Source organism: Lagenorhynchus albirostris, chromosome 10 (assembly GCF_949774975.1).
Source record: "Lagenorhynchus albirostris chromosome 10, mLagAlb1.1, whole genome shotgun sequence".
Taxonomy (NCBI): Eukaryota; Metazoa; Chordata; class Mammalia; order Artiodactyla; family Delphinidae; genus Lagenorhynchus; species Lagenorhynchus albirostris.
This window is the reverse complement of record NC_083104.1, coordinates 78,660,682-78,730,958: the sequence shown is the minus strand read 5'-3', so window position 1 is coordinate 78,730,958 and position 70,277 is coordinate 78,660,682. Positions and strand designations below refer to the sequence as shown.

The window sequence follows — 70,277 nt, the reverse complement described above, 5'->3', positions numbered from 1 at the left end:
TCTTGCTGGAGTGGTTTTTTGATAGGGTAAAAGACTGGTATGTTTTTATTTAGACAATGCCTTTTGCTTATTATAATCAGCAAGTTAGAAATGTGTAGACTGGAGGACATGGATTCATAGCAAATTGAAAACCGATATTTTTCTAATTAATAATGAATTTAAAATTTCCTCATTTCCAGGAAAAATATAATGTTTTTGGTTATCTACTTTAAAAAATTGAGACAATTGTAGATTTACATGCAGTTGTAAGAAATAAAACAGAGAGCTCCTCTGTACACTGTCCAATTTCCCCCAGTAGTTAAATTTTGCAAAGTTATAGTACTATTTTACAATCAGATTATTGACACCACTGATCTGATTCTGATTTCCCCAGTTTTACTTGTACTCATTTGTGTGTGTGTGTGTGTATTAAAATCTATACAATTTTATCACCCATGCAGTATTGCCTATCCACCACCACAATCAAGGTACTGAATAGCTCCATGTGAAAAATAATTTTTAATGGAGATGGAATTTTAAGTAAGCCTTGAAGGACAAAGGAGAGAAAAGAATATTTCAGAAGAAAGAAGAGTGAAAAAAAAATCAGAGACATGGATGAATTTTGGATGTGGGGGAGGGCACTAGGTCTTTTAAAGGGAGGAATGGCTAATGAGAGAAAAGATAACCAGGTTAGTTAGATAAGATGCATAGCTACATTATAAATGGCCTGAATATCAGGGATCATATTGCTTGTATTTAAAAACAGGGAATTCCCTGTTGTTCCAGTGGTTAGGACTTGGTGCTTTCAATGCCATGGTCTGGCTTCAATCCCTGGTCAGGGAACTAAGATCTTGCAAGCCACGTGGCGTGGCCCCAAAAAGTAAAAATAAAAAATAGTATACCTGCTAATCAGTGTTTTTGCACTTGCTGTTCCCTTTGCACAAAACACTCTTCTCCACAGATACTCAGGTCTGGCTCCATCTCATTATTCAGATCTCAGCTTAAAGGTCACCTCCACAGGGGAGGCTTCCCTGATCACCCATCCTAGAGTACCCAGCCTGCTCACTCTGCTCCACCTCCCTGCTTTATTTCTTTCATAGAACCTACTATTTTAAAAAAATCTTATGTATGTGTTTAATTACTTGTTTATTATTTCTTTCCCCCCATAGCATTTATGCTTTATAAGAGAAGAAATCTTGACTGTTTTGCTTACAGCTGTATCTGACTGCCAAGCACAGCATCACCACACAGTAGGTGCTTAATAGTTGTGGAATGAATAAACAGGCTCCCTGTAGAAGTTGTGGCATATACAGCTTTGAAGCTTCCTTGGCCTTGCGTCCCTCTTCCTATTTTTCCTTCCTATTCTCTCTGACTTCGTGGGTTCTGAATGCACAAATATAAAATGGAGGCGACCATCATTACTCCTCTGTAGGCTTCCCAAATTTCACTTCAAACCATACAAAAAGCGGGTGCTGAGTAGTAAGAGGATACAAGGGTATTATTTGTTAATATGTGATCATGCCCCATAAAAGGCCATTCATTGATTTACAGATTTTGTGCCCATACTAAGTACTAGGCAGCAGCCAGAGAGACCCTACCTTCAAAGAGCTCAGAGCCTAGCATGGGAGAGAGGTGTGGAAAGGGAATGTTGCCTGCCATTCCAGTAAACAATGAATGTTGCCCACAATCAAGCCATCAGCCACTGCAGCTGACCCTGAGGGTGTGTCCTTTAGGGAATTCAGCATGGAGAAAAACAGGATACTGGCCCTACAAAGTTAAGATGCATATCAAAGGAATAATTTCAATGAGCCCAGACTCTTGCATCTTCCCATATGTAGAAAAGCACTAAAATCATTAATTTGAGATTTCTGTTTTTTTGTATTTAGCAGTGATCTTTTAATGCTTTTTTTTTTTTTTTCCAACAAAAACTATATATCCAGGCTCCTCCCTCACCTCTTTGGAGCAGATCCTCAGAGTATCTGAGAGGCTGTCTCCCAAGCTATAGTCCTCAGTCAGGTCCCTGAATAAAACTTAACTTGAAACTCTTAGGTTGTGTTTTTCTTCAGTCAACACAGGTATGTAAATTTACAGTAATCACGAAAAGTGCAACAATGGAGGCATGAACTAGGTGCAGCGCTGCAGCCACTTAACATCTGAGTCAGAAAAGGATTCATAGAGGAGGAACCACTGAGATTAGGACTGGAAATAAGAGTAGGTATTTACCAGGTAATCAATCAGAATGAGGGCAGCTTTACATATTCCTAAAGATAACTCTATCCCTCTCACCACCATTTTTCTTTTCTTTCTTTCTCCTTTTCTCTCCCCCCCACCCCCATTTCTCCTTTCCTTACTTCCTATCATTTAATAGTTTCTGAGCATCTATATCTCTCTGGAGAGATACAAAAAGGCAGACTCAGTTCCCTGACCTCAGGATGTTCCAAGGCACAGACACTAGAGCTCCCAATCTGGAATCACACCCCAGGTTCAAATCCCAGCTCCACCAGTGCTCACTAGCTTTGTGACATATGAAAGGAACTTGACCTCTCTAGGCATCAGCTTCCTCATCCACAAAATGGGGATATTAACAGTACTAACCTCACTGTTCCTTGTGTATGGTAAATATTCAATAAATAGAGCTGTAATTATTATTATTATTTTCAATAAACTATTTAAAGTCATGGGACTAGAAGAGGGAAAGAATGAAGCACAGGATACCAATGTTAATCACAACCATATCTTCTCATATGTCTTCTGATAGTCTTTTATCAACTCATTTTCGTCTATGTTGATGAAGTAAAATTTGTTTAACTGTCTATGACCATATTCACTTCCTTTTCTCATCACTCAGTTTCCATACATTCTATATCAACTGATGGCTTCAACCTGGCTTCCCAAAATATTTTCTCATGATTTGGGAGAGGCAGGTCAAGGTACCAAAGAGTCCCTGGGAGGTATGAGAGTAGGCTAAGTGCAGAAGATGAAGGTCAGCCTTCTGGGGAGGAGTGTTCCCAGGGAGCAGAGGAGTAGGGCAGAGGCCCACACTCAAATGCTCGCAGAGACCTGGCAGGAAGCAATGTGTGCATCTGGCTGCAGATGCAGTAAGGACTGCATCTAACGTATCTAATAACTGTCTTTTGCTAATACGTGGGGAATAAAGGTCCAGTGTTGATGGAAAGAATGAATCTTTCTTTCCCCCCAAAGTTGAACATCTAGATTTTTATAAGAAATCTAATATTTTAAGGTTAGCAACTAATTTTTAAAAATTAAAAGATGGGCTTCCCTGGTGGCGCAGTGGTTGAGAGTCTGCCTGGCGATGCAGGGGACACGGGTTCGTGCCCCGGTCTGGGAAGATCCCACATACCGCGGAGCGGCTGGGCCCGTGAGCCATGGCCACTGAGCCTGCGCGTCCAGAGCCTGTGCTCTGCAACGGGAGAGGCCACAACAGTGAGAGGCCCGCGTACCGCCAAAAAAAAAAAAGAAAACAAGTCTACAGGCATGTTGGAGACAGGAGGTAAGAGGGCAGGGCACAACCTTTAAAAGAATGACATAGCTATTGAGGATATGACATAAAGTGGTTCGAACCCATTAGGCCCAAGATGGTGGCAAGATTCAACTTCCAGTAGACCTTGAGCCTCATTATACACTCGTAATATATTAACATGCTAAATGACACACCCACAGGCACCACGATGGTTCTGAGGCCAACCATAAAAGGCCAAAAAGTGGGTGGTGATCCAGTTCCTAGAAATCTCTACCCCTCCCTCCCAAATAGTTAGAATAATCCTCCTACTCATTAGCCTATGGACTAACTATCCCATATTTCTTTGGGGTCGCTCTCGCCTTCTGAGAAGGACCACATTCTGTCTATAGAATGTGTATCTCTGATTTCACTTTACCGTGGCTCTGCTCTTGAATTCTTTCCTGCCTGAAGCCAAGGACCTCACTTGACGGCCTGTTCCAGGGACTCATCTGAGACATGGGGCATGACCATCCTCTTGCACCCTATTTTCCTGCAACCTCTTTACAAAGGTTATTAATAAATTTATTTCTTACCTATCACTTTGCCTCTCACTGAATTCCTTCTGTGCCGAGACATGAAGAACCTGAGCTTCATTAATTCCTGAGACAAGTTGTGTGGTTTCAGTTGGAAGACTGTGGGTTCGAGTCCCAACCGAGGGGTGCGGTTTCAGGCTGAGCCCACTGGCCCATGAGCCTGGACTCTGAGACTGTTCAACGTCCCAGGTGCAGACAGCCTCCCAGTCGTCTACACTGGACTCTGGAAGCCACACAGCTGGTTGTAGAAGCAACAGAACTAGAACAGCGCTGACAAAGCCTGAGTAATTTTGTCGTTACAGGCTGAATTTAAGCCTATGTTTCTCCGACAGTCTACGTCCCCTGGTGGCCGACTTCTTGCACCAAGGACTATCACTTACGTGAATTTTGTTTAGTAGTCGCTCAGGGAAACCTTTACTGCAAAGATAGGAAGTGGGAAGCCAGAACGTGTAGGTTTTGTTTTGTTTAGGTCTTGGTTTGTTCTTTCCTTGGAGAACTTATTTCTTTCTCTTTTCTCTCCCTGTTCTCTACTTTTTTCATTCTAGCTTTCCCTTGGTGAGCGCCAAGTTCCCAAACTGCAGAATCCAATTCAGGTGGTCCCTGACGGGCGACACCCTCGCCCTGGACCTATCTCTGAGGAATAACTCTTCTTTGCACGAGGATCTGCTTTCAGCTACGAGTCTGACTGGAGAAAAGCTGATAAACTCACTTCAAGTGTGAATAGCGGCAAAGTCAGCGGCCCAGGGTTTCGAGGTCTAAGAAGGTACTCGAAGTCATCTGTTCCCTCCTGAGAAGGGTTTTGCTGTTCTTTAACTTCTTTAACGTCAAAGTCAACTTCCCATCCCTGGAATTGCAGGGCCCTCAGTGGGTGGCCGGGACAGACCTCCAGGTGGCCTGGTCAGGGAGAGAGGGCCCCTACTACTGAGGGTAAAGGCCAGCAAATGGGGCAAAAGGAGACAATTGGCGAATTTAGGTAAACGGCAGGAGGGGGTTCCTCTGACTCCTTTTGAAACCTTCCCGTTAACTGGAAATTAAAAAAAGAAAAAAAGGTACTTTAAAAAAGTGACTCAGGTAGGCCTGGAGAAAGCGAGGAGGAGGGAAACGAAGAATGAGAGGGAGAGAAGAGAACCTGAGGCGGGTCGGAGATAGCGAGGCGGGGGGTGGGGGGGCGTGGAGGGGGAGGGAGGAGGAGCGGGGGATGGGGGCGGGGGGAGGAGGACGAGCGGGCGGTGGGGGGTGGGGGGAGGGGGGCGGGGGGAGAAGAAGGAGCGGGGTGTGGGGGGGCAGGGGAGGAGGAGGAGAGGGGGCTGGGGGAGGAGGAGGAGTGGGGGGTGGGGGGCGGGGTGGGAGGTGGAGGAGCAGGGGTGGGGGTGCGGGGGGAGGAGGAGGAGCGGGGGGCGGGGGAGGAGGAGCAGGGGGTGGGGGGCAGGGGAGGAAGAGGGGGGTGGGGGGTGGGGGAGGAGGAGGGGGTGGGGGGTGGGGGAGGAGGAGGAGCAGAGGGCGGGGAGTGGGGGGAGGAGGAGGAGCGGGGGGTGGGGGCCGGGGGGAGGAGGAGGAGCAGGGGGTGGGGGGGCTGGGGGAGGAGGAGGAGCAGGGGGTGGGGGGCTGGGGGAGGTGGAGGAGGAGGGGGTTGGGGGGTGGGGGGCGGGGGGAGGAGGAGCGGGGGTGCGGGGGCTGGAGGATGAGGAGCGGGGGGCAGGGGGAGGAGGAGGAGCGCAGGTAGGTGGCGGGGGGAGGGGGCGGGGGGAGGAGAAGCGGGGGGTGGGGGGCGGGATTAGGAGGAGGAGCGAGGGGTGGGGGGCGGGGGAGGAGGAGGAGCGGGGGTGGGGTGAGGAGGAGGATCGGGGGTCGGAGGAGGAGCGTGGGTAGGGGGCGGGGGGAGGAGGAGCGGGGGTGTGGGTGGAGGAGGAGGGGGTTGGGGGGTGGGGGGAGGAGGAGGAGTGGGGGCGGGGGGCGGGTGGTGAGGGCTGGGGGAGGAGGAGTGGGGGGTGGAGGGCAGGGTGGGAGGTGGAGGAGCGGAAGGTGGGGGGCGGGGGGGAGGAGCAGGGGTGTGGGTGGAGGAGGAGGGGTGGGGGGTGGGGGGTGGAGGAGGAGCAGGGGAGAAGCAGGGGGTGGGGGGCGGGATTACGAGGAGGAGCGAGGGGTGGGGGGGCTGGGGGAGGAGGAGGAGCGGGGTGGGGGCGGGGGGGAGGAGGAGGAGCGGGGGTAGGGGGCGGGGGAGGAGGAGTGGGGGTGGGGCCAGGGGGAGGAGGAGGAGTGGGGGTGGGGCCAGGGGGGAGGAGAAGGAGCGGGGGGGGCGGGGGGCGGGGGAGGTGGAGGAACGGGAGTGGGGGGCGGGGGGAGGAGAAGGAGTGGGGGGGCAGGGGTCGGGGGAGGAGCAGAGGGCGGGGGGTGGGGGGAGGAGCAGGTGCAGGGGGCTGGGGGGGCTGGGGGAGGAGAAGGAGCGGAGGGGGTGGGGGGGTGGGGGGAGGAGTTGGAACGGCGGGGGGGGGGTGTGGGGGGAGTAGGAGGAGCACGGAGCGGGGGGCGGGGGCCGGGGTAGTGGGGGTGTGGGGGGCTGGGGTAGTTGGAGGGGGAGGGGAGGAGGCAAGGGGAGGAGCAAGGGGAGGAGGAGGAGCGGGGGGGTGGGGGTGGAGGAGGAGAGGGAGGAGGAGGGGTGGGGGGTGGGGGGCGCGGGGAGGAGGAGGGGTGGGGGGTGGGGGGCGCGGGGAGGAGGAGGAGCAGAGGGCGGGGGGAGGAGGAGGAGCAGGGCAGTGGGGGGCGGGGGGAGGAGGAGGAGCGGAGTGTGGGGGGAGCAGGAGGAGCGGAGGGTGGAGGGAGCAGGAGGAGCAGAGGGTGGGGGGAGGAGAAGGAGCAGGGCAGTGGAGGGCGGGGGGGAGGAGGAAGAGCAGGGGGCGGGGGGAGAAGGAGTGGGGGCGGGGGCGGGGGTGCGGGTTAGCAGGGGGTGGGGGCTACGGGAGAAGGAGGAGGAGTGGGGGGTGGGTGGCAGGGTGGGAGGTGGAGGAGTGGAGAGTGGGGGTCGGGGGAGGAGGAGGAGCAGGGGTGCGGCAGGAGGAGGAGGAGCAGGGGGTGGGGGGCGGGATTAGGAGGAGTGGGGGTGGGGGCGGGAGGTGGAGGAGCAGGGGGGTGTGGGGGGCTGGAGCAGGAGGAGGAGCGGAAGTCGGGGGGCGGGGGGAGGAGGTGGATTGGGGCGTTGAGGGGGTGGGGGGTGGAGAAGGAGCGGGGGTTGGGGGGCGGGGGGAGGAGGAGGGGTTTGGGGGGTGGGAGGAGGAAGAGGAGCGGGATGTGGGGGGCTGGGGGAGGAGGAGGAGTGGGGGGCAGGGGAGGAGGAGGAGGGGGCGGAGGGAGGAGGAGGGGTGCGGGTATGGGGTGGGGGGAGGAGGAGCGTGGGGCTGGGGGCGCGGGGGGAGGACGTGGATCGGGGCGTGGGGGGTGGGGGGCGGTGGAAGGAGGAGGGGGTTGGGGGGTGGGAGGAGGAGGGGGTTGGGGGGTGGGGGCCGGGGGGAGGAGGAGGGGATTGGGGGTTGGGGGCAGGGGGAGGAGGATTGGTGGAGAGCGGGGGGGGGGGGGGGCGGGATTAGGAGGAGGAGCGGGGGGGGCGGGGGGAGGAGGAGGAGTGGGGGGGCAGGGGAGGAGGAGGAGGGGGCAGGGGGAGGAAGAGGGGGGCGGGGGGAGGAGGAGGGGCGCGGGTATGGGGCGGGGGGAGGAGGAGGAGCGGGGGGCGGGGGGAGGGGGCGGGATTAGGAGGAGGAGCGAGGGGTGGGGGGCTGGGGGAGGAGGAGGAGCGAGGGGTGGGGGGAGGAGCGGGGGTAGGAGCAGGGGTGGGGGGCGGGGGTAGGAGGAGGAGCGGGTTGGTGGGCAGTTTGGGCTGCAGGGTGGGTGCGGGCTGCGGGTGGACCCCTCTAGGACCACTGGCTTCCAGTGCTTTGGGGATGGGGGCGCTGTGGGCGGGGCGAGGACCGCGGGTTCTTACCTGCCTCCGCTTGGAGGCTGAAGCTCAAGTTCGGTGAACATTAAGTCCCGCTCGAGGTGAACCAGGGAGGAGGGAAAGCGAGGCATTTTAGGTCAGTCTTTTCTGTTCATCGGTGGCACCTGCATTGCAAAGACGTAGTGCAGGTTTTCAAGTTTAATAAAACACTTTTTCCTTTAGAAACTGTGGGCGGCGGGGTATGGGGAGGGAAAGGAAACCTTTGGCAGAACGGAGGGATTTGAGAAAGGGGATCTGGGGACCAGCTTCTGTGAGAGAAGTTTCGAACCTAAATGGGAAAATAAAGTTCTTAAACCGTCTTCATCCTTTTTTTTTTTTTTTAAGGTGTGGGGCGGGGCCAGGTAGGAACCTTCATTTTCCTTTCTCTTTTCACCAACCAATTAGTAGAAAGCGGCTTATTAGCAGCTGCAGCAGAAGCACTTGCTTCGTATGTAGGCAATGGGATAGGGAGAAAATTAGCTGGAAACTCCCCTTCACCTCCATCTCTCCTCATAGGGTCTAGTGAGATCAGTCTGGGACTGCTCAGAGGAAGTTTAAATGATTTGTGAAAAGCCCTGACATCTAGGATAATAAGGTATTAGTAGTAAGTAAGGAGGAAGCCCGGAGTTGTGAACACGTTAGGAGCAGGTATTGCGGAAGATGGATCATGAGGACGTCTCACACCAAAGGAAATCATAAGGCAAAGAAAGCGGAAGAGAAACTCACGTTTCCTCTTGATCAGTGGGGGTTAGCTACATTGTCATTTCCAAGTGGAAGATGCCAAAAGTTTAGTGAGAGTAATTTTCCTGACAGTTGGACAGGGAATATGCTATTACAATGAGACTACAGTCAGCTCCAAGGTTGTGACAGTGACCAATAAACTCTTCCCCAGATAGAGTTTTAGGAAATATGTTTAATTACTCCATAAAAGGAATCATCTAAATCATTAAAGACTTAAGTGCCAGAATATTCAGTCCTGCCCAAGTCAAAAATTAACAGCAAGCGACTTTTCAGTTACAAACAGCTACATAGAAGAGGATGACTAAATACTGCATATTCCTTCTCCAAGCTGCTGATCCAATAACCAACATGAAATTTAGTATCTATGATGGCTATTTCACTTTATCCTCTGTGCCTATTGTAATTTCTTAAACATAATAAGGCTCAATAAATATTTGTGGAATGCACTGTTCAGTTAATCATGTTTACCATATTATATTTATTAAGCTACCTGGAGACAAGCTCTGAGATGTAGAATTTCAGCCACCTTCTCAGCTGACATCATGTGGGATCTGGACTTTGAAATGAACCTGAGGATGTTAGCGCAGCAAGGAACTTTAGGGTTAGGTGAGTTAACCTATTTGTTTTCTCTTGAAAAACAGAGAGGGATGGTAACTTTCCTAAGATCACACAGCCTGTAGAGCTAGGATACAAATGCATCATCTTCTGACTCCTAGTCCTGTCTAGGATGGACACTAGCTCTTAGAGAAAGAGCAGCCTAAAGGACACATAATATTATGGAAGTCGATTTTCATTAGGAGGAAAAGTATCAGGAGAGGCACTGCAGTGGTGTGAGCAGAAGTCCTTTGCAGCCTCTTAGCTCCAGCTCTAGGAGCTCATAAGGGCATTCCATGTGAGTTGGCAATGCCAGAACTCTCAGATCTAGAAATAGCCAGTGCTAATATTAAAGTCTGTTCTTCCTTGTGGTTGTTCATCCTGAAGGCTCTAAGGAATAATTCATCTGTCCTTTTTCTGCATTCCTGTGAAGCAGGCCCTTCTTCATAATAATGAAGTCAAAATCCAGAGTTAAAATTTTAACTAAAAGCCAGGAACCTGAGATTGAAAATGATCTTGTCTTTTTGTCCAAAAAAGTACTACTTTTCATGTGTTTCCTTGTGGGAGCACTGCATGATCAGGGCAAGTAAAACCTGTGAAATAGTCTGGTTTTTCAGGGCACTGTTTGATTTTAGTGTGTGGGAGGGGGTTTTCCATAGAATTTCACCAATGTGTTTGCTTGGAGAAGAGAGTCAGAAGGCCTGGTGAAATTTAAAGTCCTTTAGAAGAAGTCATTAAGGAGAGGAAGTCTGTGAAGAAAAGAAGACAGTCTGAAATCCCCACTAAGAACCTAGTTTTATTTGCTCTGAGCCATTTTATCCTGGCTCTTGTATTGCTGAGTCTGTAAGAAAATGGGCAGAGGATGCGGATGTGTGGTTTACACAGATGTAGTTACATTCACACCCTTAGCAGGTTCATAATGGCAGGCCTGATATTCATCAGCTAACTCAGCCTTGAGCTCCCTGGTGCCCACACCCACCTGGGGGAGAAGAATGTCACTGACCATCATGAGGAAAAGCATACACACCCACACACCGCTGCTCAGCTCAGCTCAGCGATGGCCATAACTCCCAAGCACACTTGGTGATCCAGCTGGGGAGTGGCCGCATGGCTGCCACACTGTGGCTGACAGTGGGGAGGCTGACAGGTGGCTGCTCTGACCCAACTGAATCAAGCCATCCTCCATCCGTGGTCATCCACACCCTGCTTATAGAGCCACTGTATCCTACCTCCTTGGAAGAAGAGCCCCCAGGACCAGGGCTCTCTCCACACTGCCTCATCTTTGGCAGGACCTCTGAGTGTGTAGACTAAGCCCCACAGATGGAAGCAAGCCTTCCGGATGTCTCAGGAGACATTTTACCGCATCTGCAAAAAGCTGGCCCCCCAGCTTCAAATGGAGCCCCCCCACATGAAATTGTCGCTCTCTGTGCTGCAGAAAGCAGCTATTGGACCGTATTGGCTGGCTTCCCCGGTGCCTCTGACCGTGTGGGTAGATCTAGGGCTTGGTGTGCCTTCCACGAAATCAGGGTTGCCATCTGTGCTACCTTTTGGCACCTCCAGAAAAGGTGGCTTGACCAAGGAGGTCATGGAGAGCTCCCGATGTGTGCTGGGGCTACTGGAAGCACATGTAAAAGAACTATCTGAACAGCTGTCAGTGCCTTTCAGTAATTCTTTATGTCGTGCTGGTCCTGACCTTCATTTCAGCCAAGTGTTTGTCAGCTGCCCGTGATCCAGCCATAATTCACATGTGTTGGAAGCAAGTCAGCTTTGCCATAGGGGAGATGCAGGCACTCTCTTATCCACTGTCCAAAAAAAGAAACGGGGGCACCGCAAGGCTTGTCCCAGTGGGTGGTGGAGCATGCCCTCTCCATCAGGGGCTGACAGCCTGGTTCCAGCAACCCATCACCCCCGAGGACCTGTGTTCCAACAGGCGCTCTTGGCTGGCTGGGGCACTGTGGAGCAGTGTGGCCAGGGTAAGGCATGGGGAAGCAGCATGTTTCTGTGAGGTGGTCACTGGCTGCTCCTGGCTCCACAATCTGTGTATTGTCTGAGGAGAGGTCCAATGCCCAGAGCTGGACCAGAGCCTCCACCCTCACTATGGCATGGAGCAGAACCAGCCTGCAGAGTGGCAAAGGATGAGGCACAAAGGCGGCTCAGGTTCCAGGTGCATCAAGCCATCAGCTGGCACCTGGCATTCCAGGCCAGGCCAACTCGGGGTGATGACTATCCATCCTGCTTTTTCACGTAAATTCCACCTTCAGAACCTCTTTCTTCTTTCCATGTTAACCCTCCCTCCCTTTTCCATTCCTAAGAATTATTCTGTTGTTGATGTTTGTAACGCTCCAAGGTGTTGTATCTTTTTATAAAGTACCTGGAGAGGGCATGCAGGCTGGTCAGGGGCATGGCTGCTTTATAGCCCAAGCAGTTGATAGTGGCCCATCTATCAACTTTAACTTTCCTGAGCACTGCTTTTATCATCCATAAAGCCATAAACGTTTATCTATCATCTATCTATCTATCTATCTACACTTACACTTGTGCATACAAACCTGCTCTTCTCTGAACCAGCTCTGTTCAAAGAATAATCTTTATTGGTTTCCTGCTGCTGCTATGACAAATTGCCACAAACTTAGCCACTTAAAACACAAGTGGGACTTGCAGAAGGCACAGGGGTGACACACTGTTGTCCTCTGGGAGAATGGCAGTCCTGCAGGCTGGAGGGCATGGTGGGAGTGGGAGGGGACGTATGGGGCTGCAGGGGCAGGCAGGGGCCACAGGCCAAGCTAAGGAGGTAGAACGTATTCCTAAGAGCCAAAGGGAATCACTGATGGAATTTAATCAGGGGATGACGTGATCACTTTGGCCTTTAAAAAAGATAACCCTTAGTAGTAAAGAGGGATGAACTGGAGAGGAAGGAGAGGCAGCTGGGGGCAGCAGGACCAGCTAGGAGGTGAGCAGGAATATGCAGGAGGGCTGGAGACTCAACTGTACGGCCATGTGTGCGGAGGGTACTCGATCAGAACACACAGAAACTTCTTCCTTGTTAAGCACCCACCCTCTTCTGGTGGCGACTGGACATGAAATTGCCTCCCTCTGTGCCGCAGAAAGCAGCTGTTGGACCGTATTGGCTGGCTTCCCCGGTGCCTCTGACCGTGTGGGTAGATCTAGGGCTTGGTGTGCCTTCCACGAAATCAGGGTTGCCATCTGTGCTACCTTTTGGCACCTCCAGAAAAGGTGGCTTGACCAAGGAGGTCATGGAGAGCTCCCGATGTGTGCTGGGGCTACTGGAAGCACATGTAAAAGAACTATCTGAACAGCTGTCAGTGCCTTTCAGTAATTCTTTATGTCGTGCTGGTCCTGACCTTCATTTCAGCCAAGTGTTTGTCAGCTGCCCGTGATCCAGCCATAATTCACATGTGTTGGAAGCAAGTCAGCTTTGCCATAGGGGAGATGCAGGCACTCTCTTATCCACTGTCCAAAAAAAGAAACGGGGGCACCGCAAGGCTTGTCCCAGTGGGTGGTGGAGCATGCCCTCTCCATCAGGGGCTGACAGCCTGGTTCCAGCAACCCATCACCCCCGAGGACCTGTGTTCCAACAGGCGCTCTTGGCTGGCTGGGGCACTGTGGAGCAGTGTGGCCAGGGTAAGGCATGGGGAAGCAGCATGTTTCTGTGAGGTGGTCACTGGCTGCTCCTGGCTCCACAATCTGTGTATTGTCTGAGGAGAGGTCCAATGCCCAGAGCTGGACCAGAGCCTCCACCCTCACTATGGCATGGAGCAGAACCAGCCTGCAGAGTGGCAAAGGATGAGGCACAAAGGCGGCTCAGGTTCCAGGTGCATCAAGCCATCAGCTGGCACCTGGCATTCCAGGCCAGGCCAACTCGGGGTGATGACTATCCATCCTGCTTTTTCACGTAAATTCCACCTTCAGAACCTCTTTCTTCTTTCCATGTTAACCCTCCCTCCCTTTTCCATTCCTAAGAATTATTCTGTTGTTGATGTTTGTAACGCTCCAAGGTGTTGTATCTTTTTATAAAGTACCTGGAGAGGGCATGCAGGCTGGTCAGGGGCATGGCTGCTTTATAGCCCAAGCAGTTGATAGTGGCCCATCTATCAACTTTAACTTTCCTGAGCACTGCTTTTATCATCCATAAAGCCATAAACGTTTATCTATCATCTATCTATCTATCTATCTACACTTACACTTGTGCATACAAACCTGCTCTTCTCTGAACCAGCTCTGTTCAAAGAATAATCTTTATTGGTTTCCTGCTGCTGCTATGACAAATTGCCACAAACTTAGCCACTTAAAACACAAGTGGGACTTGCAGAAGGCACAGGGGTGACACACTGTTGTCCTCTGGGAGAATGGCAGTCCTGCAGGCTGGAGGGCATGGTGGGAGTGGGAGGGGACGTATGGGGCTGCAGGGGCAGGCAGGGGCCACAGGCCAAGCTAAGGAGGTAGAACGTATTCCTAAGAGCCAAAGGGAATCACTGATGGAATTTAATCAGGGGATGACGTGATCACTTTGGCCTTTAAAAAAGATAACCCTTAGTAGTAAAGAGGGATGAACTGGAGAGGAAGGAGAGGCAGCTGGGGGCAGCAGGACCAGCTAGGAGGTGAGCAGGAATATGCAGGAGGGCTGGAGACTCAACTGTACGGCCATGTGTGCGGAGGGTACTCGATCAGAACACACAGAAACTTCTTCCTTGTTAAGCACCCACCCTCTTCTGGTGGTGACTGGACATGAAATTGCCTCCCTCTGTGCCGCAGAAAGCAGCTGTTGGACCGTATTGGCTGGCTTCCCCGGTGCCTCTGACCGTGTGGGTAGATCTAGGGCTTGGTGTGTCTTCCATGACATCGGGGTTTCCATCTGTGCTACCTTTTGGCACCTCCAGAAAAGGTGGCTTGACCTAGAGGAGGTCATGGAGAGGCCCCGATGTGTGCTGGGGCTACTGGAAGCACACGTAAACGAACTATCTGAACAGATGTCAGTGCCTTTCAGTAATTCTTTTTTTTTCTTTTTTTTTGCGGTACGCGGGCCCCCCACTGTTGTGGCCTCTCCGGTTGCGGAGCACAGGCTCCAGACGCGCAGGCTCAGCGGCCATGGCTCACGGGCCCAGCCGCTCCGCGGCATATGGGATCTTCCCGAACCGGGGCACGAACCCGTGTCCCCTACATCGGCAGGCGGACTCTCAACCACTGCGCCACCAGGGAAGCCCCTTTCAGTAATTCTTTATGTCGTGCTGGTCCTAGGACTGCAGCCCAGTAGTTCATTGGACGATGGGGCTGCCCGTTCTCCAGGTTGGGTTAACCTGAGGGATTACAGGGAGAGGCTGCCCTGCCCTTTCCAGCAGTTTTCAGAAGGCAGCCCTCCTCCTGGCCCACTGTCGCCCACCCAGTTGATGCTGAGCTGCAAGAGTGAGAGGCAAACCGCGGGCTGGAGTTCTGCAGAGCTGGACAGGAGCCTCGGCTTCCCCATCTTTAGAAATGGAGCTGGACAACCCCCAGACCCAGCTGTAATTTGATTTTGCTGTGTTTACCGCGTGTCCCTCCCCTTTTCCAGTTTTCTCCTTCCCTCACACAACGTCCTAGAAGTGAAAAACCTCACTGGAGGGTGGGTGGGTGTGGAGGGAGGGTGGGAAAGTGGGTGGTGGGGTGTGGGGAGGATTACAGGGTGAAGACTATACCACAGTGAGAAAGCTCTAGGAGTTAAAAAGTGTAACTTAAAAAGAGTTTTCTTACTCTTTTTACCTCCTTTAAGGTTTATCGGTTGGGAGCGGTGGTGCTATGGTAATAGGTGGTTTTTAATATTAACAATGAAAATAAGGCAGAGAAGGAAGCCTTTGTTTTGCTTAGGGGACACTGCTGAGATATGGCAGGTGTTTATTTACTAATCTGGGGCTCAGAAGGAAGAGGAACAAGCCTAGGCCTGAGCTGTTTCAGGCTTGAGGTGAGAGGAAGGCTGATCTTGGGGCCCCAGAACCCTAAACAGCTGGAATCAGTGACCAGTGGGGAAGGGTGGCACTCAAAGCTTGGATCGGGAGAGTAGAAGCACACCTCAGGCCCATGTTTCACTTGCACCTGCCCTCTGCCGAGAGAACACTGCTGGGAACATAGTAGTTGGGGGTCTGTTGAGATTAAGGTAAGCTTTGGGTGGACCCTCAGCTTGGACAAGTTCTGAACTGGGAAGCCCATCTCCTAGGACCCCAAGGTCCTGGAATCTCTCCAGGCCTCGACTTCTCTCTCCGTAACATGAGGGAGCCCCACTGAGATCAGGGAGCTCTGGCATCGCCCCACTGCCCGTGTGAAAATGATGTCACTGTGCTTGCTCACTGCAGACCCAGCGGCGTTCTCTGGAGCCTCAGAGAGTCTGGCTGATGATCAGAATCAGTCCCAGGTCCTGGGTGGAGCTGGGTGGCAGGAGAAGGGAAGAGGGAAGGGGCCCTGCTTCTCCTGTCCCTGCCATTCTCAACCTTCTGGAACCACAGAAGGCAGGTGCCTACCTAGAGGTCTGGTCATGACCTCAGTGAGGCCTGGGCTGAGGGGGGAGTTGAACAATGGAGCAGAGGTTGAGACAGTCAAAGGCACAGAAAGAGAGAAACTCTCCCATGGCTTTACCATCATTTGGTGATAGAGCATCACAGGTAACTGTCTTCCCTTCAGGGAGTTTGATAATATCCACTAAAACACCTATCCCCATGGATTAGTAGTTGGAGGTGAGCATTATGAGTTATCTGTGTATTCTACTCTCTTTACTATATCACCCTAAATAAGACCCCAAGGATGCTTTGAGACCTTAAGGCCTAAAATAGGCGGTATCTATGCTTACAAAGGCTAAAAAAATTCATACACAAAATGCTTACCATAATATCACACAATTAAGAATGTTCTGGACTTCCCTGGTGGCACAGTGGATAAGAATCCACCTGCCAATGCAGAGGACATGGGTTCGATCCCAGGTCCGGGAAGATCCCACATGTGCGGAGCAACTAAGCCCATGCACCACAACTACTGAGCCCACGCTCTACAGCCCGCATGTCACAACTACTGAGTCCGCACGCCACAACTACGGAAGCCCACATGCCTAAAGCCTGTGCTTGGCAACAAGAGAAGCCACTGCAATGAGAAGCCCATGCACCGCAACGAAGAGTAGCCCCCACTCGCCACAACTAGAGAAAGCCCGCGTGCAGCAACGAAGACCCAACGCAGCCAAAAATAAAAATAAATTATATCTTTTAAGAAAAAAAGAAAAGAGAGCATGTTCCAGTGTAGGTTCAGGCAGTTATTTGTCACCCTCAGCCCATTCTGTCCTGAAGAATGGCTACTGCCTCCTGGGCTGGGTGTAGGTGGACCATTTGGACCAGGACGGCCATGTGGGAATTGTGCTGGTCTCAGTGGCCCTGCAGCCGGGCAGCTGATTCCCAGGCCAGTTCACTGGTCAGGCGCCTGTTCGCTGCCATATCAGTGGCAATCATGGCAACAACAGTCAGGTGGCACCTGAGGGTCAGGCTCTGGGCTGGCGCACTGGCTTACCTGTGCTCTAGGGGGCACTGTAGACACCCCAGGAGCTGATGACGAAGTTTCTCTCCGAGGCTGGTTTCTGTCTGGAGACTGGTCCCCTCTGGACTTCTGTTGGAGGAGAGAGAGAAATACTAGCTGTTCTCCTTATCCCATTTTTTCCAAGCCCCAGTTTTAAGACTGGAAGAGATTACCATGATGCCCCATTATAAAGTACATTGAAGGCAAGAGTCAGTTATAAGCCAGTGGAAGGATCATTGTACTGGGGTTCTAGTGTCAGCCTTAGCATTAACTTGTAGTGTCTGTCACCTTCTGCAATTACTTTCCCCTGGCTTAGTTTTCTCATCTGTAAAATGTAAGAGTCAAAGATGGTCTCCCAGGGCTTCCCTGGTGGCGCAGTGGTTGAGAATCTGCCTGCTAATGCAGGGGACACGGGTTCGAGCCCTGGTTTGGGAGGATCCCACATGCCGCGGAGCAACTAGGCCCGTGAGCCACAACTACTGAGCCTGCGCGTCTGGAGCCTGTTCTCCGCAACAAGAGAAGCCGTGATAGTGAGAGGCCCCCGCTTGCCGCAACTGGAGAAAGCCCTCGCACAGAAACAAAGACCCAACACAGCAAAAATAAATTAATAAATTAATAAACTCCTACCCCCAACATCTAAAAAAAAAAAAGATGGTCTCCCAGTGTCCTTTCCAGCTTTAACAAGTAGGCTCCAACACCAGCAGTGAAACCATGCTTTCTTAAATTTTCAGGAGCTCCAGGTCCTTTGAGGGGATCTCAACCTGGGTTTTATCACTTGTGACTTCCCTCTCCACCCAGTCCCATGGCATTAGGGCTTTGGTAGAACACATTTGGCCACTTACCTGGCCCAGTTTCTTAGGCATCCTGGCTAATCTCCATCTCGGTTGTCTTGTTGGTCTGGGTACCAGCCGGGCTTTCAAGTCGGAGGTCATGGGCAGCTCCAACACTTCCATTTCTAGCTTAAACTGATGCTCTGTCTCCATCTTCCACCTCTGGTTCTGGTGCCTCTGCTGCTGCTGCTGCTGAGGAGAGCACCCTTCTGGCCCATCTTTCTGCTAATGACTTTTTTTTTCTTTGCTGGGTCAGCTGGTTGTGGTGGTCAAGATCCCATGGCCGGGTCTGCTCCCTGAGGTGGGCTGGGCTGGTGCACCCAATCCATCTCTTGATCTGCAGCACCCAATCCATCTCTTCATGGAAGGGGCAGTCCTGAGGGGCTGGCCCAGAGCACAAAATAGCCATGTGGGCCTTCTTGTAGGCACCCTGAGGGCCTTGAACTTGATATGACAGTGGTGTGTATACGAGACATATTCCTGCACCGGAAGACACCCGGCCACATCTTCATAGACTGAAGTGTTGAGTTGAATCATCTTCAGGCGCCTCTTGACGGCAGGCTCCTCCATGATGGCAAGCAGGTGTCAGCTCTCTGCTGGGGCCCAGTGGACCCCAGATGGATCGTGCTGTGGTGCCTGGGATGTCCTGCTGGCTCCTGGCCTGGGGGTGTGAGGGCTGAAGCCATCAGTGGAAGTCCTGGACTGGCCCTGTTAAAGAGAAACAGCACCAGACACTTGTTGAAGGCGTAAGACAGATTTTATTCAGACTACTGCAGTAGGGAAGCGAGACCCAAAATAAACTGGGCTCAACTCCAACTAAGACAAAGGTGGCTGAAGTTTTAAAAGGGAGAACAGAGGTAACTAAATGCAGCTATAGGGAAGTGAAAGTGGAGAACAAAAAGAGGCTAGGGAAAACTGTGGGAGCTAAAAAGGGGGCTATGGGGAAATGGAAAATTACAGAAGGGGGTGTGAATGGAAAATAACTGAAAACAGTTTGGCAATGTAGGTTGGGACTATATATATCTTGTGGTTTGGCAGCACTGTATTTTCTTGAGCAAAGACAGCAAGAGGCTGGGGTCCCCTTTAGGGACACAGCCTAGTGCAGGCAGAAGCCAGGCTAAAATTGGTCAATTGCTGGCTGGCCAATGAGGAAGCAGGTGGGGCCAGTCACCCTCCATCACACCGTTTGCACAAACATCTTTGTTGGAAAATCCCTTCAATGGAAATCAAACAGAACAGATCAGCTCCCGCAGCACAGCTGACAGAAATATCTTGCTGGGCCAGACTGCTGTCTCTGCTAAGATACCTCCCACAGCTGTAAGCACCAGCTGACTCCCCTTGAAAAGAGAGGACTGTTAGGGCTGGCTTTGGAAGGCCAAGGCTGGGTGTGCGAAGGCTGTTGGGGGCTCCACACTTCAAGCGGGGACACAGGGGAGGAGGAGCATGAACCCTAGGTGTCAGGAACTGCCACATCCTTTTCTGCTAGCCTCTTGACCATGGCTCCCTGCCGTGGCTCCCACAGTGAGACAAGTCAGTTGCAGGATTCTGTGGTGCTTCTGGGGCCCCCCAAAAAGTTCCCGTTTCCAGACTTTGTCCTTAGTCTGTCTCCCTTGTTTTCCTGACAAAGCTCCCCCAGAAGTTAGTTTGAGTGTCCCAGCTTAGGGCTGGAGGAAGAAAAGGCTTCAAGGTTTCAACTTTTTTTTTTTTTGCCATGCCTCGCGGCATGTGGGTTCTTAATTCCCTGACTAGGGATCGAACAGAGCCCCCTGCAGTGGAAGCGCGGAGTCCTAACCCTGACCGCCAGGGAAGTCCCCAAGGTTTCAATTTTTGAACGTCTCAGAGAGGACCCATGAAGGTGGTGAAGCAAGAGGGAAAGGCTTGGAGGGCTTAAACGAGAGGCCAGGAGATAATTCATATAAAAGGTACTGTACGTATCTTTCGCTACCTGATTTTTTCACTCGGCATTCTCTTGATTAAACTTCTGTATTCCATTATAAGAATAAACCAATTCATTTCTTATTTATTCTATAATAGTTCTTATCCTTTCTATTTACCCAGCTTTTCTTTTTTTCCCCACCTCTTTTCCTGTCTTCTGTGTATCAACAGTGTTTTCTTTATTCCTCTTTTCCTTTTATTGCTTTGGCAGTGATAAATTTTATTTCAATTTTTCTAGTCTTTACCCTTAAATTTTTAACCTAACTGCTTTCAAAATGTCATTCTCCTTCCAAATAAATAGAGACCTTAAAATATTTAACTTTGATCAGCTCTAGCAATTTGCCATGTTACTATACCTAAAGTTGTGCTGTATAATATGGTAACCACTAGCTACATGTGGCTACTTAAATTTAAATTAATTGGTGTTAAGTAAAGTTAACAATTCAGTTCCTTGGTTACATAGCCACATTTTAAGTGCTCAGTAGCCACATGTGGCTAATGGCTACCAAACTGAAGTGAGCAGATATAGAATATTTACATCATTGTAGAAGGTCCTATTGGACAATGCTAGTTATTTCCATCTAGTTTTTGCCCCCCTCCAAATTAGTCATTATTATCAGTATTGCTTTTTATTTTTTTGTTTTTTTTAATGTATTTATTTTCAAAATTTTTATTGGAGTCTAGTTGATTTACAATGTTGTGTTAGTTTCAGCTGTACAGCAAAGTGAATCAGTTATACATATACATATACCCACTCTTTTTAGATTCTTTTCCCATATAGGCCATTACAGAGTATTGAGTAGAGTTCCCTGTGCTATACAGTAGGTCCTTATTTGTTATCTATTTTATATATAGTAGTGTGTATGTCAATCCCAATATCCCAATTTATCCCTCTCCCCAATACCCCCTGGTAACCATAAGCTTGTTTCCTACATCTGCAACTCTATTTCTATTTTGTAGATAAGTTCATTTGTACCCTTATTGCTTTTTAGATTTGACTTATTTAGATTTGTATTGACTTCTTTAGATTTACTTTTATGTTTACCAGTTTCTTCGCTCACTGTTGTTTTTGCATCCCATTCCTTACTTCTGTATTCAATTTCTTTCTTCCTGAAATGTATCCTTTGGAAGTTGGCTGTGGGCTGAACTGTGTCCCTCCAAAATTCATATCTTGAAGCCCTTGTCCCCAGTTTGACTGTATTTAAAGATAGGGTCTTTAGGAGATAATTATGGTTAAATGAGGTCATATGGGTGAGGCCCTAATCCACTAGGACTTGTGGCCTTATGAGAAGTGTAAGACAGAGAGCTCTTTCTCTCTCTGCACATGCTCAAAGGAAAGGCTATGTGAGGACTCAGCAAGAAGGTGGACATGTGCAAGAAGGTGGACATGTGCAAGCCAGGAATAGAGCTCTCACCAGAAAGCAAACCCTTCCAGATCTTGATCTAGGACTTCCAGCCTCCAGAACTGTGAGAATAAATTTCTGTTGTTTAAGGCATCCAGCCAGTGGTATTTTGCCATGGCAGTCCTAGCAGACAAATACAGAGTCCATTCAACAAGGGCCTAAAGTGTTATTCTGAAAGTATTTTGCCTCTTTAGTAATAGTTTAACAAGGTATAGGGACTTCCCTGGTGGCGCAGTGGTTAAGAATCCACCTGCCAATGCAGGGGACACAGGTTCGAGCCCTGGTCTGGGAAGATCCCACATGCCGTGGAGCAACTAAGCCCGTGAGCCATAACTACCGAACCTGTGCTCTAGAGCCTGCACACCTAGAGCCTGTGCTTCATAACAAGAGAAGCCACTACAATTAGAAGGCGCACTGCAACAAAGAGTAGCCCCTGCTTGCTGCAACTAGAGAAAAGCCTGCGTGCAGCAACAAAGACACAATGCAGCCAAAAATAAATTAATTAATTAAAAAAAATTGTTTAACAAGGTATAGAATTCTAGGGTTTTTTTGGTTTTTTGTTTTTGGACCTTTGAAAATATTATTCCATTGTTTCTGGCCTTTGTTATTAAAGTTGAGAAATCTGCTGTCAGTCTAAAATGTTCCTCTTTTCTTTGGGATTGCTTTTAATATTTTCCCCATATTTCTGGGTTTCATTACAGTGTGTCTAAGTGAAGGTTTAATTTAATATTCCTTGCTTAGGATCCATTGTGATTTTTTAACCTGAGGATTCTTTGATCAATGTTGGAAAAATTTTAGCTATTATTTCCTTTGTTCTTCTCCATCTGAAATCCCCACTAGATATATTTGAACCTTTTCCTTCTATCATTCATTTCCCTTAACTTCTCTAATATTTTTCATTTTCCCCATTCTGCTGCATATGGCAATTTTCTTAGCTCCGTCTTCTAGTTTACTATTTCTCTTTTCGATGTGTCTCTTCTTTTAACCAGTCTTGATTTATTCTTTCAGTAACTATACTGTTCAATTCTAAATGTTTGATTTGCTCAAATCTACCTTTCCTTCAGGGTCTTGTTGTCGCCTGAGTATTTCTTTACCTTTAAAAAAAATCTCTACTTAATATATTGATTTTAGAATCTAACTGGATTTCTTTGGACTTCAGCTGTCTAGATTATAAAATGAGGCTTTAGACTAAATGACCTCTAACTTGACTTCCTGCTCTGCAATTCTAGCATACACCCTGATATTCATTTATTTTTAATGAACATTGTTGGCACACTTTGCATTTCCATTAATGAAGGTGGCACTGGAAAGTGGCAGTGAATAAAGGATAATTATTTTAAAAGCCACCTTCCCCAGACCTCTAGGGCTCCAAGCCAACATGTGCCTTCCCCAGACCTCTAGGGCTCCAAGCCAACATGTGCCTTTCCTCCATTTTCTCATATCCCCTTCCTGTATTAGCACAGAGAGAAACAGGTGGCTAACCAGATGAACACAGGCCAGGAAGAATATCCATCTGAGTTTGGTTTCAGATCAGAGATATTTTTTGGAGGCTTATCAAAGAATCCAATGAAAGGCTTGGGAAAGAAGTAAACACTAAACCTCTCACCTTCTCATAGATTTTTGTTTTGAGCATTGTAGCACTTAACATATAAAATTAGAGTGTTAATGGTTTTTCTACACTCCTAAAACCAACAGAATAGTGCACGGCTGGAAAAAGGATAACTAACGCTTGTATTTCTTTTTATCTAAAGATTCCCACAACTGAGCTAGAAGAATGTAGGAAGGTACTGGAAGTGAACTGTGGGTATGAGTTGGGGGATGGGGCATGGAGGAGGCGATCTTAGTATATTTCTGTAAAGGGCAGATGAGTGATCAGAACAACCATTTTTGAAGCTTGTATACCAGGGTGCTTCACAAACAGCTTTCAGATTCTGCTCCTATGTTGTCGAATGTTCAGTGAGTAGAGGATGCAATGAGATTCAGTCTTTCCAAACCCTGGCCTCTGGTCTATCAAACTGATTCTAAATGCTGTGGACTGGAACTGTGGGTTTTTAGGCAAATGGCATGGAGCCAATTAAAAGTAATGCTTAGCTTGCTTCAAAGAGCACCGGCCCTTCTCCTGCCCACTAGCTGACCACACGCAGTCATGGTGCTTTAATGATTTATTTTCTTTGTTTAGATTTTTAGAATAAACTTGCTTGAGGCATAATTTATATATATTTCACTTTACTAAGGTATAGTTTATATATACCTTGTTTTAAAATTCAACAAGATATAAATTTCCTTCCTTTTCCATACTGTCCTAGAAAACGTTGTGGAACTAAATGTCAGTTGTATTCCTCTCACAACTACTGGTGTTTTAAGGATACCTGCTTGTCTCTTAAGTTGGTTTTTCTGTGTCTTAACTGCAAAATAATTATTCACTCTAAATAAAGATCATTAGCAACTACATGCTCTTTGTAAGCTCTTGAGGCACTATGTGTGAGGCCTGTGTATGAGAATTATTTATTCTACATATATGTAATTTCTCGCTCTCTCTCCCCGTCATTCCCACTTCCATCCAAATAGCTTTTAGATCTGTCCATTTTTACTCTGGAATGTCTCACTCTCATCCTCTTCTTTCTGTCCCTTCTTTGAATACGCTTTCCAGGCCTCCTTTCTTTTTATCTTATTAAAATCATCATTTCTACACATTCTCTGTCTAGATTAAACTTCCTGATACACGACTTTAATATTGTCTCTCCTTTGCTCAAAAGCCATCAATGGCTCCCTTTTGCCTACTAACTCCAGCACAGTCCTTTTACTCTGCTGGTGAGTGTCTTCTACAGTCAGGCCCGATACACCTGATTGCTTCCAGTACTAACTTGCACCCACCTGTCCCACTGACCCTTCATTCCAGCCACCTCAGTCTCTCCCAAGGAGTTGGTCATTGTTGCCTTTACATTTTGCTTAGAATGTCACTGCTGTCACATTTCCCTAGAGGAAATACTGCCCACCTTTTTTTTTTTTTTTTTTTTGCGGTACGCGGGCCTCTCACTGTTGTGGCCTCTCCCGTTGCGGAGCACAGGCTCCGGACGCACAGGCTCAGCGGCCATGGCTCACGGGCCCAGCCGCTCCGCGGCATGTGGGATCTTCCCCGACTGGGGCACGAACCCGTGTCCCCTGCATCGGCAGGTGGACTCTCAACCACTGCGCCACCAGGGAAGCCCTTGCCCACCTTTTGATCCTCAAATCAAATACTACCCCCTTTCTTTAGCTTCCCCTCATCACTCCTGTGCAAATTTATGCCTGCAGCTTGTACCCCAAGATGCCTCACAAACATACGCATAAAAATCTGCCATTTTTAATGCATATGGCACCTTGTACCACGCCTAGAACACATGTGCCTTTCCTCATGGTTATTTATGTTTGTGCCTTATTTTCCATACTGGATTGTAAACTTTTCATCTTATTCATCTCCGTATCCCCCTAAGTATCTTGCATACAATAAAATACCAGTAATATTATTTATAGTATGAATAAATATCAGCATCTCAAAGCTCTGTTGGATGAATAAAGACAGGCATTTGAAATATTTTGAAACTTCAAAATAATGATGTACAGTTTAGTTGAAGGATAAGATAGAATACAAAATGATTATAAATAATATCTAATTCACTGTCTCATACATAGCTCACACATAATTGATTAAATGAATGAATAAACAAATGTTACAAGACACATACAGATGCTAGCCCAACTTTTTTTTTAAATTGAAGTATAGTTGATTTACAATGTTGTGTGATGCTATGCCATCTTAAACTATCCATCGTGTCCAGAGAAAGGTCCCTCTACACCTTAAACGGTAAAACGAATAAGAAAAACTATAATGTACTAAGGTAAAAATAAAATCCACTGTCTTTTTAACTCAAGTAAAGTATTTTAAAATATAAAATATCTGTTTGCTTAATATTTAAGTAAATTCTACTGAGTCTTTTGGGTTAGATTCTGCATTTGGATCTTAACATACTCATTTGTTCTTAAATGCTATTTGATAAAGACATATAGATTGGGGCCAAATCCTGCCTCTGTCCATTACTGGTATGGGATTCTGGGATCTTCTAAGCTGTAGTCTCCTCACCTGTAAAATGAGGATTAAAAATAACCACATCACAAGGTATTGAAAAGATTAAATAAGATTACATAGTAAAGTACTTAGCATAGTGTCTGGCATAGAGTATATGTTCAATAAATTATTGCTATTATTTCAAGCTAAATCATAAGCTATTTCAAGAGATAGATTTTTATACTCTAAAGCTGTGCTGTCTGATATGGTAGCCACTAGCCACACGTGGTGATCGAGCCCTTGAAATGTAATCAATCTGAATTGGGATGCGGGTAAGTATAAAAATCACACTGGATTTTTAAAAGTCAGTATAAAAAATGCAAAACACCTTATTAATACTTTTTAAACATTGATTACATGTTAAAATGATATTTTAGGTATATTGGGTTAAATAACATATTGCCAAATTAATCTCACCTGTTTCTTTTTACTTTTTAAAATGCAGGTACTAGAAAATTTTAAATTATATATGTGTCTTGCATTATATTTCTGTTGGGCAGTGCTGACCTGAAGTCTCTGGTCAAGGACAGAATTAGGTATACAGGTGCTCAACTAATATTTGATTGGTTGATTTACATGGCTAAATCTCTTCATTTCATCACACTGGCATGGTTAAAAGCTTAAAGGACTATTTTTTTAAAAACTGCACACAAATCTAGACAGATTTACAGAGTGGAGTTATTAATCTCATATGCTGTATTCACTCAGCAAGTTTTTGGTAATTTCTCCCTGTAAGTCTTTAAGGACTGAAGCAAACCTCTTCAAACAGAGCTTCTGTGAAATTTGTGCAATTAAGAATGGGGATGACCTTTTATTTCTCAATTATACCTCAATAAAACTGAAAAAAAAAACCCAAAAGAACGAAGATGACTTTTCAGGGACTAAGAAACCTGGCTGCTGAAATTAACCTTGGCAAATGACAATGAATCAACTATGTTGACTGGCAGGTCAACTATGTTGTCAAATCTAATGGGCAAATCAGATCACTGATGCTCTCTGGTTCCTGGCTTTTCCTGCTCTTTGTAGCATATCTAATCCAAAAGATTACAGGAAGCAAAAGATGGGGCAGAGGCTATGGGGCTCTCCTGTCTTTACCAGACACGCTGGCTAACTCCAGGGACCATTTGGTCTTCTTCCATAATGTTCCTTAAGCATGAAGTAAACGCCTCTGATGGCTTTCAACACTGGCAGAACCTGAGCCAACCAATACTCTATGAATACTCCTTTAGCCAATTTGCAGCAAAGACGGTCTCACTCAAAGAAGTGTGTGAACTGGTTCCACTGTAAACTTTGGGTGGGAGTGGGAAGGGGGCTTGAATTTGGCTGTTTGAATAGTTCCAGAATGTGCTGGTGTGCTTCCCTCCTTTCTCCCCAACATCTCTTGACCCCTCTCCAAACACTAATTACCACCAACACCACCACTATCACCACAACCAATGGTTAACATTTATTTAGTGCTTACTATATGCCAGACATTTTTCTCAATATTTTCCATCTGCTATGACTTCACTGAATATTCAAACCATTCTTTGAGCTGGATGCTACTTCTGTTCTAATTTTGAAGGTGAGAAAACCGAGGTACAGAGTGGTTAAGAGGGCTTCCACAGTCACACAGCTAGTAAGTAGAGCAGTCTGAAAAAGAAATGGGTCTGCTTGTCTTGGTGCTGTTGACCCTAGCTACAGCATTGGGAGAAGCTTCTGATTGGTCCATATCACAGAAGAAAACAGATCTGCTTGGTCAGGGAAAGCCTGGACCTGTAGGTTATTCCTTAAGCTGCTCTGAAACCTAGAGGTGTAGTTTTTGACCTTCAAAATTTTGTGGTCTTTGAGTTTAATGTCAAAAAGCTATAATGGATTATGGCACTTCCGGAGTGCCTAAAGCTAGGGTTTTGTGTGTTCCAGATATTCCTTTTATTTTTACTTTTATTTATTTATTTTTAAAATTGAAGTATAATTGACTTACAATATTAGTTCAGGTGTACCCCATAGTGATCTGATCATTTTATACATTACAAAATGATCCCCAGGATAAGTCTAGTTACCATCTGTCACCATACAAAGTTATTACAGTATTATTGACTATATTCCCTGTGCTGTTAATACTAGTTATTAATCACAGGTGTTGTTTGAAAAGTTATGCAACTTATAATATTGTTCATTGGTCTGAACAAAGATATATATCATTTGGTAAGTATAAATAATATTTATTATGGGTTTGTTCTGTGCCTTTGGGACTTTTTGGTCTTTGAGGACATGGAAACTGTAAGTATTACATATACTCTGCAATCTGTTTTTCACCAGCTTCCTGCATACTTTTGCTCTACAAGGAGTGAGACTGGTTTAGGTCTAGGGTGGAATGAAAAGGGATGCAGAGGAAAAGCAAGAATGTAAGCAGATATGGAAACCATAGATGCCGTGCTTCATCAGGTGACACCTGCTTCTTCATTCTGGTAGAGGAGGGCGTTGGCTCCACCGGACTCTATGACATACATATGAATGCCCCTAACTTTTTTCTTTTAGCAACCTGATGATTGTCCTTTCTGAGCAGTTTGGAGGAGCAGGGAATAACGAAGGAAACACTTTCTCTGCTCAAAGATCTTACGCCCTAATGAAAGGGAGAAATACCAATTAAATATCTGAGTGTCACCAACAAGGACCTACTGTATAGCACAGGGAACTGTGCTCAGTACTCTGTAATAAGCTAAATGGGAAAAGAATTTGAAAAAGAATAGAAACATGTGTATGTATAACTGAATCACTTTGCTGTATACCTGAAACTAACACAACATTGTTAATCAACTATACTCCAATATAAAATAAAAATTTAAAATAAATCTGAATGTCCTTCACAGATGAAGATAAAGACATTAAGGGAAATCAAGTCTTTATCCAGAACCACGGCAGGATGGTTCCATGTGCTGAACTCCACAATTCTAAAAGGAATTGTTGGGAATTCCCTGGCCGTCCAGTGGTTAGGACTCCGTGATTTCACTGCCGGGGGGCTCGGGTTCAATCCCTGATCGGGGAACTAAGATCCTACAAGCCCCATAGCACGGGCGGGGGGGGAAAGGAATTGTCTTTACAGTTTCCAAATTTGCCATAGGTTCATGGAATGTTACAGATTTTCTAATTTCCTCATCTTTTATATGAGAAAACTAAAGCCCACAGAAAAGTGTGTTAGAGTCAAAGGTTTGGTTTTTATATTTCTACTCCTTTGGACTTTCCATTGGAAATAATTTGATTTCTTGTTTGAACTAAGCTTCCAGGTTCTTTTAGTGTTAATTTCAAGTTGTTTTCAGAGAAGAGAATATTGTCAGCATTACCTTCAATATAGTCACAAAATGACAGTATGATCAAGTGATAATGGTACTCTCAAGTTAATGAGTAATTATCTCTTACTACATAATTGCAAACAGAATCTTCATCTAGAATTCCTTTCTTTCTTTTTTTTTGCCTGTTTATATATATATATATATATATATATATATATATATATATATATAGCAAGCAGGCAGATGACAGCCTTTTTCCTTTGACTAAGGATTGATGTATCTGCCCGCTAGGATGACACACAAAAAATGCTAACTATAAACTGTATAATAACTAAATATATATATACACACATACAAATAGAAGGCATATATATTGATATTGTTTAGGCAGCTTATACTTAAAATACTTATCAGGGCACAATGAGTCCTGGAGACCCTCAAACATAATTTAATAATTAGTTGGCCTAAATTTCAAATATAGAATTACCAGGTGTCTAGTCCTGTTCAGTAAAATTAAAAATACATGCAGGGGGCTTCCCTGGTGGCGCAGTGGTTGAGAGTCCGCCTGCCGATGCAGGGGACGTGGGTTCGTGCCCCGGTCCGGGAAGATCCCACATGCCGTGGAGCGGCTGGGCCCGTGAGCCATGGCCGCTGAGGCTGCGCGTCCGGAGCCTGTGCTCCGCAACGGGAGAGGCCACAGCAGGGAGAGGCCACAGCAGTGAGAGGCCCGCGTACCGCAAAAAAACAAACAAACAAACAAAAAAACCATTTAGGGACGATGGGACTGCTCCTTACTGTGCACTGGGTGGTTACGGGGGTGTATACATAATAAAAACTCATTGAGCTGTATATGTAAGATTTGTGAATCTTACTGTATATAAATTACACCTCAAAAATAAAGCTAAAAAATCGAAACAGGGCTTCCCTGGTGGCGCAGTGGTTGAGAGTCCGCCTGCCGATGCAGGGGACACGGGTTCGTGCCCCGGTCTGGGAAGATCCCACATGCCGCGGAGCGGCTAGGCCCGTGAGCCAAGGCCTCTGAGCCTGCGCATCCGGAGCCTGTGCTCCGTAATGGGAGAGGCCGCCAACAGTGTGAGGCCCGCGTACCGTACCGCAAAAAAAAAAAAAAAGAAAAGAAAAGAAAAGAAAAAAATCGCAATATGCAATTGGTCTTTTATTTATCATTTCAGATTTGCTATATTTTAATTACTAATCGATACTTAAGAGTGGCTTGAAACACTTTTTTGTTTCTCCTTGTGTTTAAATATCTTTCAATAAACTAAGTTTTTCAAAATGAACTTGTGATCTTCTCATAAGGCGAGAAAACCTTTAACTTACCCGTTGGCAAGTAGGATGGTGTAGTAATTACGTCCAGATTTTCGTTTTTTATGGGGTACTTCAAGCCACGGTATTCAGATGGCAAATGGGTCTCACTGAACCAAAGAACCTCTCCCAAAGATGCTGTGATTCTATTTTCCACCCACAGATTCTCGAAATTCACTTTTTCTCCCTGGATGCCACTAGAGGTTGGTGGTTTGAAAAACATACCTGATTTGAATATATTTTTAAAACGATTTGCCTTTATGTTTTTATTTCCCTGCGTTCTAAACCTCCATGCTCTGACTTCTAGTCTACTTTCAGCCCAATCTCCGGGCTGAGTTTCTTTACTCTGCAGCAGGTCAGGAAACCACAACTTGAAAAAAAAAACCCTTATAAAACATCCGGAAATAAGGGGGAAGACTATGACTCCCAGAATGCAGTGCTCCCAGGTCTCGCCGGCCCTCCGGCTGCCCAATGAACGGGCTCCGCTAGCATCCTCTCGTCCTATTGGTCAGCTTTCCCGTCAGTAAGGGCGGAGCGGAGAGGGCCCCGGATGGCACTTTTCCCGCCACAGCGAGGCGCCGCGCGGAAAACTCGGAGAAGAAGCAGCTCTCGATTGGATACTCTCTATTCTTGCGTAAGAGGATTCAGCCAATCAGAATGTAAATACCCTACAAGCTACCCCGCCCCTTCCTTAAGGTTACTTTTGTTGGCGGGAAAAGTTGGGAAGTTTTAGCGCTGGGGCAGGGTCAGCCAGGGGCCCTCAGCACGGCTCCGGTGGCAGAAGTTTCCGCGCGGCGAGCATGGCGGGGACCGTGGTGCTGGACGATGTGGAGCTGAGAGAAGCGCAGAGAGACTACCTGGACTTCCTGGACGACGAGGTGAGAGAAGCGCCGGGTCGCGAGACTAGGGCGCTGGGAGCCTCAGGGCCGCGCATGGGCCGAGAGAGGCCGCGGGCCTCCACGCTGCGGCTGCGGGGCAGCGGCTTGGGACCTTCCGCCCTTATCTCGTAGCTTTCCTAGAGGCGGAGTCAGTGGTTAAAAGCGATCCTGTGACTTTTTCCCAGGTACAAATGGTGGCCGTTCTCGCGAAAGGCAACAGGTTTCCTCCAAGTGCAAACCAGCTGCAAAGACCACGTTGATCACTCCCTGCTCTCTTAAGTTGAGGGGAGGGTGAGGGGAAGGACGGCAGGAAAACGGTAGTGACCCGCCGCATTTTAGGGTCCCCAGGTTTTAGTGACCGACTTCCTAACCGGAGATTTGGCCGCAATCTTTTTCCATATCTAGTGGGTTGCGGAGAAAGAGTATTGGTATGCAGATAAAGGGGGTTTTACATGCAATTTAAGACTGACAGCCGTGGAACGTTGGTAAAAACATCTTGAAGTGTTGATAGTGCTGTTTGTAAATGTAGCTAAGGCTCCCTACTCCTAGGTCCGGATGTAGGAACTCTTTTTATATTATACAGATGATAGGGAAATGAAATATTTTCATTCCATACAAAATTCTGCGAGGAAAAGTCACTTTGATATGCATATTAAAAGTCCGTTTAATTTACACTTTGACAAAGTTTTTATTTGTTGTCCTCTTAGACTTACGAGCTCGTTTTAATTCCCCATTAAAGGTTGAGAAATGATTACACACAGAAGAGCTGTTGGTGATAATAGGAATAATATGGACCTTGAGGAAGTCATTATAATTCATACACTGGCCTCTTAGGGCGTATTTGGAATCCGAGGCTAGTGAGTGAAAACGTGGGAGAAATTGAGGTTCAGATGTGCCGCAGAGATGGACATATTTTTCTTGCTGTGAGAGCTGCCTCTGTTTAAAAACATCTGATTTTTGAATTTGTGGCATGCGGTGGCTATTTTGCAGGAAGACCAGGGAATTTATCAAAGCAAAGTTCGGGAGCTGATCAGTGACAACCAGTACCGGTTGATTGTCAACGTGAATGACCTGCGTAGGAAAAACGAGAAAAGGGCTAACCGGTGAGTGGTTGGGGGTCTCCAAGGGCACATCCTGGCCCTGAGTGAGAATGGCTCCCCTCTCTTCCCTGGATTGGAGCAGGCTTCACAGGAGAGGACCTGGATGAAATGTTTTTGATCCTGAAGCCCTTAGTGTCTCACCAGCTCCTATGTTTTTTACCTCTCTTCCCAAAGTAGGTGGTGGACATTTTCTTCTCAAGAAAATGTTGAGAAGTTTAACTGAGTATCCATGTTTAACTGAGTATCATTTCTCCATCGTTGAATTAAAAGTTGGCCCTCAGTTCTGATGTATTGTACTGGGCCTTGTAGGATGGCAGGAGAAAGTAGAAGCTAGATTTTGCCGTCAAAGCTTTGATGATCTAAGAATGTCCACTTCTGTTTTGTGGGTCATTTTTTGAGTTCTGCCCTGTCTGCCTAATGATTCTTTCTCTCGCCCGTCTGCAGCCTCCTGAGCAATGCCTTTGAGGAGCTGGTTGCCTTCCAGCGGGCATTGAAGGATTTTGTGGCCTCCATTGATGCTACATATGCCAAGCAGTATGAGGAGTTCTATATAGGCTTGGAGGGCAGCTTTGGCTCCAAGCATGTCTCTCCCCGGACTCTTACCTCCTGCTTCCTTAGCTGTGTCGTCTGTGTGGAGGGCATTGTCACTAAATGTGAGTGGGCTAAAGTGGGGGACTAACGGAATGGAGGTGGCATAGGCTGCTGGAAGGCAGGAGAGGTGGAGTAGAGTTGGGGAGCTAATGGCTTCAGAAAGGTGGAGCACTGAAATTACGGGGTGAAACTTGGAGGAGCTCAAGTATTGCACAGTAACTAGGGGGACTTTGAGTGACCACCTGTGCCAGCAGAATGATGACGTTGGCTGAGAGTGGAGGAGTCGTGGCTCTTGGCAGTCTCCTCATTCTGACCGTGAACTCCTACTACTTCTCAGTCAGGATCAGCTGTACTTGAAGTTTTACTTGGATTATGGTGTTGTTCTAGGTATAAAGGTGAATTAATGGCAAGTAGTATTGGAATTGCTCAACTAGTTGGAAGAACACAGTATTTGGAGTCATCGTGGGCTTGCCGGGGTTACATCCTCCTTCTCACTGTCTAGTTGGGTGACTTTCCATTCCTATAGGCTCTCTAGTGCGTCCCAAAGTCGTCCGCAGTGTTCACTACTGTCCTGCTACCAAGAAGACCATAGAGCGACATTATTCTGATCTCACCACCCTGGTGGCCTTTCCATCCAGCTCTGTCTATCCTACCAAGGTGAGGAGAATGAATTGATTGGACCTCTTTAGAGGTTGGGCTCAAAGATGTCTGTTTTAATGCAAGTAATTGGGTAATATCTGAAGTCTTTCTTCTAGGTGTGAATAAGATGAAAAGTGAGGGTTAATTTGAAGGAAAGATTGATTGCTAGTCAGAGTTTAATATGGAAAGTCCACAATTCTTTTTTTTTTTTTAAAGAAAAAATATTCTCTTTAGAAAACTTGGAAAATTATGGAAGAATTGAAAGAAGGAACAAAAGTCATCTAATGTACGTTGATCTTTTAGCAAAGTTATAATATCATATGATTTTGTAATCTACTTAGAGTAATATGGAAAAATACTTATGCAGTAATGTTACTCTGAAATCTCTGCAAATATTTTACTGTGGATTTGAGAGAAGGTTGACATGGAGAATGGCTTTAGTCTTGGTGTTCAGATTGGTCTGCATTGAGGATGGTGCGAAGTCTTCTTACTTAGAGACAAGAGAAGATGACTAATACTGATTACTTGATGTCTGAACACATTTTATCTCTGCGTGTCCCTGCCGTCAAATTTTTTTTTTTTTTTTTTTGCGGTACGCGGGCCTCTCACTGTTGTGGCCTCTCCCGTTGCGGAGCACAGGCTCCGGATGCGCAGGCTCAGTGGCCATGGCTCACGGGCCCAGCCGCTCCGCGGCATGTGGGATCTTCCCGGACCGGGGCACGAACCCGTGTCCCCTGCATCGGCAGGTGGACTCTCAACCACTGCGCCACCAGGAAGCCCCTGCCATCAAATTTTAATTGAGAGCGACTGTATCCAAAGGATTGTCGGGCACTGAGGAGGACACAGATGTAAAGAAGACCCAGTCCTTGTCTACAGTTTTATCAACTGGTGGAGGAATCGTAACATATAAACAAGACTGAGTTTCTTAGAATTGTAACTGAGTCATACTTGAGAACCATTTAGTCTATCTCAGGTGAAATGTGAAGCTCAGCGATCCTCCAGTTAGAACTACTTATGTTCCAGTTAGTGATGGCCCTGAGGACAGGAGCCTGTCTTTTTACTGTCAGGCCAGTTGCATTTCCTCAGTCACCTGGCTCTCTTGTTCATTAAGATCCCTACTTTCTAGAATTTATTCTCCAGGAATTACTCGGGTACTCTGCTGATTGCTGTGGCCAAGCTTCTTTGCTCAGGACCTGAAATACACCAGACCAGGTCTCCTGGAGGTTGTCTAGTGTGGTTCTTAAGAGCATGGGCTTTGGTGGACCGTGGAGAACTTCTTTATCCTCTCCCAGCCTCAGTTTCCTTGTTTGTAAAATGTGGAAAATACCAGCTTTTGGGACTGAGTTGTGATGATTACATGAGATAATTTCGTGAAGTTACAGCACAGTGCCTTGCACATAGTAGGCACTCCACAAGTGATAGCTGCTGTGTTTCTAGAAAATTCAAATGGCAAGGAAGTAAAACTTTGAAATGTTTTTATTGAAGTTTAATATACAGAAAAGCTTACATAAGTGTACAGCTCAGTGAAATTTTACAAGCTCAATATAAAGTCAGCATCCAAACCAGGAAACGGCACCTTACTAGTGCTCAGAAGTCCCTCTTGAAGCCACACTGCTCTCGAGATCCTGACATCTAGCAGCTTCGAGTACTTTTCCCTGTTTTTATATTTTATCTAAATGCTCATCTGTGTTGGGCTTCTTTTGTTCAACATACGTTTTTGAGTTTCATCCATGTGTATAGGTGTACTCCATATATTTTCACTGCTGTGTAGTATTCACTCGTGTGGCTATACCACACTTATTTAACCATTCTGTTGATGGCATTAGGATATTTTCTAGATTTTGGCTATTTGGAATAGTGCTGCTGTGAACATTGTAGTGTGTGGCTTTGGGTGAACGTTGGTGTTGGGTATTACCTAGGAGTAGAAATACCGAGTCATAGCATAGGGGAAGTAAGGATCTCAGTATAGATGTTAATGCAGCCATGGTCCCTTCTGGCTGTAGATCACCCCTTCCATTAGATGGTTTGTAACTAGAACAGACAGGAATGGAAAAAACTGGAGAAGATATTTGGCGTTTATTGTTCCTGGATACTAATCTCGTACGGTTTATCTACAAATTATATTTGTTTCCTACAACAGACGAGTGTGGCATTCTAAGACATGGTCGAGATGACTGCCTCTCTGTGTGACTTTTCCAGGATGAGGAAAACAATCCCCTTGAGACAGAATATGGCCTTTCTGTCTACAAAGACCACCAGATCATCACCATCCAGGAGATGCCAGAGAAGGCCCCCGCTGGCCAGCTTCCCCGCTCCGTGGACGTCATACTGGATAATGACTTGGTGGACAGAGTGAAGCCCGGTGACCGGGTCCAGGTGGTGGGGACCTACCGCTGCCTTCCTGGAAAGAAGGGAGGCTACACCTCAGGGACCTTCAGGTAGATGGTTCGTCGTGAGGTGTTTGGAATGCTGCTGGCAGAGTACATTCTGGTAGCAATCTTTCTCCAGTTTGCCATCTTCCCCAGAGTTACATTGGACTGGTGAAACACTCTACCTGCCTGGGAGATAAAACTCGCCATACTGTCTTATGCTAGAAGTGGGAGTTACTGGTCACATATTACAGCCTCCTGGCTTACCTGGGGGTTTCTTGCATGTTCCCACCTCCCTCCCATACACTGTCCCAAGCTCTGTGGGTCAGCAGGAGGTAAATTCCCAGGGTGAGGCACCATCAACATATTTGTGTCATAGATGAAGAGAATCAGTGGTTGAATTCGGAACAGCTTTGCTTCTCTGTTTTTTCTTTTCTTTATTTTTTTCTGATTTGCTGTTCTAGGTTAGGAGCCTAAGAAGGCTTTGGTGTTAGGAATTAAAAATAGCCTCTTACTGTCCTCTCTGTCCCAGGACTGTCCTGATTGCCTGTAACGTGAAGCAGATGAGCAAGGACGTTCAGCCTTCCTTCTCTGCTGAGGACATAGCCAAGATCAAGAAGTTCAGTAAAACCCGTTCCAAGGTGTGGCGTCCTTTGAGGATTTAAGGGTGGGGATGGATTTGTTAGGGTCGTATTTGGGCATGGCCATCTTTGTACTGCATCAGGAGGAAGGTCAAGGCTTTTTCTCGGAAGTATTTGGTGCCAGCTTCTAGTTTTGAGTCAGTAAGCAAAAGGGTGTTTTTGCTGTTTTTCTTTTCTGTTGTGCTACCTGCTAAGTGAACCTAATACAAATATTAGGAGTTAGAATGTTAGTGTACCAAGGAGTCTATACGGAATACACCAGTGATACATGGTTACTTAAAGATAAAATATGTTATTTTTGTTTTAGTTCTCTAATTTATTTTTCTTTAAAAAATTTCTCCTTTTAAAGACAGAATGTTCTCATTCAGAATTGAACAAAATCTATGCATGTGTGACAGAGGTTACTGCTGAAGCACAATACATAGTCTTATTAAAACTGAAATGTTTTGGGCTTCCCTGGTGGCGCAGTGGTTGAAAGTCCGCCTGCCGATGCAGGGGACACGGGTTCGTGGCCCTGTCCGGGAAGATCCCACATGCCGCGGAGCGGCCGGGCCCGTGAGCCATGGCCGCTGAGGCTGCGTGTCCGGAGCCTGTGCTCTGCAACGGGAGAGGCCACAACAGTGAGAGGCCCGCGTACAACAACAACAAAAAAAAAAAAAAAAAAAAAACTGAAATGTTTTGAGCCTGGAAGCACTTTTTTTCCTAAAGATTAAAGCTCTGAGCAGGTTTTAGAATCCAGGCTTCCTCTGTGTCTGTTCTGATAATGCTCTGATCGGTGTGAAAGTCTTAGAGAAGAAGCTTTTACAGTTAAGAACAGTGTATTTCTTCAGCCATCTTCTGTGGGCTGAAGTGAGTTCATCCAACCCCATGGAGGCTCCTTAGGCTTTTCACTCCGTGGTTGTTCTTCCTCCAGGATATCTTTGACCAGCTGGCCAGGTCGCTGGCCCCCAGCATCCATGGGCATGACTATGTCAAAAAGGCAATCCTCTGCTTGCTCTTGGGAGGAGTGGAACGAGACCTAGAGAATGGCAGCCACATCCGTGGGGACATCAATATCCTTCTAATAGGTACGGTGTTGGGGATTTTAGTCTCCTGGTCTCCCCCTGTGGGGTGTGGTTGCAGGAATCTATCATCTGTCAAATTGTGTGTCTGTACCTGGCTGTGTTTCAGTCCCATCAAAGGGCAAAAGTCTAAAATTAATTTTTAAAATTATTTTTATTATTTCTGTGGTTCCTGATTTATAATGTCTAAAATATATTCTTCTGTGAATGGGAAAGGGAAAGGGAAAGAAATAATATTAACAACCTGTTACTATACATTTCTATTGTGTCAAGAGCTGTGCTAGAAAAGCAGCACTTGCTGGGGGGCAGGGGAGTTTCCAAGAGTCACTGCTGCCCCGTCCCATTACAGGAGACCCATCGGTTGCCAAGTCCCAGCTTCTGCGGTACGTACTGTGTACCGCACCTCGGGCCATCCCCACCACCGGCCGGGGCTCGTCTGGAGTGGGTCTCACGGCCGCTGTCACCACAGACCAGGAAACAGGTATGGGTGGAAGGGTCCTTGGCAGAGGTCCAGCAGTGAGATGAGCATAGATGGTTTGAGCTTGCTCCAGGCGCTGGCCTGTACTGGGAAGATACACTTGAGAGGTTAGTGTGGGCCAGATTGGAGAGGACCAAGTATCTGGCAACAATGGGTGAATTATTGAAATGTTTGGGTGGCCCTCTAGTGACAAGAATGTCTCCTGGAAGGCTGTTGGAAAGAGCTGTGAAGGAGCAACTTTTGACATTTGAAGGGAAATAAAAAAGAAGATTGTACTGCTTTATACGTTAGAGGAAGGGATTTGAAGACCAGTGAAAAGAGAACAGAGATCTAGTTGGGAAATGGCTTGAAGATGAGGATAAAGAGAGGAAATCTGTGAAGGAAGTGTGTTGGAGGCTAGCTGCTTAGATATCAAAGTGGGACAAGGAATACTGTTCAGATACAAGCTTCCTCAGGGTTTCCTCTGAGTCTAGGTGCTGACACCTCTTAACTACACTCTCGTTCTTATGTATGGCAGTGCGAGGTGCTTAGGAAGGAGACTGACATCTAGTCCCGTCCCCTACAACCTGGATGGTAGTGTGTGTTTTTCCCTCCCCACCTCCCAGGGGAGCGGCGTCTGGAGGCGGGGGCCATGGTCCTGGCCGACCGAGGCGTGGTTTGCATCGATGAGTTTGACAAGATGTCTGACATGGACCGCACGGCCATCCACGAGGTGATGGAGCAGGGCCGAGTCACCATCGCCAAGGCTGGCATCCACGCTCGGCTCAATGCCCGCTGCAGTGTTCTGGCAGCCGCCAACCCTGTCTACGGCAGGGTGAGTGGAATCAGGCACTCAACTGTTGTCCTCACCTTCATTTGGTTTTGCTGAGTGACTAGGCTGCAAAGTTTATTCCAGGTGACCTGGGGAGCAACAGGCCACAGACCAAAGTAAGCTTGTCATCTTGTTACTGTCCCTGGTTTAGGGCAGTGGTTCCTCACCCGTTCATCCATGTCAGAATCCCCTGGAAAGTTATTTATTTAAAATAAGTTTTTAAAAATACAAAGAAGAAAACAAAAGTGACCTGCAGCCTCACAACCCAGGTAACCTACACTGACACTGAAATAAAAGTACTGCATGCAGATGGTCGGAGGATTTATGAACAGAGCAGAGAGATATAATAAGGAAATGAATAGCCTGCCTTCTCTCTCCTGTTCCTTTCCCAAGAGATGACCACTGACGGCTCTTGAGTGTTTCAGGAAACAAAAACTTTAGCATGAAAAGAAAAACAAAAAAACAAAACTTAGCATGTGCCAGTAAATACACTATCTCCTTGTTAAGAATTAATCTATTTATCTTTGTTTTTTAGTATGACTATGATGTGCTTAGGTGTAATCTTTTATATTTATCCAGCTTCGGGTTTGCTGAGTTTAGGGGTTTTGTTTTTGTTTTCTTTTAAGCAGCTGTCTAGTATTCCATTGTATGGACTTATAATAATTTGTTTAACCAGTCTCCAAATGATAGGCATTTGGTGTTTTCCCTTTCCCCTCTGCTATTATGAATGAAACTGTAGTGAACATCCCTTTATGTGCATTTTGTTAAGCATTTGGGAATGAATACTTAGCAATGGAATCATTGGATTAACAGTTACATGCATTTTTATGGTAGAGATTGCCAAATTGCCCTTTTAAAGATTGTACCATTATAATACTATTAACTAATACTTACAGATGCTTTATATTTATTAACTCCTTTCACTCTCACAATAACCTTGTGAGGTAGGTATTATCCTCATTTTACAGATGAGAAAATGAAGGCATAAAAGGTTAAGTAACTCGCTCAAGAGTCACAAGCTAGAAAATGGCAGAGAGGATTCGAACCCAGAGCCCATGCTGTGCTCTGACAACTTATGATCCCGCAGTGAATGAGAATACCTGTTTTGCTGGCATTTTTTAAACATACGGGTGCCTAGTCCCCAGCCCAGAGTTTCTGAATCCAAATCTCTGGGTTGGGGCTCTTGGTAGCTATGGTTTAGAAAGGCTCCGTAGGTTAGTTCTAATGCATAGTGTGGGTTGAGAACCATACAGTTTTAGATTAATGGTAACACGTGTTACGTCATTCTGAAGAATTTCTCTGGGGAACGTAGGGAGAAGATGGCAGGTCCTGGAATGTGAACGTGGCCAGAATCGTTAATGTTACCTACGAGGTTGTCAGGCCTCTGACTGACGTGGGGAGGCGTCAGCTCGTAGGCCTGGGAGTTGAAAGATAAGAGTATAGGCGTTCTTGAGTCCCAGGAAAACCTCCCTTGATCCTTAAGACATTATAGTTTATAGATTATCACGCGTTTTTGTTGAGACTTTACCCAGTACCTTCTGAGTAAGGAAGCCAGAGGCTCCAGGTGTTTCTGGCTTAGCCAGCTTGTCATGTCTTCATAATAAGTAGGGAAGAGGGACTCATCTTCCAGAGCTAGTCCTGCCTCTGATTGAGGAGCAGAGTGAAGCTTGGGGAGGAGAAGGCTGGTTTTGAGACCCACAGTCAGTTTGCTAGAGGCAATGGAGCGAGGAGGTGGGGCTCTGTTTACCTGGAAGGAAGGGCGTGGGGCTCTGAGCTTGCTCAGGTCAGCTGAGCGTCAGAGGAGGGCTGCACATAGAGGAAATGAATTCAGTTTCTTAGTAGCCTGGAAATGCTTTACATCTTCACTGCTTATTCGCTTTGCGTTTGAAGGTCTGGTCTTCTGTTCTCACTCACCTAACCGATCCGGCCTCCTTGTTCTTTCTTCGCATTGATGTTGTCTCCACTCTCCTTTTTTCTCGTGTTCCCCACCCAGTACGATCAGTACAAGACCCCCATGGAGAACATCGGGCTGCAGGACTCACTGCTGTCCCGATTCGACCTCCTCTTCATCATGCTGGATCAGATGGATCCCGAGCACGATAGGGAGATCTCAGACCACGTCCTCAGAATGCACCGCTACCGGGCACCTGGCGAGCAGGACGGTGACGGTGAGGCCGGGGGAAGAGGAAACCTGACTGAGGGGAGGGCACCTAGACACAGGCGGCACTCTCAGACCCAGCCTGGCGTTGGTGGGCGTGGTAGCATCTGGGGTGATGTGGAAGGTGCCCTCGCCTCCCTGGTTCCTACGGTGTGTCTCTTGTCCATTTCAGGGTCTGGGAACACCTTTGAGACTCTTCTGTGGGCCAGGTGGTTCTGCCTCCTTATTTGTGGGGCTCACGTGTCTGCTTCCTTCTGGGTCCTTGCTTTGAGAGTCTTGTATCTCTTCAGAAGAAGCGATTTCCCCTGGGTTCAGCTCTTTCTTATTCTTTCTCCTGACTTGGTTTTCCAGCTATGCCTCTAGGGAGTGCCGTGGATATCCTGGCCACAGAGGATCCCAACTTTAGCCAGGAAGACCAGCAGGACACCCAGATCTACGAGAAGCATGATAGCCTTCTGCATGGGGCCAAGAAAAAGAAGTGAGCGTTCTTCACAGCTCTTCCTGGAGGGAACCTGAGATTAGTGTAGAGCATGTTTATATGTGCTGCCCAGGCCAAGATCATGCTTGGGGTCGTAATCATGGGGGCTTGTTTTCTCTTCTGGATCCACAGATGCACCCTTTTTCATGGCCACTTGCCGTGTGAATGTTCGTGGGTGATCAAGCTTAGGTTCTGGTCTTTTCCTAAAATGGAAGGCTTTGACGCCCACCTAACTGATGGTGGGTATGTCATGTTACCCGTGTATGTGAAGTGTTGCACAAGTCTTGTGGCCAGTCGAGGTGAGCTTTTGTTGAAGGGGCGGTAGATCGCAAGCACTGGAAATGTTGCAAGTGGATTTGGATAAAGGAGACTTGTGCTCAGTGCCTGACATGTGAGATCCCATTCCTCTATTTTTGGCCTTGGTGCAGTCGGAAGCATAGTGTAATCTTCAAACCTGTTGGTTTAAGAATGTGGAATTTGGAGTCAGAAAATGAAATTTGAGTCCACTTAAGATTCTCTGAGCCATAGTTTTCCCACTGATAAAATAGGACAGATAACACCTACACTTCGTACCTAAACTACCTACTTCACAAGTAATACCTAAGTAACACCATAGAATTAAATAAAAGTATGTGAGAGGGTCTTGTACATGTTGTGTATGAATGGGGTTTGTGACACTGGGTTCCAGGCTGTAGCTCTGCTCTGTCACATGACCTTGACTTCCCTGAGGAGGGGCAAGGCTACGACCCCAGGCAGGTGCTGGGCTGTGGCAGGGGAATGAAATTTGCCGTGTGCGGGTCCAGGGAGAAGATGGTGAGTGCAGCTTTCATGAGGAAATACATCCACGTGGCCAAAATCATCAAGCCCATCCTGACGCAGGAGTCGGCCGCCTACATCGCAGAGGAGTACTCATGCCTGCGCAGCCAGGACAGCATGAGCTCGGACACTGCCAGGGTGAGCCTGCCTGTGGGACGGTGACCGGAGGGTGACCGGAGCCCCTCAGGGTGAGGCTGGGGAGGGAGTCCCCGCTCCCTGGGAGCACTGGAAGCATTTTAACTGAGTGATTCCTTACCTTTTTCTTTCTGGCCTGAAGGGCTTCCTGTTACACTACTGTAATCATTTCCTTTTACAAAGGAAAATGCAATGTGAACCCCAGAGCTAATGTGTTTCTCATGAGTTCAGATGACATTGGCCTCCAGAAGCTGTGATTTATTCAGCAAACATGTGGGACTTCCCTGGTGGTCCAGTGGTTAAGACTCCGCGCTTCCACTGCAGGGGGCACGGGTTCGATCCCTGGTTGGGGAACTAAGATCCTGCGAGCCGTGCCACACGGCCAAAAAAAGAAAAAAACATTCAGCAAACGTGAGCGACTTCTGGGAACTGAATGAGTCTCTGTTCTTATGTGCAGTCCCCCAAGAGCTCAGTCCTGGGCCCGGGAGGCAGAAAGTAGATGAAAAGGTCATATATACCTATAATTATATACCACAGTGTAGTACCCAAAGGGGAATGAATGTGAAAGACAGTTGGAGTGTAGATGCAGAAGCTGTTAATTTTTCCTTTAGACTTTCCAGAAGGAATATGAATGTCAGGGAAGGATTCCCAAAGGGTATGATATTTGGGCTGGACTTCGAAAAAAAATTAGGAGTTGCGTAGCCATGATGATCATCCAAGGCTATTTCTAGAAACCTAATACACCTGCCCGTGAATTTATCGAAGTCTTTTGGGGCAGTGTAGTTTATATAGGTAGGATTTCACAGCAGAAAGACCCAAGTCCCAAACCATCATGATGTGATGGAGACATAGACTCTTGGATTCAGACATGACCCCAGATCATCTATTCCAGACTTACACCCAGACAAGAATTCCATCTTCTGTAATTCCTGCTGGGACTTCCTTGACACCTCCAGTGGCAGCATGCCTGCATTGAAATCACTGCATTGAATCACTACATTGAATCACTGCATTGAAATGTTAGAATATTCTTCTATTTATTGAGCTTAAACCTGCTTCTCCATGACTTCTACCCATGGGCCTTAATTTTGTTTTCTGGAGACTGTGTATGACTTATTTTCTTCAGATTAAACAGCCCCCTGTCTTTTTAATTGTTTTTCCTGTCACATGAACATGTTCCAGTGTGTCAAAGGCCCTCTCACTGAATACAATACACTATCTTAGTTGTGGTTTTAGTGGGATTGGTAAATCTCTCAGTTTGGGCTCTGTAGTTCTGCTCGTGTAGGCTAGGATTTCATCAGCTTTAGGTTATTCAAGAATTGGAGTTTACAATGGAATGTATAAGCTACATACTCTGGTAGCTTTCTAAATCATTAAAAAAATTGGTGAATTTATTTAAATATTTGTTTTTGAATGTCAGATTGGCTGTAAGTGATCATTTAGAAAACTAGAAAGCAGAAGTGACCAGATACATCCCTGAAGCATCATAGGATGGGGGACGGGAGGTGTGGTGGAAAGACCAGCCCTGGGCTCTGACCCCAGGGCTTCAGTAATGTTCGCAACTTGTGCACATCCTTTCACCTCCCAGGTCGCAGGTTTTCAACCCATAAAATGAGAAGGTTGGATAATGTCAGGGCTGCTTACTTAGGAGGGCACATCAGAATCATCTGAAACTTTTTTTGTTTTGGCTGCACTGCACGGCTTGTGGGATCTTAGTTCCCCGACCAGAGATTGAATCCGTGCCCTAGGCAGTGGAAGTGTGGAGTCCTAACCACTGGACCAACAGGGAATGAATTCTTAAACCAGACATTCTGATCCATTAGACCAGGGATGCCATTCAGACAATAGCATTTTAAAAAGATGAACCCTCCACCACCCACCACCCCCCCATTTGGGATAACACCCACCCCTTTGGGAACCACTTGATAAGAACATGTCAGAATTGTGCTTCTCCTCTGGACCTAAGTGGGTTTACCCAACTTTAGAAAGTTTGTCCTCAGATAACCTCTCTCACACCCCCACGTAGTATGACATTAGACAAATTATTGGAAGCTCTTTGAGTCCCATTTTCCTCATCTCTAAAGCTGCTCCAGGTTATTAAGGCTGTTGACTGACACAGTGAACATAAAAGCGGGATCCTGGCGTGTTGCAGGCCTGCGGCAAAGGTTCTTCCTCACTTTCCTCTCCAGCTGTAAGATGCTGGATGGTTTTCTTCCCCGTTCACCTCGTTCTCCCTCCCTCAGCCCTCAGTCATGTTTTCTTGGTTGTTTTTATCTTTCTGAATTTTACGTACTTTTTTCTGGCTCCATGGCTTGGTTTTTCCAGAGCTTTTCTGGTGGAGTCTTTCCCTCTCTGTGCGGTGGGAGTGACGGGCATGACCGGCATGCCGTGGGGGGATCCTGGATGAGTGGGCCCCCTTGTCTTCTCCCCCAGACGTCTCCAGTGACAGCCCGGACACTGGAAACTCTGATTCGATTGGCCACGGCCCACGCCAAGGCCCGCATGAGCAAGACCGTGGACATGCAGGATGCAGAAGAGGCTGTGGAGCTGGTCCAGTACGCTTACTTCAAGAAGGTGAGCATCCAGGTGCTGGGCCTGGGGCTCCTCTGAATGAATTGTCGGAGCTCGTGCCTCATAGCTGTGCACGGTTGACACCTGTATCTGGGTTGTTGGCGGAAAGCAGCGTCTTTCCACTGGCCTTCCCCTGACTTAATCTCTTTGCTAGCATGGGGGTTGTCTTAAATTTAAACTAAACACCTGATCTATAAAGAAATGAATTGTTTTTCACTTAACCATTACGGGATAAACTTTTTTCCATTCATTTCTGTATTCAGTGAACGCTCCTTGAGCACATACTGTGAGAAGGGTATGGCACCCAGCTTCCAGCAGCTTCAAGGATGGGTCGCAGCCAACCCCTGCCCCTGGTCCTGGACTCAGGAATGAGAGAGTCCAGGTCATCAGACCCAGGGAGTCACTGCTATCGATGGTGCAGGAGGGACTGTTCTTTACTCAGTCCCTGGCATCTGTGACCCTCCTGCACACCCACGTGTGTCTTGGTGTCCTAGGTTCTCGAGAAGGAGAAGAAACGTAAGAAGCAAAGTGAGGACGAATCGGAGACAGAAGATGAAGTGGAGAAAAGCCAGGAGGACCAAGAGCAGAAGAGGAAAAGGTCGGATGAGGCAGCGAGGAAGGAGATGAAAGACTTAGATTAGGGCTGGGGAGGGGCGGAGGGGGTCAAGGCTGCGGGGAGGGGTGACCAGACCAGTGCTGCAGTGAGTCAGAGTGTGAAGGTGACTCAGCAGAGAGGGTGACAGCCCCCTTTGTCCTCGGTGTGAAGCTTTTGGCCTCTTTCCTGCTAGGGAAGGGCTAAGGAGAGGAGCAGTAACCCGCTCGGAGGCTGTTGAGTCCACATTTCAGAAGTCTTTCCTCCAGGTTATCTTTTCCTCTCACACCTGTGGTTGAATTTATGAGGGTGGGCGACAGAGAAGAGCGTTGGGAAGCAGGGCCTGCTCGTGCTCTAGTCCAGAGACGTTTGGTCTCTTTCAGAAAAGGCAGCAGTTTGTACAGGCCTGGGCCTAGTGTTCCATTTGGACTGTATGTAGATGGTTCTCTGTGGTCAGAGGTGCAGGACGGAGCTCACCAAAGCCCGTCCCTTAACTGCTGTGGGCATTTTAGGAGGAAGACCCGTCACTCGGATGCCAAGGATGGGGACTCCTATGACCCCTACGACTTCAGCGACACGGAGGAGGAGATGCCTCAGGGTAAGCGAGCGGCCCCTAGTGGTACGAGGTGGTCGCTGACTGCTGACCCTTCAGTGCTCTGCCTGTTGCGTTTGCTGGTGGGCTCCCAGTGGGCTCCCCACGTGGGACCCTGTGTCTAAGAGGTCTGTCCACGAGAATCCCAGGAAACTCAGTCAGAACTTTGGAAATAAGCTTTGCCCCCTTGTCTGCTTCCTCCCCGGTGAACTGTGCTCCTTGCCAAGCCTGGTGTGAGTGTCCCAGATCCCGTGTGCTGAGGGTCCCCCGTCTGACTTGAGGCCTTTCTCCCTGCCTGCCCTGGCTGGCCCCCGAGGGCCCCAGGAGTGAGTGTTGCAGGCTCATGAGGGCGGGGTTGGAGAGGGGCCTCTGGGCTCTGTGGACATGGCTTCACCTTGTCGTCCTCCCACTCTCTGCCACCCTTTCCCCCTCAAGTGCACACTCCAAAGGCGACAGACTCACAGGAGACCAAGGAGTCCCAGAAGGCGGAGTTGAGTGAATCCAGGTGAGGAGGGAAGACCTCTCCCCGGGATGGTAGGAAAAAAAGCTGTTATCAACGGAGCTCAGAACTAGAGGCCCGAGGGTTTTTAGAACAGTTTCTACTCTGATGACAATTTCAAACTTGAAAAAAGTTGCAAAAATAGTGTAAAGAATTCTTTACACTCTTTACTCAGAATCCCCAGTTGTTTATGTTTTACCATTTGCTTTATAAATAATTCTCTCTGGGAATTTTAAATCAATACCCTTGTGAGTACAGGAAGAAGGGTCATAGAGCAAGGACAAGTTGTGTCTCACTGTAACCTTGGGTTCCTCTCAGTAGGAGATATATATATATATATATATTTTTTTTTTTTCTTCTCACTGAACTGTTGTCATTTGTTTTGAGATAAAGAATTTTTACCACTAGAGGTTCAGAAAGTTTTATCTATAAATTTTATGTTTCCTGGATTTCAAAGTAAGTCCACGGCTAAGGTTTGCTGTTTTCTTTTAATACCTTAACAGACTCAACACAGTGTCTTCACTGAAAAAAGTTTGAACAAATTGAAAAGTATTTAGGAAAAAACATTAAGATCAAGTATAATTCCATCCCCCAGGACAACCATTGAACTACATTTTTTTTTTCCATTTTGTTTTTGGGGGTAAGCGGGCCCCTCACTGTTGTGGCCTCTCCCGTTGTGGAGCACAGGCTCCGGACGCGCAGGCTTAGCGGCCGTGGCTCACGGGCCCAGCCGCTCCGCGGCATGTGGGATCTTCCCGGACTGGGGCACAAACTCGTGTCCCCTGCATCAGCAGGCGGACTCTCAACCACTGCGTCACCAGGGAAGCCCCACTGAACTATATCTTAAAGCACTTTCTGAATCAGCACATGGAGATCTCTTTTCAATGACTGCAGGGTTTCCATAGTATGGATGTGTAAATTTTTATTTTTGTTTTCTAATGGTGGACATTTACCCTTCATAAGACTGCTGTTGACAGTAAAACGTTCTTAACATTTATCACTGTGCAGTGGTGGGGGAAGAGCTGTGGGGTTAGCTTCTAGGAATGGATTCCTGGGGTCAAAGGAGATGCACTTTAAAATTGTAGTACATGTGACTAACTCGCCTCCCAAAGATGCCATCCAAGTTTGCGTTTCTGCCGATGGTATATGGATGCCAGTTTCGCACATGCTCAGAGGCCTCTGTTTTTAAAATGCTGTTATTTCTCACTGTGCAGGAAACTCTGTACTACAACAGCTTAGCTTTAAGGGGGAAGCTTGGGCGTGGAGCAGCCATCCGGGGCAGGCTGTGCAGTTGGAGGATGCCTGTGCTGATGGACTGCAGCATCGATCTGGCCTGAGAGCACGTGGGCCACTTCCTGCTCCTTCACCCTGTCTCTCCTGTCCTGGGTAGGTTGAAGTCCTTCAAGGCGGCCCTCCTGGAGGTGTTCCAGGAAGCTCACGCACAGTCGGTGGGCATGAGTCGCCTCACAGAATCCATCAATCGGGACAACGAAGAGCCCTTCTCCTCTGCGGAGATCCAGGCTGCGCTGAGCAGGATGCAGGATGACAACCAGGTCATGGTCTCCGAGGGCATCGTCTTCCTCATCTGAGGGCCCTTGTCTGTGGACGGTGGGGTTCGGCCAAGAAAGTTTCTTCCCATTTCCTCCTCCCCCGCCCCCCAGCCTATGCGTTCATTCCCTGAATGTCAGTGTTGAATTGAACTGAAGTGGAGGACGGATGACCAAGCGGAGGCAGGGCTTGGTGGAAGCCTGGGGATGGGTCATGAAAGCTGCTTCAGGGTTAAGAGAAGCAGAAGGTGCGCAGGACGAAGACGATGCATCTTTACTGCAAAAGACTGGACCACACTCCTCACGGCCCCTCCCCAAACAAGCCACACCATTGTTCGCTGTAGGTAACATGACTTCTGAGTATTTTGGGGGGCACAGCTGGTTTCTGTTCATCCTTTCTGTGTTGGCTTTTTATCCCCCCACCCCCGAGCACTTTGGTCTAGAACAGACTTTGGGTGTTTCTGTGCTGATGGAGAGAAGCTCTGAGGCAAGTCCTAAGGCCAAGAAAGCTTGCTTTGCAGTAGCACTAGTTGACTTATACGTACTTTAGACTCAAATATCCAAGACGTTGAATAAACTTACCCATTGTGACCTTAATACTGTGTGATTTTATGGACTTATTTAATTGTGGTTTTTTTCCTTGAAAGCTCTGCCCTGCGGGATGGGCTGCCCGTGTTTGGACTGAGTCACCACAAGGTGGCAGCAGGCAACTGCACTCTGGGGGCTAGGCCTTCTCTGGGCAGATTTCTTCCTCAGGGATGCCAACATTTATTGGTTAAAGCTGCAAACCCAACCAGCCGCAGGAGGCCAGTGAGTGAAAGTCCGGGAGAGTTGACCCTTTGCCAGGCTTTTCTGAGAAGGAATCAAAGCCCCTTCATGGAGAAATAATACCCAATACATCAGATGCCTCAGAATCATGTGAATTCTTGCCTGTTAAGAGATCCCCTTACAGGAGCATTATGGAACGTTTTTGTTTTTAAAGATTTTTTTTTCTGTGGACCATTTTTAAAGTCTTTATTGAATTTGTTACAGTGTTGCTTCTGTTTGATGTTTTGTTTTTTTGGCTGAGGGGCATGTGGGATCTTAGCTCCCTGACCAGGGATGGAACCTGCACCCCCTGCCTTGGAAGGCGAAGTCTTAACCCCCTAGACCGCCAAGGAAGTCCCTTTATGAAACCTCTTAACACCTGTTGTCCAGCCCTTAGGGTTTGTTAGTTTGTTTGCACAGAAGTTTGTGGAGGGGCCTGGGCGGGACTTCTATCCTCTGTATGGTTTAGGTAGCTTCTGAAGAACTTTTGAGGTTACTTAAATAAAAAGAAAACAAAAGTGTGACTTGATGACGGGCCTGGGTCACATGGATTGGAACTGCTCTGAGGAGAGGCTGTGCAGGTTCCCAGCCATAAGATCCGGGAGCTGCTTCCTCCCCCTTGTTGCTGAGGGCAGCCCGTTACCCTGAGGCCGTGAGGCCGTGAGGCAGTAGGTGAGAGTTCAGGGTCATCTTCCTGGTTTTTCCACAGATGTGAAATCCAAGTCCTGCTGGGAGAGCTCTAGAGAGTACAGTCCAAGGAGCGGGCAGTGGTGCCAGTGGAGGGACTGGACGCAATTGCACACCGGCAGCGAGTCCTGCATTGTGCTGGGTGCAAATGGAGGACCTGATGCTCTGGAGACCTCCAGGCTGGGGGTATATATACGTCTAATGTGTCAGTGAAAAGTTGAAAACTACAAAATATGATTTATATGCCAAAGGAGAGTGCACACAGTGAGAGCGGAAGGAACTGAGGGGCCATGAGGGAGGCTATCAGGAAGAGGCGGGAGCTTCCGATGGGGTGCTGTAGGAAGAAGAGCTAGGGGCTTTTAGGGTCCCCTCAGATGAGCATTTCCTTATTGAAAGGCTAAACGCTTTGTCAATAGGACTTTTGTCCTCTCTCCTTCACACCTGAAGAAACTGAGGCACAGGGTGGGAGAGTAATTAGGTGCATACCGGATTCAGCAACAGCTGTAATGCCATGTTTAGCCACAAGAACGGAAGGTAGCACACTGTATTCAGTCGTCAAAAGGGATGTCAATTGTACTAAATAACCTGACCCTTAGGAACTCAGTGAATCTTCACGTTGACCTTCTAAAAACTTGTGTGTGTTGTTTCCCAACTTAAGCAACATAAGAAGGTTGCTAAGCATTTAAAGGAAATATTCCTACTCATTGTCCAGAGGCCCCCTCTTCCTGCTGCAGGGACATGAACGAGGCTGCTGGGCAGGGGTGAACTGGTCTGCGGGTCAGTGCCCCCTGAGGGCATCACTGTGGCTTCGCAGAGATCACGGTGGTGGCCCCGATTCACCGGGGGAAAAAAAAAATACACGCTTCCTTATCCACGTGCTTCCTTCCAAAAGAGAAGTCTGTTTCCATTTAGGTTTGCCATCTGAAAGAGTTCAAATAATTTGTGGGGCTTTGAGAAATCAGTTGTATCTTGAAAAATTTTATGCTTATTCTTTAACCCTCCTGGATAAATGAAGTGTCAGTATGAGAGAGTTGTCAAAACAGACAATTGGTAAGTGTGGCTGGAATCTAGTCCTCTGCCGCTTACCGAATAACTTCAAGTGTTGAACTGCTGGTTAATTCATCTGTAAAATGGGGATAATTCCTGCCTTTGCAGGGTGCTTGTGAGGTGACTGAGGGCAACTGGTAGGTGCTAGCCGGCAGGGAAATACTCCGTGGTACTGCCATTATCACCTCAAATTCCTGGTTTCACTAAAACAAAGTGATTCTTTTTTTTTTTTTTTCAAAGTGATTCATTTTGATGTGTTTTAAAAAGCCCACAATCCTTTGATCAAAACCATTTAAAACGATTTCCCTGTGTTGAATCCCCGAGCTCGGTCCCTTTCCCTGCCTTTCCACGCTTTCCTCGATGGTCCCTGTGGCTCTGACTCAGGCCCATCTTGCAGGGAGGACCCCTGCCTCGGCTTGTGACAATGGGCTCTTGAGCCGTCTCCCAGGGACAGAAGCCTGCCCCGGGTGGGCAGTGTCACCTCAGGCCTCAGAAGAGCCCTGCAAGGTGGGGTCATCAGGACAACAAGGAGGAGGAAGAAAAAGAGGAGAAGGGGGGCTTCCCTGGTGGTGCAGTGGTTGAGAGTCCGCCTGCCAATGCAGGGGACACGGGTTCGTGCCCCGGTCCGGGAAGATCCCACATGCCGCGGAGCATGTGGGTTTGTGAGCCACGGCCGCTGAGCCTGCACGTCCGGAGCCTGTGCTCCGCAATGGGAGAGGCCACAACAGTGAGAGGTCCGCGTACCGCAAAAAAAAAAAGAAAAAAAAAAGAGGAGAAGGGCTCTCCGAAACCAAAGAATCAATAGGTTGTCCTCATTTTCCCTGAGTTTTCAAACTACACCAGCTGTCCTACTGACTCCAGACTTTTTCTGGGGTGAAGTTTCCCCAAAGGGTGTAGTTCGTGGAATCAGGCAGGTGCCAGGGTCACCTGTGTGCTGGCTGCCCGGCTGTTCCATCCTCACACCAGCTCTGAGTCCTTCCCTCCCCGCATCTTCTCCCCGCCCTCCCCAGCAGCCACGTGCCACCACTTCTGCTCCCCAGGAGGGGAGGGGAGAGGGAAGGTGGGGCGTTTTGCCCTGGTTCTGTATGCGCAGGAAATCTCGCTGGAGAGCCTAACGCTGGCAGAGGAAGTGAGCCCTGCACTGGGCAGCAGGGGCCCTGCATTTGAGTTCCTTTCCGGCAGTAAGTGGCTGATTAACGTGCCAGGCTGGCCAAGCCGCTTCCTTATTGGTTTCTTTATCTGGAAAAGGAGGTGGTTGAACTAGGTGATTTCTGAGGTCCCTTCTGGTAATGCATGAGACACCCAGTGTCAGTTCTACCCAGAAGACATGTTAGCCCTGGCAGGCAGGTCAGAATGAGTCGACCATCCTGTTAAACATACTTTTTGAGGGTAGTAATATTTGTGCTTCTCGATTTTGTGGGTGGAACTCCAGTATGTTTCCAATTATCTCAAGGAATTGTATTTAATTCTTAGAAAAAATTTAGAATAAAATTAATTTTTGTTTAACCCCATTTTAATTTGCTGAAATATAAACCTAGTTCCTTTTCTTTTTTGGGTCTGCTGCCTCGGTGATGAATGCCGGTTTCTGCCTGGTCCATTATTAACCAGCATGGAATCCTACCTCATTCTCTTCAGTTATTCCTCAAGGGAGAGAATTAAGATTCTAAATTCTTTTCCTAAATATTTTTACTATGAAATTCTGAGTATTTTTCCATAGCCTGTAGGAGGATATTAGCCTCTGCTAAGAATTACCCTTCTGATAATAGTTCTCCCAGCAAGTACTTTTGTAGCAAGCTAAGCCTTCTTACATTTAAGTTTCCAACATTTAACCTTGACATAGAAAGGTCAGCTCGTGCTGCTATTCTACTAATTTAAGTAGATGGAGTCCTGAATGAGAGCGATGACAGAGCTGGTAAAATCTCCAAAAACATAGCCTAAAGTTGGAATTTAGAACTATGGGCATAGTTCTATTTTTAAAAACTATAATTATGACTAATAAAACAGCATGGAGTATTTAGGAAAACAGAGAACAAAAAATTATCTTACCACCCTAATATAACTACTATAATTTACTTTGGGTGAACTTTAAAACCAGTTTTAAAGGTGACACTTCACAACATATCCAGTGGTATCAGCAAGTTACAGATCAGGTGTTTTGAGACTGAGATTCATATACAACAGGAATTTAGGGATTAGTAGTTTTAAAACTTTGAACTGAAAGTCAGATTTCTAAAAATCTTACTACAGAAGAAGTGCAAAAATTCAACCTGTCACGTTGAACTTTGTTGATAAAAAAAAAAACTAAGCAAGTTAGAGTTAACCTAGGCATGCTGTTCCAAGCAAACACTGACTCCCAGAAACAGCTTCTTTGTGCACTTGGTGATTGGGACAGGTGGGAAGGGGTTGGCCCTGCTAATAACAACTATCATGGTTAAGGGCTTACTATAGACTAGGCTCCACATAAATTATCTCCATAAATCTTCCCTGCAATCCTGTGAGGTGGGTTTTATGATCCGAATTTTACAGAGGAGGAAATAGGTTTAGAGTAAGATTACATAGTTTGCCCAGGGTCTCATGGCTAGTTGATGGTGGATTCTAGATCTAAACCCAAGGCCATTTGATTTTTGTTTTAAATTTTATTGAAGTATTGTTGATTTACAATGTTGTGTTAATTTCTGCTGTACAGCACAGTATTCAGTTATACATATATTTACATTATTTTTCTTTTCTTTTTTTGGCTGTGCCATGTGGCTTACAGGATCTTAGTTCCCTGACCAGAGATTGAACCCGTGCCCCCTGCAGTGGAAGCGTGGAGTCCTAACCACTGGACCACCAGGGAAGTCCCTATACACTCTTTTTCATATTCTTTTCCATTACAGTTTATTGGATATCATTTCCACTCCCACTCTCACCTTTTTAAAATTGCCAAATTTACTCTGGTTAGAATTTGAAATTAATTTTTATGATCTCATACCATTCACTTCTCATATCATACCTTCAGTAACACTTGCAATTCAGTGATATGTAAGTGGCTTAGAAATTCTTCCTATCATTACACATAGCAAATGCAGAAAAGGCAACTTTCTACCACTATATAATCTTTGAGAACCAGAGGTAAAAAGTTGGTAGAGTGAGGCATCTTAAGAGCTGTCATTGAAACCATCTGGCTGCTTGTTCATTTATCTTGTTAAAACACCGATAAATGTGCGTAAGACAATGTGCAAAGGCTAAAAAGTGTTCAGGATCAAAAAAAGAAGACTGGTTTCATTTCCCATCCTCTTCAAAGGATGGGCAGAGTGGCTCAGGTGTCCTGACTCCAGGGCAGGCGTCGCTTGGAAGATGCTGCTCACCCTGCAAGTCTGGTCCTCTGACAACTCTTTACTCTCCACCATGGCCTGGGTGCCTGTGTTTCAAATTTTCTCCAGCCTGCATCTGGAGAAAGTTATTTATCCTTCTCTGGGCTCAGAATCAAAGCCCTGGGTTTGAATTTCAGCTCTGCTATTTAATCGCTGTGTGGCTTTGGACAGTTTCCATGCACTCTGTCTCAATTTTTTAACCTGTGAAATGGAGAGATTTATGGGTTTGTTGGTGTGAATCAGATAAAATCGTGGACATGAAAATGCTTTGTAAGCTGTGTGGCTTTATCTACCATGTAAGGTAGATATTGATTTCCTTCTCCTCCACCTTCTCTTTCAAGCATCCTTCATCCCCTTGCCTCAGCAAGCAAGGATGAAGAACTACCTCTCACGGGAAACCCATTTCATCCTGTCGTTCTACAGCGTTTCTAGGAACAGTAGGAGAACCCCGAGATTCATTCGTCCTTCTGAGTCAGTCCACGCAAGAGTGAAAGTGACACATTTCTCAGAAGTGTGCTTGTTTCAGTGCCTTTCTTTCTGGTCCTCCTCCCCTCCATTTTATTCTCTTCTTAGCCTGTATTTTCATGGGAAACATGCAGTGATGGCACAGAATTATTCGAATTGAGTCATGCGACTGCTTTCCAGTAAAAGAGGAGAAAACTGAAGCTATGTTAGTCTCTATCTCCCACGGATATGCACACACAAAAACGGATATGCACACACACCTCTACTCCTAAGTCTGAGATTGTGGGTGTGTTTAATTAAAATATCAATACATATTTTTTTGGTTTTCATAGGATCCCCAAATTGAAAGAGAAGTTGGAGATGGTCCCGTTCAAACAGAGCCCCCTGGTGTACCATTCCTCTCTGGAATGTCACTACCATATGTTTATCAAGCTTTAGTGTGACCTTCTGGTGACTGTCCAATCCCTCTCCCTTTTAAAAATTTTCTAAATACTTGAAAATAATATTCTGTGTCTGTAAGTTTTCTTTTCTCCAAAATATCCCCCTTTAAATAAGATTTTTTAAAAGTTATCTGATCTATTAGGAATTGAAAGTAATGAAGGAGGGGAAAAACTTTCTCCTCTACCCTCTTGGGTTTAGTCCCTGGGGTCCTGCAAATTAAACTGACAAAACCAGATCACCAGAGAAAGAATTTATTATGTGTGCGTACAGAGGCCTTTGTAGAAAAGAAGTGAAGATTCAAAGAAGCAGTTAGACCCAGCAGCTTAGATACCATTTTAACAAAGAGTCATAAACTGTGGATAGATAACTAGACAAAGGAAGGAGGGAGTGTTGAACTTCTAGGGGAAGTAGATTAAGGGAAGATAAGTATATGGGGGAAGCTAATCAAAGATAAGCGTTATTTAGTAAGGTTTATTATGCAGACTCAAGTTAGTGCCTTTTCCATCCGTAAGAGTTGTCCCCCTCTTTCTAATATGTAAACTTCCTTTACAAATGGAAAGTTGTTACCTTTACAAAAGGAAATTTATGCCTGGTTTTTAGACAGAAAGGGGGACGGCCGAGAGCTTTTCCTGAGTCTGCTGTTTCTCAATTGCCTTCAGCTCAGATGAATCCTTATGCCAAAGTGGCGCCTTTTGTGGTGGCATATTCTGATCACCCTCTTTAGCGAGAAAGTGGGTGGAAGAAGAAATTAATTAATGTTCATACTAAGAACTTAGTATGAACATTAAATTAAATCGGGTCAAGTGAGTAAGTCTTCACTGAGCACCAGCCATGGGTAGTGTACTTGCTGGGATGGGGGTGTGCAGAAGCCACGGCTGTCTCCTTTAAAGAGTTTAAGATCCAGAGAGCAGATTAGGAACAAGCATTTGAAAACGTAAAAAGCCAAAGCACATACAAATAGCTGTTCAAGTGGATGGTAGAAAAGTTGTCTCTAGTAATTGCTAAATGAAATTCCACGAGAGCAAGTGGAGAGTTCAGAAGAGGGACAGACACTAGTGGGTTTTGGGTCAGAGGACACAGACTTTGAGGAACAGTCCAGGAGTTTGGGTAGAGCCTAAATGAGCAGAAGAACTGAAATGAACTTTCCAGGAAAAAGGACCTGGCCTGCAGAAGATGAGGCCTCAGAAATACCACACATTTTGTGGAGCAGAAGCTGGAAAATGAGGTTCTTTTATGCGGAAGGTTTGGGAGGGTGACTTCCTTTAACAAACTGGGTTGGGGCCATGCATCAGATTTAGGCCAATGTCTAAGGAATTGGTCATCCAACCCAGAGGCAAGAGTAGAGTACAAGCTCATCTTTCTGGGGCAAGACCCTCCGTCCCAGTTCACCACCCCAGAGCTTTGTGGGTTGTCAGCATGGGACTGGGGGAAAGTGCAGGAGCAAACGTTGCTGATCCCTGGTTCCTGTACAACCCTGGTGGAAACAGCTGAGGGTTTTCGTGGGAGGAAGCCAGTAACACGGGACAGCATTTGACAGACACCCACTTGGGCTTTCCCTGGGCATGACGCTCTGGTCATCAGTTGACTAATTCCATTCACCTTGATGCAGGAAATTATTGAATAGCTTGGCTGATGAGTAAGTGAAAGTCTGCACGAAACTGAGTTGCCTGTAGCTCGCCTGTGGGTGGCTCGATCAGGTCAACCCAAAGCAGCTGCTGCTGAATTTCGACATGGAAAGACCTCAATTTCCTGGTCTCTCCATCCCCACCCTTGCCAAAGAACCTTGCAGAGTAGAAGAGGTGTATGGTTCTCAGCTTCGAGGGAGTGCAGCTCTGAGATTTAAGGCTCTGATTTTCTTATCCCAATCACTTTTCAAGTGTACTTGACTCTCAATTTCTCAGCTTCAGAAAACGGAATGTGTCCAGTGAGCCCTGCTGTAATTCTATAGGAAATCCCGCACTTTCTTTAATGTTCCCTAAAGCAGCGCAGCCCAGACTTTCATGTGATGAGAATCACTTGGAAATCTTGTAAAAAGGCAGAGTCTGATGCAATAGGTTTGGGGTGAGGGCCCGAGATTCTGCATTTATTTTTTGCATATATTTTCAGTCTTTTTTCTGAGCGTACATTTATTTACACATACACACACACATACAAATATACATATACATGTACATAGTGTGTTTGTATCTACATCAAAGGAATGTCATGCTTTATATGAAGAACTGTATCTTAATATTTTCAAAAATTGTTACAAAAAAAGTATTTTTAAAGTTATTAAATTTTCTTGGAAAGCAGTTTCTAGTGGCTACATAGGTTTTATCATATATCCATGCTAACAATTCACTGAACTATCGACATTATTCTACTGTTAGAAATCTAGAGTGTTTTCAATTTTCCCACACTGAATATCCTTGTATGTGGGTCTTTGGGTACTTCTCTATTTCTTTAGAACAATTCCCAGGGGTAGAACATTTTTTTTAGGTTTTTGCTTCATATTATTAAATACCCTACAAAAGTTGTACCAATACACTCCCAGCTGTAATACCTGAAAGTGCCCCTTTTTCCTATTCTCCTATTAATATTCATGGTTAAAAATCTATGCCAGTTTGATAGCCTAAATATGGAATTCTATTTTAGTTTGCATTACTTTGATTGCTTTTGAGGTTAAACTGGGTTTTTTTTCACATATTTATTATCTATTTTCTTCTAATGCAAACTTTGCTACTTTTTCTTTTTTCAAATTGAGGTGTAACCGACCTGTTATATTAGTTTCAGGTATAAAACAATGATTCTATATTTGTATATATTGTGAAATGATCACCACGATAAGTCTGGTTAACAACCATCAACTGCGATTCTGCCTTTTTAACAAGCTCCCATGTTCTAGCAAGCTAGATGGCAGGGGTGGGGCTGGTGCTTACTTTCTCATTCCAAATTCTTGTTGACCCATTTCTGCTGCTTCCTCTCCTGAGGCTGCCTTTTCTTTCCACATCTCTTTGCTGCTGTGTGGACATCATAGGAGTGTTTTGCATGTAAAGAATTTTATTTTAGATGTGGTAATAATGGAAGAGAATTAAGGCACAATGTAGACATGGAAACAATTTGAATACTAGGCTCATGACTCTTTAAAGTTCCCTTGCTGTGTCAGCTACTGAAGTTTCTAACTGGTATCTCTCTCCATTTCTCTTCTCTCTGATGATAACTCAAGTTCTTGTTATTTGTATGTAGAGTGATTTCCTTCTCTGTTTCCACCGTGGAAGAATAGAACTTCCCTCTCTGTGTTTACCCTGGATAGAGATAGGCTCTATCTTTGTGCTTCCAAAAAGGCCTAAGGTAAGTTCTCTCCAAAACAGAAGTGTCATTTTGTCTAACATGAAGTTCACGGCACTGCTGGATGGAGGACACTGTCATGATGACTTTCTTCTTTTATGGATAGTACTTTTCTTTTTCTTCTTCTTATCCATGTTAAGTACCCAGCATGGCGACTGGCGCAGAGTGGGCATTTAATAAATGGTGTTTTTGTTAATAAGGAGATAAAATTCTGGTGCACACAGCTCCACGGTTCATAGAATAGATTCAGAATTGAGGGGTTCTGCTTTTGTTCTGGAACTTTCTCCAGTGACCTCAACCCTCTTCCATCCAGGGTTCTCACACAGCACTCTGGGAAACTGCTTTCCTAAGTCTTCCCCCAACCTGATACTTTTTTTCTTTTTCAGCTTTTGCCTCCAATCCCCTCCCTTCATTTCTGTTCCCTGTAACTCTTTCATAGATTCTTCACCTTTTCATCAGAAGATCAGGAATTACACTGTTTTTTAGACGATAGACAGATACACACACACACACCCCCACGGAGGGAGGGAGGGAGGGAGGGAAGGAGGGAGGATGGGAGGGAGAGAGAGAGAGAGAAGGCTTCTGTGTCTAAGCCCCAAATAATTCCTATGCCCACAAACCTCGGCATGTGAAGACCCTGGCGCAGCATTTTCATCTGAAAAATAATCATTGTAATGAACTCTGATTTTTAACCCAAAAGTAAAGCTGTTTTGTTCTTGAAAATCTTTTCACAGTGGAAATATGTTGACCTTTAAAAAAAAAGAATTGGTTGCTATGGAGTGTGATTTTATGGAGGTTCTATTAAGTACATAATAGGTTTGAATATTTGACTCAAACAAATAGGTAAACATGAAGTAATGGATGCAAAGAATCCTGAAACTGGAAACAGTCGTTTGTATTAAAAGGGGGAGAAAAAAAGAATTATGTGGATTTGTAGGGTCTGTGGCTTTATAGTTTTAAGGATGCTCCATGTTTTTTCTTCAATAGGGGACGGAGAAGTAGGGTTATGAAAGGGAATGGGACATGGACTTTCTAAATGATCTAGGGACTGAAAAGGCAAATAAACCTTATATTTAATTAGTTTGAATAGCCTAAAAGGGGGAAGAATTTTTGATGATGAGGAGAGCTGCAAGAAGGTTGGGAATAAAAGCCATAATGCTTTGAGGCCATTCTGACCTAATGTTTTAACCCATATTCAGAAGGTCTGACTCTAACATAAATCAGTGCTTCAGGGAAATTAGAAAGGCGTGTTTTAATTTCATTTAGAAAAAAGACTGGAGTTAAAGTAAATTATATACTAATAGCTTTTGTTTGCTGAATAAGATAGTGAATGATAATAAGAATGATAATGAGATAGTGATAATTTATATTTTGCATTTAATTCTTTATCAATATTCTTTAAACCTGTTATATGATAACATTGTTTAACTGGCTATTTTAATAAGGAGTCGGAGCTCTGATAAACAGTGAGAATAAGCAGAAAATCCTGTAAAAATTTTAAGGTCTCTCTCAGTCAGTTTAGACTAGGATGAAACACTTCCATTTAGAGAGAGAAAGAATGGGAGGTGCACGCAGTAGGTTTGATCTGTTACAACCTTGGAATCCTGTTTGGCTAACATTGTGGGGCTCCCTTAGCCAGGGCATGTGGGATGTGCTTTGATCAGACCCAGATTCCGCTTTTTGAGCAGGGCTCACCTCCCCAGTACTCTTTGTGGTTGCTGGCTCCACCCAGCTGGGAGGTTTCCCCCCCAATATGCTCTTTGGCTGCATCTGAAATAGTGATGGCAAGTATAACTCTCCCTGTCTTGATTTAATGGTAGATTACTAGAACTCTACCCTTACACTGTTTTTTCCTGAGTCCTCTTACCTATGTAAAGGGATTTCCAGATGCTTCATTTTGATTCCCGCTTGTAGGAAATGTATTTGGTTGAAAGGTTTTACTGGGCACTTCTACCTCAGAGGCTTTTCCAATCGTATCTTTTGCTTTGGGGGGATAGAAATAGTTGGTTTTTATCCAACCTTGCAAGGCTCTGAATTTCTGGACTCTCTTCATTCTCTTTCATTTTTGTTTGCAAACCTGCCTACTCTTTCCTGAGCTCATGTCTTTCTTGTGTTACCTCACCAAATGCAGACAATAACCTCCAACACACATAGCTGGCATTCTGTTCCCAGTGTCCTCCTTTAGAGCTCTTATTGGACCTCTAGGTACAATATCTGCCTCTCAAGTTACTGCAGGCAATAATTTTACCAAATGTTTTGCCATTCATAACATTGGTCATCATTTATCTAGCTTCCAATTTCATTGTCATCACAGCCTACCACCTGACCACCATGGACAATGCCACCATTTCAGCCTTTTGCTGTGGAAGCCCCTCACTTCTAGGCATTGATTTCTGTATCCACATGTATACTGCTAGGTTGTGCCAACACTTCTTGATTAGACTCCCTTTTCTTTCTTTCTTCCTTCCTTCCTTCCTTTCTTTCTTTCTTTCTTTCTTTCTTTCTTTCTTTCTTTCTTTCAAGTTGGTCCAATTTTAGTGAAATCTGTTACAGAAGACAATTCAAATAGGAAGCACTGTCTGTGGTTTTAAGGCCTATAGAAATCTGAATTATGTTTTACTGCAAAATAATATAAAATACATTAATTCAAACTACGGTGTAAAAAGATTTTAATTATGAATGTATGTCCTCATTCAATTAAATATTTGCAAATGTTTAGACTCCCTTTTCTTGAGTGAAGATGAAACCTCTTGAGGGTTGGATTTGTAAAACTAAATGTGTTCATTTAGCTCTCAATATATCCAACAATCCCGTGTCGTTATCTTATTGGTTAATATACGTGTGTTTGCTTTCGTTCCATAACTATATTTTAAACTTATTAAGGTAGAGACTCTACTAGTACAGTCTATTACCTATAATGCAGCACGGCTTCCAGAACATGGGAGGGCATACAAAAATCTTGCTTAATTGAATGTTTGAACGGCTGTAATGTTTTATGACATGGAGGCTGTGTGTAACTCATTCATAGCACTACAGAGCTTCCTGCTGTCTTTTTCTGTGGGCCCTTGGAATTGTGTGTAGAGTGCTGTAGCTGTTGGTGTGTTGAATGATAGCTCCACTTGGATTATTGAAACTCTTAAAGCCAGAAGCAGCTTGGGCCACAAGTGGTACAGGGCCAGTTAGTGAAGGGCTTCCACCATAATCAGCTGTGTGTTCATCATATATTTATTACTGGGTCCCCAAATAAGAAGGGTTTATTATTGTTAGAAGAAAGAATGATCTGGATCCACTGATGGAATTCAAACTTGGTGATGGTTGATTACTAGTTTGACATCCTCATAAGTTAGTTAGTTTTACCTTGATGGGGGAAAACTTTGTGACCATTGGGCACATAAAAATTCAATGTTGCTTCCTTCTTACATAAAAAAAAAATTATTTAATTTTCTCTGCAACCAGCAAATCCTTCTGTATTGAATCAGGCATTCTTAATTCAAGGTGATTTCCTTGTTTCTTCTTTCAGGAGAACTGCTGTGGTCTTCTCTGCATTGAGGTATGGCTCTGCATGGAGAAGAGACTGCTGCAGAAAGTGAGTGATTCAGCCCACTCAACTTAATATGCTTTTAAGGGTCTATTGCACATATTGCTTTGATAGCTTGTGTGATACAAGCAAATCTGAAAACATGACTCTTGATTTCACGGTGTCAGCTTCACGGAGTATATGGAAGAATGTATCCAGAGAGGCCTTGAAAATTCTCTATAAGATGGGCTCAGGGAAACCCCCTGAAGGGGTTGCCTAGGGGACTTGTCTTGAATTGGTGTATGTAGAAAATGTACTGTCTTAATTAATTAATTTTAAAATTAATTTTTATTGGGGTTTAGTTGATTTATAATGTTGTGTCAGTTTCTTCTGTACGGCAAAGTGAAACAGTTATACATATACATATATCCACTCTTTTTTAGATTCTGTTCCCATATAGGCCATTACAGAGTACTGAGTAGAGTTCCTTGTGCTATGCAATAGGTTCTTACCACTTATCTATTTTATATATAGTAGTGTATATACGTCAGTCCCAATCTCCCAATTTATCTCTCCTTCCCTTCCCCCTTGGTAACCATAAGTTTGTTTTCTACATCTGTGACTCTATTTCTGTTTTGTAAATAAGTTCATTTGTACCACTTTTTTTTTTTTTAGATTCCACATATAAGTGATATCATATATTTGTTTTTCTCTCTCTGACTTACTTCACTCAGTATGACAATCTCCAGGTCTATCCATGTTGCTACAAATGGCATTATTTCATTCTTTGTTATGGCTGAGTAATATTCCATTGTATATATACACTGTCTTAATTTAGATTGTATACTTGGGGATATATATTTAGAGAAGGATGCTGGCAGAAATTACTGGGGGGAACTGAAGTTACCCCAAGTCCATGAAGACCCCAGAGAACCATCCTAAAACATATAAGCAAGTGTGAGGTAGACTAAAGATAAGCACAGAGTAATGAGGGAGGGAACGGTGATTCAAGGAGGTCTTCTTAGGGGGGTTACATTTCTGATTGTCCCAGAAGAGAGGTGTAGAGAAGAACGCACAGGCATGGGGAGGAGAAACACAGGTGAAAGACTCATGATCACAGAAGAATTTTGATCAATCTCGGAGGGGCTTCATGAGCCCAAGAGCTGTTTCCTCTTTATTTCCTACATTTAAAGAAAATGGGGCAAACTTGTTCAAACACGTGATGGAGGAGAGTAACCTCACCCTGCTAGAATGTGCCCTGCCTTATTAACAGAGCATGTGTAATTTTACCTGATCTTAATGGGCATTAAAAAGAGTAAGTTATTGTTATTTCAGAAATGTCTGTGTATCCCTAGGCTATAATGCCCTGCATACAGCAAGTGCTTAATAAATGTTTACCTGAACTGAACTAAGATAAATTAACATTTTTGCAAGTCATTTAAAATTACACATCAGAGCATTTAAAGGTTCTACTTGCTAATCCATTTAGTTTAAAAAATCAAACCATCTTCAGTCAGACACAGCCAAGATAATAGTTGTTTATATGTTGTATAAGTGATGATTATCAATCTATCAAACACTGGTAGGAGTCTAACCATGGGGTTAAAACAGAATTAGTTCAGGGAGACCATGAAACTAACTGCCTGGGATATAATTTCTGAATCTCTCACTGATGCCATTCATTTCTCTGGTTTTGTTTTTTCCATTCATGAAGCGGAGCTAAAGATAGTCCTCTGTTTAATACCGAGCCTCCTCGAAGGATGACTTATCCACTTAAATCTCAGTTTACATTGCATGACTGGAAAGTAGAATGTAAGGTGCGTGACTAGAGTTCTTAGCCATTTTGTGGAAGAACATGAAAGATCATGACAGCAGTTTGTCACTTGGTTCATCTCTGTAGTACATAAGAAAATTTGCTGTAGTGTGAGGACAATGGGGGTGGGAGTGGGGCAGAAGAAGAGGAAGATTTGATTCTTTTTTCATCATCCCTTTTTAGGGTCCCCCTTCGATTCCCCTTCAGGAAGTGGAATAGAAAAAAAAAACACTACATTCGTCAGTAACTCTGGGGCAACCACAAGTTAGACAGTAAGCAGGTCAACTGAAACAAGGACAGAGATTGCTATAAAACCAACAGTGCTCTCGTTGACACCACATGGGCACACAGAAGGCAACACAGCACAGAAAGAGCTTCCTGCACGAAACAGGTGACCAGAGCAAAGTGACAATGACATTCCTGCGTGACGTGGCCATGGTGAGTAGTCAGGATCATTCTTGTGTTGGTCATCCCTAGGATTTCAGGAAAGCAGATTTATAAGGAATGATGCTAGATTGGGGTCTTTTGGGGGGTCATTTCTTTAAAAAACAGAGCTGACTTTAACGCTGATCCTTGTCTGGTGGAGAAAAAGAAAAAATAACCAGAAATTATAATGGGGTGTAAAACCATAGCTCTTCACCGATGGCTCTGGCATAGTTGGTGTTAGCTTTTGAAGTTCTTGACATCACAAACTGGACATGGTCTCTCTTGTGGCCACCATTGTAGAGTTAAGTTGGCCCTCATCTCATGGGGGAGCTTAGCCAGACTTTTAGGATCTGTACATGTTGATTTTAACCAAGGAAGCTGGGGCCCCAATAGGGGTAATGATTCCCCCAAGATGAGCAGATGACAAGGAGTGCCCTGGATGCAGGGAGTGAAACCACCTGGTGATGCACTTGGACAGCTCCTATGGGAGAGACATTCGACACATCTCTGAGAGCTGATCATTTTTGCATTGTCTCCTTCCTCCTGGAGGAGAGGAAGATGTTAATGTGATGGAAATCTGCATCCCCTGGGTCTAGAATCTCACCTGGCATTCGTCAGGTAAGACCTTCGAAGAATTTAAAATACAGCAGCATGAAAGCAGGGCTTGGGAAACCACTCACCATATTATTGGTTTAAATACTCCTTTTCTTCTCTCTTTTTACAAGCCATGCAACTTAAAAGAGATTGGATTTCATAAGAGGTCATGGCATATGGTGATGATAATACTATGTTATATTCATATATTGTTTTAGAGATGGTAAGAAATGCAGCCAAGTGCAGTAGTTAGGGGGCATGGGCTTTGGAGTCAGACAGACCTGGCCTCACCACTTACCAAGTGTGGGATTTGGGGTAAGTTACTTAGCCTCTCTGTGCATTCTTATTCCTCTTATCTGTACAGAGGAATAATAACGGTATCTCCCTTATGGAAGGATTAATTGATATCATTGAGAATGACTAAACCTATTCTCTGAAATAGCAGATATATGCAGGCATGGCTTTTAGTTAACTTGGCCATTTTAATATAACAACCAATAAGGATAGAGAAAGCATTCAATAAATTTTTTTTAATTGAAGTAGAGTTGATTTACAATGTTGTATTAGCAACATTGGTATATAGCAAGTGATTCAGTTATATATAAGTGAATAAATAAACCATAATTTCCATTATGGTTTATTACAGGATATTGAATATAGTTCCCTGTGCTATACAGTAGGTCCTTGTTGATTATCTATTTTATATATAGTTGTGTCTATATGTTAATCCCAAACTCCTAATTTATCCCTCACCCACCCCCTTTCCCCTTTGGTAACCATAAGTTTGTTCTCTATGTCGGTGAGTCTGTTTCTGTTCTGTAAATATGTCCATTTGTATCATATTTTAGATTCCACATATAAATGATATCATATGGTATTTGTCTTTCTCTTTCTGGTTTACTTCACTTAGTATGATAATCTCTAGGTCCATCCATTTTACTGCAAATAGCATTATTTCATTCTTTTTATGGCTTAGTAGTATTCCACTATATATACATACATATATATATATATACACACACACACACACACACACACACACACACACACACACACACCTCATCTTCTTTATCCATTCATCTGCCCATGGACATTTAGGTTGCTTCTATGTCTCAGCTACTGTAAACAGTGCCACTGTGAACATTGGGGTGCATGTATCTTTTCGAATTAGAATCTTAAATATTAATATTAATGATGTCATTATTTTTACCTCTGAGTCTTGCACCAATCCAGGGGAGTGGATTGGGACGACTTTCCCCATTGTGCAGATGAACAACAGCTCAATGAATTTAAGTGATTTAACATCACTGGATACTGTATGCCCAAGAATGAGGACATGAATCTAGGTTTACTGGCTCCAAGTAATATTCTTTTCCTTGAATGGTTCAGAAGCAAGATTTCTGAATTTAAAGCCATTGTGTTTAAACAAATTTGTTGGATAGTTTTGTGTTCTAAAGCCACGTCCATTTTTGGTTTCTTTGAAGAAATCTGTTGTACTGTCAGCAAGAAACATGACAGGGCAAAGGACATTAGAATAGGGTTAGAAATTGGAGGTGCAGGCACACAGGACCTCCTCAATACGGTGGTAAGGCAAACTCTTATGGGCTAGGAGCTGCCCGGGTTCTGGAGCATGTTCCTACGTGGGGTGAGCATGAATCACAGGTGAGTTCAGGAGACAAGTGTTCAGATGTTCTCTTTACGGGAGTTCACAGTGCAGTAAGTAAAAGGTTGAGCTGAGCATGTTGGGAAGCTAAGGACTGTCTTGTCTAAGCAGGCATCCTTTTACTTTTTAAAATGTCATAGTGCTTTGTCTAGACAGAAGTTACGTGAGGGCAAATTCCACATCTTTCCCGTCCACTGTGTATCATTAGGACAATGTAGACTTAACAATAGTACCTATACTGAATACTCTCCACGTCCCAGCCCTGCTCTTCATGCTATATATGGGTCCTACCATTTAATCTCCACATTTGCTGGTGGAGGAAACTGAGTCACAGCTAGTAAGAGTCCTGGAACTGAGTTATGGACCCAGGACTTTTGACTCCAGAGACGGGAAAGAGTTGTTGAATGAATGAATGATTGCAAGAGACAAAAGTAGACACCTGCTGATTATCTGGAGGGAAATCAGCCTCTTTCAGGCTTATCTGGGTCAATCTTGCTTTCAGCTTCTTTTCAGTATCAGCTACATTAGTACAGCACTTGACACCATGACCTTTTTGTTTACTCTTATCATTTCTTGCCTCCAGCACTTGCAAAAGATAAAAAGAAGGTCCTTTAAATCAACATGTCTAAGCACCTTCCCAACCCTAACTCATGGAAGGTGTGAGCCTGAACGACACTGAGCCCTGAGGATGAAAGTAACTCACTTTCAGCCCTGGGTCTGCATTATGTTGAGTATTGGTGATGAGGCTTGTCCATCCCCAGAGAGGGTCGGTGGTCACCGTGGGGTGAGCAAAGCAGGTCGTGAGAAAGGGAAGCTGGAGAGATTTTTAGCTCTTCCTTTATTTTAGTTAGGTCTTCACTGAACGCTTTCTTTGTGTACTCCTGTAATACCAGATAAACGGATATTTCAATGTAAGTATAAAAAATATATTTTCTGGAGCTAAAGAGAAATAGTTTCCATTTCTCTCTTGCGCATCCCTAGTGCCTCTGCTTCCTTCAGTCAGCATGGGTCATTGGAACTCTGCTATAGTTGGTTTTGCATGGTGTTTTTCTTAATGCATTGAGCTTAACTGTGTTGTTAATTTAAATGGATTGTTTTGTTCATGCATTCACTCACCCGCTCTTTCATTCATCCAGAAAGTATTTTGGAACACCTGTTCTATGACATGTTCTCCTGCAGGAACTTACCATCTAATAGGTGTAGATCTGTATGAACACAAATACTGCATGTCCAGACAATAAAGAAGGGCTGCTTGAGTGCTAGATGGTAAAAGCTTTATGAATGAACTACTTTCAGGACAGTTCCTGGAGGAGACGGAGTCCTAGTGGGGCCCTGATGGAAGGGGAGGATTTGGATGGATAGGGGTGGGGCAGTGTATTTCAGGTGGAGGGATGGCTGGGACAAAGAGTTTTGTGGAGGGTTCATGGATGTGAGGTTGGAAATTAAAAGCAAGAGTTATCATTTCTTAAGCCCCTATTTTTATTGTAGGTGCTTTACAAAGAACGTTTTATTTAATCTTGGGAATATTATTATGAAGCAAGTGTTCTGCTCTGGCTGGAAAGAAGAGAAAGCAGAGGCTCAGTGAGGAGACCAGGTCAGGATTTAAACCCAGATCCCAGATCCTGACATCTGTCTTTCTCCCTGTTCAGGAGCTCTCGGACTGTGGAGGGCTCAATCACCAGGCTAATGAGTTTAGTTCTCAGGTTGGTACACTGGTATCTTATTATGACTGTTCCTGTTGCCAGGTGAGGATCTGAGGTTCAGAGAGGAGCCCTGATCCCATCCCAGGGATGCTGAGTTCAGCTGAAGCATGACCTGTCTCTTGTCAGCAAGTGACACCAGAGTCCCTAACCAGTTCCATTCTCATCTATTTCCAGGTCAAGTCCCTGCTGCTGTTGACATTGGGGCTGACCCTCCTGGGGGAGGTGGCAGGTCGGAAAACCCCCAAAGCTGGGGATCCTGCCCTCTGCCCGCCTCCGGAGGACCACACTGTGAGGGTTGACATCCGCATCCTCAGGCAGAATCAGGGCATTCCCCTCTCACACGGCTTGCAGAACCGCTCCAGCACCCCCTGGGATTACAAGTATGTGCCAAGGAGACTGACCTCCACGTTCTTTTGAAAAACATGTTAATTTATTCTAACCATAAGTAGAAAATTTCAAAAATATAGAAAAAATAATAGTCCTTACATTCACTCTGAAAAATGGAAATTCCCCTTTCCCTGGGTGCTCACATTTTCTTGCTATTTTGGGCTAAGTCCTCCTGTGTGGTCGAAGGTCTATTTTGCTTCCAAACTCTCATCAACGCTTTGCCCTTTTCTGCTTCATGCAGCCCTGGATTTGGAATTTACAAACTTTCTGTGCTGGAAGAGAGGACTCTTTAAAGCAGCCCACATAATGGTCTCTGCATGGAGATAAGTGGGAACCAGAAAAGTCAGTTCAGAGAGAGCCACTCAGATTGGATTTCAGTCTTCAAGGAGTGTGGAGGAGGCCAGAGTGGAGGAGAAAGGCCAGTTTGGGAAAGGGATGCTAGCTGAGGATGTTCAGGGTACAGACTTGGGATTTTGTCTCGCATGGAGGTTCTCGGAATAGGAAGCACTCATTTATATGCTCTAAATATAAGTATGAAAACAGAGCCCGAGGGCCATTAGCAGTGCTTCCAGGGCTGCCTGCACTGCTTGCCTTGGGAAGCCAGAGTGTACGCTTGCCAGCTGGCTTGATTGGCTTTGCTGCCTTTATTCCCCCCGGCAAGGGGGCTATTCAGGGAGAAATTGAAAGAAGGCGTTGGATTCACCAACCCCCCGGGGCTTTGGTTTTCTTTCCCAAGCAGCAGGCTTTGTAGACTGTGTACTGGGGGACCTCCTAGTGATGTTCAGCCTCTAACCAAAGGATGAATGATGATTATAATAATAAAAAGGAAAAGGAAAATGAACTAAAAGATCTAACACGTATGGAATGCCAACGTTTTACGGTGTGGCGTTTCATACGCATTTGTATCACCGAGTGTTGGTAACAATCCCACAGGAAACGAATTTGCGAACCCCCATTTTAAAGTTGAGGGAACTGAGGCCTAAGGAGTGTAGCACCCGCCACGGGCCTGCGTCTGAGTCCAGGTTGTCTGCTCCGCGCCTGCGCTGCCGCCCTGAGTTGCACGGCACCGCCTCCCTGCAAGTGGGCGCCCAGTGCCGCGGGGCCCCCATCCTTTGTGCATCTTTCCCCGCCTCCCACCCCCGGTCTCACCATCGGCTTCTCCCTGCTCCTCCTGCAGCGTCACCCGGGACCCCCACCGATACCCCTCCGAGATCGCAGAGGCCCGGTGCAGGCACACGGGCTGCCTCAACGCCGAGGGGAAGGAAGACAGCTCCATGAACTCCGTCCCCATCCAGCAAGAGTTCCTGGTCCTCCGGAGGGAGTCCCAGGGTTGCTCTCGCTCCTTCCGGCTGGAGAAGGTGCGGGTGACTGTTGGTTGCACCTGTGTCACCCCCATCGTCCGCTACGTGCGTGGCTTGAGGGCGGCAGATCAGCTCAGCTGAAGAAGATGTAGAAACGCCCCTCTTTACCCAGCACTTTGCCATGAGTCCTGTGTGGTTCCCAATTCTCTCCACTTCCCAGGTCTCTTCATAAGATCTGCATGGGACTCTCAAAGCTCTGTATTAGATAGAGTAACTTTCTGGGGCTTCAGAATCTTTATACGGTCCTGAGATGTTCCAATGTCCCACCCCGCTGAAAATAGATGGAAGAGAATGCAGGACCCTCACCTACTCTGCTTATGTGCTATCATGACCACCTCCCAGCCATGCCGTCATTGGATGGGGGCCCTGTTCGTAAAATGGGCTTCTGCTCCACAAAAGGCAACAAATAAAATAAGCACAATGTAAGAGTGTGGGAGGGTCTGTGCAGGATGGGGTGGGTGGGAAGAATGGAGATAAGGATCCAGCACCTGTTTATTAAGCATTTGCTAAATATAGATGAGGTTGGCCTGATATTTATACCTCTAGGGAAACTGTTCATGTATTTATGATATATTGATTATATGAAATTGTACGAGAAAAATTAATATATCAAGTACTAATATAATAAAGTATTGATGATTGAAAAATTAGTTGTTTGTTTCCAGTCTCAGCTTGTACTCACGAACCTTGTGGACCTGAAAACTATGAAATTCTATACACCTGTCATCTGTTTTTTCGTATTTCATCAGAGTGCTAGTGTCAGAATTATTATTATTATTATTTGTGTGTGATCTTGGTGATACTAGCTTTTCCCCCCAGCTTTCTTGAGACATAATTGATAAATAACATGGTGTAAGTTTAAGTGATAACAATGTAATGATTTGATACATGTATATATGGTGAAATTATTACCACAATAAGGTTCCTTAACACCTCCATGCCTTCACATAATTCCTTTTTGTGTGTGTGTGATAAGAACA

The 70,277-nt window shown here is 45.7% G+C and overlaps 2 protein-coding genes and 1 pseudogene across 7 annotated transcripts; 2 read left to right on the top strand and 1 right to left on the bottom strand.

Moving 5' to 3' along the window:
- Positions 1-4,705: 4,705 nt before the first annotated feature.
- On the bottom strand, positions 4,706-8,091 carry LOC132527914 (basic proline-rich protein-like; annotated as a pseudogene).
- Positions 8,092-30,433: 22,342 nt separating this feature from the next.
- Positions 30,434-48,297, top strand: MCM3 (minichromosome maintenance complex component 3). Of its 2 annotated transcripts, XM_060163077.1 has the most exons (17): positions 30,434-30,622; positions 31,613-31,725; positions 32,167-32,375; positions 32,840-32,970; positions 35,152-35,390; positions 35,854-35,962; positions 36,876-37,029; positions 37,373-37,504; positions 38,107-38,315; positions 40,306-40,480; positions 40,822-40,948; positions 41,752-41,902; positions 44,333-44,473; positions 44,965-45,068; positions 45,575-45,660; positions 46,090-46,159; positions 47,544-48,297. In XM_060163077.1, exons 1-17 carry the CDS (start codon positions 30,545-30,547, stop codon positions 47,740-47,742), a joined length of 2,427 nt encoding a protein of 808 aa, XP_060019060.1. In that variant the 5' UTR covers positions 30,434-30,544; the 3' UTR covers positions 47,743-48,297. The 2 variants fall into 2 exon arrangements, with proteins under 2 accessions (XP_060019060.1, XP_060019061.1); XM_060163078.1 differs by lacking the exons at positions 30,434-30,622; positions 31,613-31,725; positions 32,167-32,375; positions 32,840-32,970 and adding an exon at positions 33,219-33,238.
- Positions 48,298-49,263: 966 nt separating this feature from the next.
- On the top strand, positions 49,264-69,904 carry IL17F (interleukin 17F). Of its 5 annotated transcripts, none has more exons than XM_060163072.1 (6): positions 53,078-54,110; positions 57,732-57,836; positions 61,354-61,420; positions 63,508-63,601; positions 67,724-67,929; positions 69,114-69,904. In XM_060163072.1, the coding sequence occupies exons 3-6, from the start codon at positions 61,386-61,388 to the stop codon at positions 69,376-69,378; spliced, it is 600 nt and encodes a 199-aa protein (XP_060019055.1). In that variant the 5' UTR covers positions 53,078-54,110; positions 57,732-57,836; positions 61,354-61,385; the 3' UTR covers positions 69,379-69,904. The 5 variants fall into 5 exon arrangements, with proteins under 5 accessions (XP_060019056.1, XP_060019055.1, XP_060019057.1 ...); XM_060163074.1 differs by lacking the exon at positions 53,078-54,110 and adding an exon at positions 63,065-63,167 and having other exon boundaries at positions 57,305-57,836; positions 61,354-61,419; positions 63,347-63,601; XM_060163073.1 differs by lacking the exons at positions 53,078-54,110; positions 57,732-57,836 and adding an exon at positions 49,264-49,380.
- Positions 69,905-70,277: the final 373 nt, after the last annotated feature.

Coding starts and splice junctions, on each gene's coding strand:
- MCM3 (XM_060163077.1), top strand. CDS start 30,545: ATGGCGGGGACCGTGGTGCTGGACGATGTGGAGCTGAGAGAAGCGCAG. Junction 37,030..37,372: donor CATCAATATCCTTCTAATAG/GTACGGTGTTGG, acceptor GTCCCATTACAG/GAGACCCATCGGTTGCCAAG. Junction 38,316..40,305: donor CCAACCCTGTCTACGGCAGG/GTGAGTGGAATC, acceptor TTCCCCACCCAG/TACGATCAGTACAAGACCCC.
- IL17F (XM_060163073.1), top strand. CDS start 61,386: ATGGCTCTGCATGGAGAAGAGACTGCTGCAGAAAG. Junction 61,421..63,507: donor GAAGAGACTGCTGCAGAAAG/TGAGTGATTCAG, acceptor ACACCACATGGG/CACACAGAAGGCAACACAGC. Junction 67,930..69,113: donor AGCACCCCCTGGGATTACAA/GTATGTGCCAAG, acceptor CTCCTCCTGCAG/CGTCACCCGGGACCCCCACC.